At 39.2% G+C, this 72,089-nt stretch overlaps 1 protein-coding gene across 3 annotated transcripts; it reads right to left on the bottom strand.

The window, feature by feature from the left end:
- Window positions 1-33,254: 33,254 nt before the first annotated feature.
- Window positions 33,255-40,626, bottom strand: LOC145091796 (putative polyamine transporter At1g31830). Of its 3 annotated transcripts, XM_079029597.1 has the most exons (3): window positions 35,271-35,420; window positions 34,962-35,001; window positions 33,255-34,860 (listed from the first exon to the last, which is right to left on the bottom strand). In XM_079029597.1, exons 1-3 carry the CDS (start codon window positions 35,294-35,296, stop codon window positions 33,394-33,396), a joined length of 1,533 nt encoding a protein of 510 aa, XP_078885723.1. In that variant the 5' UTR covers window positions 35,297-35,420; the 3' UTR covers window positions 33,255-33,393. The 3 variants fall into 3 exon arrangements, with proteins under 3 accessions (XP_078885723.1, XP_078885722.1, XP_078885724.1); XM_079029596.1 differs by lacking the exons at window positions 34,962-35,001; window positions 35,271-35,420 and adding an exon at window positions 40,095-40,626; XM_079029598.1 differs by lacking the exon at window positions 34,962-35,001 and having other exon boundaries at window positions 35,271-35,425.
- Between the last annotated feature and the right edge of the window lie 31,463 nt (window positions 40,627-72,089).

The raw sequence follows: 72,089 nt of genomic DNA, 5'->3' as shown, positions 1-72,089 counted from the left end.
AATAATCTAGATAAACTAAATGTGTGAGATAATACGCGGCTTCAAATCTTCAATAATCGTTGAAATGTATCAGAAATCGTCTTTAGAAGGGTATTCTGCCATCTGGAATCGTCTAACCCCAGAATATGATAATGAGGGTCGTATTTATATGCGAGACGGAAACTTCCGAATAAAGAAACAGAAAAATGCGATCGCAGGTTGGTTATATATGATCGCATATTTTCCAATCTTTTTTTCCGGATTTGCCCCTAAATGATACAGAATGTTATTTTCGATGTTTTCGGGACTTCATACCATTTATGTGATCACATGTATGCTTTATGCGATCGTAGGTTTTGGGTTTTTCTTCAGATGACTGATTTTAACCCTGGGAAACTTCGTGACAAAAATGTGATCGCAGAAAAAACATGCGATCACTTATGCGATCGCACTTTTGGCTTATGTAATCGCATTTTTGGCCTTTTTCACAAACAAGAAAGTCATTCTTAATTTTTTCTAGTTTTCATAAAATTTTAAATCTCATCAATCGGAGTTATAGTTAATGAGATATGGTCAAAATACAAATAGGGGTTCAAAGCTGCCAGCAACGTCCTTAAGCTTAAGATTGTAGCAATCTATCTTCATATGATCAATTCGATCAAATGTTTCTTGACCAAAATATATTCCAAGAATTCCTCAACATCCTCCTTCAGTTCTAACCCCATTTAGACTCCAAATATGCATCCGGCTGCTCCCAAAGTACTGCTTCACTCGAACTATCCGAAATTGACACAAAATGCTAGCAGTATGGGAATTTTGATAAAAGACATGAGTTAAACATTATTTAAACAAATGACATGCAAATATATTGTAACACTCTGTTCCAAATTGAATCCTAGTCTGAGGTTGTGACTCGAAGGTCGGTCATTATAAAGATTACGACTTTTGGGAAGGTTCCCACTTGGGTGCGGGTGATTTATTAGAAGTGATCCAGGTGTTCGGTTTCTTGTTTTGGAGCCTAGGGGTATTTCGGTAAAGTGGCAGTTCGGGCTTTTGTGGAAAATGGATTTTTTTTCGGAAGGTATTAAGAAAGGTTTTAGTTGTTAGAAGTGTAGGGCTTCTCGTCACCTTTCCGTGGATATAAGGATCGCCGGAATCAGGCTTATAACGAAGAAGTTATGGCCTTCAGAAGTTTCGTGGTTTTTAGGCTTAGCCGAGTACACGGGACGTACTAGTGAAGAAGGTAGTACGGTGGGCGTACCTTGAAGTACGTTGGGCGTACTGACTAGGATGGTCGTGAATGTTCCTCGGAGTACGTTGGGCGTACCATATGTATGTTGGGCGTACTCCAATCATATCAGAACCCTATTTTAGGGTCTTGGACCCTATTTAAGCTCCTTATCTCATAACCTAACCCTAATATCTTCAGCCTCCACCCATCTAAACCCTAGAAATCGTCATACATCATCCATGGTGGCATTTTGTAACGCCCGTAGATCCGGGCTAGTCAATTTAGAGATAAGAGGGGTCGAAAATGAATTTTCGACAAAAGATTATTTAGAATAAATAATCTTAACCAAGTTGTAGAGTATGTCTCAAGGGTTCCATACATATAAAGAGCGCCGAAATCCGAGTTATAACAAAGAAATTATGACTCGTCGAAGTTTCGCGACGGAACCGACACGACACCATGAAGACGTAAATAGTGAATTTATGATAGAGCGACTTTTAGCCTTAGTAATCTAAATGAAAGTCGTACTGACTAGGATGGTCGTGAATGTTCCTCGGAGTACGTTGGGCGTACCATATGTATGTTGGGCGTACTCCAATCATATCAGAACCCTATTTTAGGGTCTTGGACCCTATTTAAGCTCCTTATCTCATAACCTAACCCTAATATCTTCAGCCTCCACCCATCTAAACCCTAGAAATCGTCATACATCATCCATGGTGGCATTTTGTAACGCCCGTAGATCCGGGCTAGTCAATTTAGAGATAAGAGGGGTCGAAAATGAATTTTCGACAAAAGATTATTTAGAATAAATAATCTTAACCAAGTTGTAGAGTATGTCTCAAGGGTTCCATACATATAAAGAGCGCCGAAATCCGAGTTATAACAAAGAAATTATGACTCGTCGAAGTTTCGCGACGGAACCGAAACGACACCATGAAGACGTAAATAGTGAATTTATGATAGAGCGACTTTTAGCCTTAGTAATCTAAATGAAAGTCGTAGAATATGTTAACCTGAGAGCGTCCATAAAAAGAACACCCAAATCTGACTTCGTATGAGGAAGTTATGATTTTTCGAAGTTTCGACTTAGCGGTGTATAGCCCGAAGTTCGAGTATTAGATCGAGCGGTTTTTAGCCGACACAACCTAAACGAGAATCGAAGATCTCGTTATTAGTAGCGTAACGATAAAAAGACAGACGAAAATGGACATCGGATGAAGAAGTTATGAGATTTTAACGGACCAATCCTGTCCCGGCCTGTTAAAAATATAACTTTAAAAATAAAATCAAAATTAGCCGACGGAGTCTAAACGAAAGTTGTAGAGTACGTCTCCACCTACACGTGGATATAAAGAACGTCAAAAACAGAGTTTGTATGAACGGGTTACAAATTATAATAGCATATTTACGTATTAAAATAAAATATAAATCATATATACGTACACACACACACACACATATATATATATATGTATATATATGTATATATATATATATATATATATATATATATATATATATACATATGTATATATCATTAGAAAGGTATCGACGATGTGGTCATTATAAGACTAATGTCGAGTTCTTTCGACATTAGTTTAGTACAAATATCATTAAATCCATTTAAAATAATATTATAGAGGGGTGTTTAGTTGTTTATATAACTAAAAGGTCATTAATAAATTATGGAGGGTAGTTTTTGAAAATTCAATTAGTATAAATAAGAGCCTTGGACTCTCATATTTCTTGCACCATTCTCTTGATTCAAGAGTCTTTCTCTTCTTATCCCCCGAGCATTTCGGTCCCTCGTGATTCGACTTCTCTTTCTGTAGTTCTGCACGAATCTTTCTTAGAAAGATTCAGCAACGAAGTTCTGCCCCTGCAGAGCCTGACTCCTAGCTAAAATCCTCTTGTAAGTAAGTTATGTTTACCCTATTTTAATATAGCTTATATTTAAAATTAATATTGTTATTATAAACTTATAATAAATATTTGAACTATTATTATGACTTATATAAGTGTCATTATAATATCTTTTTTAACTACTCACGGTACGGAGAATCTGGTTTAAAGGGTCGCATAGGGTTGTTGGATTTCAGAAGTGTTATACGCCAAAAAGATCCTGCCCTCCGGTGTTTTATGTCTGTCCCTGTCCGTACATAGTGGTTGGAAAATATTTTTTAAATGCTTATATAATAATAATAATAATAATAATAATAATAATAATAATAATAATAATAATAATAATAATAATAATAAGATTAATAATTAGTCACGGTAAATATTAGACTAAAATCTAGTGGTAATAATACTAGGTTTCGTCGAAGGAAATTATTTTAAAGTAAACGAAGCGTTGTCCGAGTACCGAGTCACCACCTTTTCAGGTGAGTGCATAGTTACTTTCATCTTACACATAGATATGAAGTATTTTATATAAATTACGTGCTATGTGTGCATATTATCTGAATACTTGTTGTCTTTGCTGGATGAACGATTTTATACATGTTTTAAATGATTTAAAATGTATATGTATTTTATATCTACGATAATGTTGGGGTAAAACATGGGTAGATGTCATAGATGGAATATGAGTTGGATGATGAGTTGAGAGGTGTTATAGACCACGAGGTGAGGGTGAGAGGTGGACGATGTGAGAAGCCTTTTCCCAAACGATGGCCCCGTCATTCAGCAGAGTATGGATGACAACCACGGACTATTCTAGACAGTCCAGTGGAACACTAGCAGGCTCACAACCTGTAGGTGTTGTGAACGATGTGTTCACCCGGTGTACTCTAAACCTTGGCGACCATGCAGACTTGGTGCCTAAACCTTGGCGATCATGCAGACTTGATGCCTAAACCCTGGAAACTATGTAGACTTAGTGCCCGTTGTGTAAACCTTGGCGATTGTAACGACCCGAATTTCACGTCCAAAAATTTCGTTATAACAGATTACATAAAAAGCATCGATAGTTAAAACATTGTTTGATTAAACCATTTCACATCGAATAGCAAATTGAAAATCAAACAACCAAAATGTCGGAGTGCCACTCCCAGAATAAGCTAATAACTGCGGAAACAAGAGTGTGTGTGTGTGTGACATGCTGCTACCGTGCCAGCTCCTTCCCCTTGGCTAGAGAGGTACCTGAAACAACAACTGAAAAACGTAAGCACAAAGCTTAGTGAGTTCCCCCACCGTACCACATACCACAATAACCACATAACACACATATATTGTCAGGCATATCCGGGTGCTGGCCTCCCCTTCGGTCCTCTCGACCGGATATCTTGCGGACTATCTCCCCTACCACTACTAACACATAGAATCATATCGTATTAGCACATAAACATAGCATAGGTAGTAACCCCTAGATGAATATCACAGAGACAAACATCTACATACAACTCCTACTGGTGGGCCGACATAGTGGTCGTAGACCCACCGCTACTGGAAGGCAACTCACCTCAAAAAGGCTACTGGTCTGTGTGGGAATTGACTGACTACTGCTGCTGCTGCTGCTGCTCCGGACGTTACCTGGCTATAATTCCCACAAAACGATCAGTCAAACACCGCTAGATGTTCTTGGGGTAAAATGACCCTTTTTACCCCTTACCAACTCAAGTCCAGGTCAAAGTCAACTTCCAGTTGACTGGACTCGCCGAGTCCGCGAGCAACTCGCCGAGTCCATCCCTCACTGATCCGGTCCCACTCACCAGGTCCCTCTCCCCACTCACTGAGTCACCCTTGACTCGCTACCCGGGACTATGGGGCCGACTCGAGTCCCACTCACCAGGTCCCTCTCCCCACTCACTGAGTCACCCTTGACTCGCTACCCGAGACTATGGGGCCAACTCGCCGAGTTCCTCGAGTAACTCGCCGAGTTCCTCGAGCAGATCCCCTGCTCGCTTTCAATCCACACCAGAACACCCCATACAAGGGTTTGGGGTTTCGGGACTACGTTACACAGTTAATTCCGCGCACAGGTATGAAGGGTTGAGCCTTCGATGCTTAAACCCCTTGTGATCTGTGGATGTTCATATGACTCGCCGAGTTTGAGGAACTACTCGGCGAGCTCCAGGCAATCTTCATAGGACTCGCCCAGTTGTTCTTCAAACTCGCCGAGTCGACGACCATCTTCATAGAACTCGCCGAGTTCCACTTTGGGACTCGCCGAGTCCTTCGACCCATTCCCTGAGTAGGCCAGATCTGGGACATGCAACACTTCAAAACCACGGATCCAAGGTCCTAGGGCTCATTTTACCACGTAAAGTTGCAAACTTTACGTGCATGCATGGCCCTATGAGCTCAAACATGCAATTCCAAGCTCTTTAAGAGGTCCTATACTCAATGGGGACCTCAAACACCTCAACCACAGAGACTTTATGCTACTAGGATGACCAAAAGGTCCAAATCCGAAGTCCTTGCAGAACATAACCATAGACACATAGAGATTTAGGTTCTTAGGGCTTAAAACCTCTTTTTAGGCACAAAAAGGGGACTCAATGAACTAAAGATCAAGGTAGGAACTTTTCTACCTGAATAGAAGCCCTTCACAGAGTAGATTCCGGATCTTCTTCCCTTCTTGCACTCTTCAACCTTCTCCTTCTTCTCCCAAGCTCCAAAACACCTTCAAAATGCTAAAAATCACCCACAAGGACACAAAAGGGGCTAAGGTTTCGTTCTACAGATCTCTGGGAGTGATAGGGGAAATGGAGGTTGGGTTAGATCGTTTAAATAGGGTGCAAACACCCTAGTTAGGGTTTAAGTCCAGACAGGGTCTACTCGCCAAGTCCCTCGGACCTACTCGCCAAGTAGACCGAGTAGATCCCGCGTCTAGTCCCGCTTCTACTCGGCGAGTTAGTCCTTCAAATCATCGAGTCCAAGGTTAATTATGCAATATAAGGAGATTTAATAACCAAGAATACATACCAGGAACCAGGTGCTACAACGATCATGCAGACTTGACGCCTAACCCCTGGCGACTATGCAGACTTAGTGCCTGTTGTGTAAACCGTGGCAACGATGGACTTCGTGCTGATTCCTTAGGATGATCCTTAGGAATGAATGAACGAGGAATATCTGATTCTTAGAGTAGATCCTTAAGACTAAAGAAGATAATGGGGATGGGTAATTGAGTTGATTGTTTGATTTTTTAAACATAATAATTATATTATTGTGGGTTGAAAACCCTATGTACTCACCAGGTTTCCCAACCTGACCCACTCAGTTTATTTATATCACAGGTGTCGATATGAAGTGACATTACACTGAGAGATTAAGGAGATATAGAACACTAGTGAAAATGAATGTAAGTTCTGTTTATGCTTATGTTTCTGTATTGATGATGACATCCCAAATGTTTTAAAATGAATAAAATACGTTTCTTTGGAAATGCTTTGATAACGTACTTATCGTGTTTTTCTGGGAATAAATTCCGCAACATTTTTATTAAAAAGGTACTCTGATTTTTATAAAGCATAAACAAAATCGGTCTTTTCTGGCCGAGAAAATGGGGATGTCACACATTTTGAGCTTATGGAGTCCATTTTTGGGGTGTTTGATCCATTTTCAAGAAGATGGAGTTTGATGCAAAGATGGGGATCAAGGAAGACCTTATGGATCTGGATTTTAGGACTCATTCTCAACTCGATGAAGGTATAAAGCTTTGAACTAGATCATTCATCTCTTATATCTACCATTTTTGGGTTTTGGTTCCTTTTTGGTCCCAAGGATGAAGCTTTATGGTTCAAATTCGATTCTTATACTTGGGGTTGCAACCCTTGATGCTATTTGAGTCCCTAAGACAGAAAGTTGTCATCTTGAAGGTCTTAATGGGTTCATGCATGAGTTAGGGTCACTTTTATGGAAGTAGAATGCCATTTTTGGAGTTTGGGTTTGTTTGGGGCATGCAAAGTCACCAAGTCAGTGACTTTATGGGTTTAGACGTTAAGTATAGCACATATCTGTGATTTGGACTGGTGGGACCAAGTATTAAGCACTTTATGGATTTTGGGCATGAGTTGTTTGTACGCTGGGCGTACTATGTAGTATGTTGCGCGTATGGTCCATTTTCCTAGTACGCTAAGCATATAGAAATGGTACGTTGGGCGTACGCTCTCAGAAGGACTTGGTCCTTAGAGGACTTTAGACCTTTGGGCCCTAATGATTTTGGGCCTAGATTTTCAGTTTGTTGGGTCTGAATGTATCTTGAGCAATATTGTAATAGTTGGGTCTATTGGTCCTTATTGCCCAATATAGAAATGGATTTCACATTTGTGGGCCTCAGTTTGGGCCAATTCTTGGATTATATTGTTGTGAGCCTTTGTGGGCCAATTGGGGACAAGATTATTGACTAAGGAGAATATTGAGCTTTAGTATAAGGTCCATTAGAAAGGTTCGGGCCTAATTTGGAAAATTGGGCCATTGATGGTTTTATGGACATTATAATGTTGGGCTTTTGTTTTGGGTTTGGGCCTTAGTTTTGGATCATACTAGGCCAGGGGTAAGTGGTCATTTTACCCCATGCATGGATTAAGGATTATGGTATGGGACCTAATTCTTAATTGGGTATATTGATTGGTAGTGACAGCTCGGGAAGCTGGTGGGTTAGCAACTAAGGAATTCATGCGAGAAGCTTCTGCAGTGCGAGGTGAGTCTTCTCACCATACCAATGGGCCTAAGGGACCAAGGCCGGCCCATTTATCTAGTTATGATGATTTTTTCGAATGTGCTATTGATACATTATGTATTTATGTGAAGACCATGTGGGGGTTCCCATGGCAAATAGTTATATTTGTAGTATGCTAGTTGATTGTGTGGTATTTGGTATGCTAGTTGTCTTTGTGATACTTACATGGAAGACCCCGGGGGGTTCCTGAGGCAGTTAGACATAACAATGTGGGGGTTCCCATGGCTTTCCAGGCTAAGACCATGAGGGGGTTCCCATGGTAGTGGGCTAAGACCACGTAGGGGTTCCAGTGGCACTCGGTGTAAGACCTTGGAGGGTTTCCAGGGCAGCCTTATATGTTTGTATGTTTAGCCTATATGTTTGTATGTATAGTTTGCATTATGTCTTGTTTGGTGGGAGGGCCATGTGGGGGTTCCCATGGCAGATAAGACCACGTGGGGGTTCCCGTGGCACTAGGTGTAAGACCCTAGAGGGTTTTCATGGCTTCCTTATATGATTATATGCAGGGTTTATGTGGTAGATATAGCTTTTATAGCTAATATGATATGTGTTCTGTGGATTGTGTGTGGGGTATGCTCTGGGGGACTCACTAAGCTTTGTGCTTACAGTTTTCAGTTTTGGTTTCAGGTATCATCGATTTGGAAAAGAAGAGCTCAGATTGATCGCAGTGCACACACCTATGATTTCCGCAATGAATGATTTTGGGATGAACTCTGATAAATGTTTTACCTTACGATGATTTGAAATGTTTGAAATAAATGGTATAAATGTTTTAGGTATATTAAAAATGAAATTTTTATCCTTGATTTTTGGGTCGTTACATGTACAAAATATGATGCTAAATTATAATAAGAAGTACTCTAAAAGATGCATAAAATTGCATCTAACAAATCTCCCCAAGCTTAAACCTTACTTGCTCTTAAGTTATAAAAAGATAAAACATTATAAACAAATGGATTAGATTTAGAATAAAATAAAAGTAACTAAAAACATAAACTAAAATACTTCATTCTTTTTTTCTCACATGATTAGATTTCACAACGAGAAAGCTCTAATGAAATCACTACCTAGACAATAGTTTCAATACTTTTATTTTCACGATTCAAAATTCATATTTAGTAAATCAAACCAAGCTTGAGCAAATAATTTTTACACCAAATTAAATTTGTGAAAAAAGTGTATTTTAAAAAATAATTTCATGAAAATTTGTTTATAAAAACTTAGCTCGACCAACCCCTCCTTTTTCCGAACTCATCCAGTAAACGCGGTAAGCTCCATTATGGACAAACTATCCAAGTTTACCCTTATGATTCCACTATCGAGAGATCTATCTCATTATACCACACATCTTCTTTTTCTTGATCAACTCTTCAGATTTAACTAGCATGGTTCTTGATTTCGAATTGAACATGACTTAGAATTGACTTTGAATTGCAAATTTCTTCAAGTTTCTTGATATACCATTTCTAACATATATATATTGACTGGACGCGGATTTTACTTTGAGGCCTACCATATCTTGAATACTTCAAAAATGATAATAAATTGTGGGTATAACAAGAGTTCCCTCCTAACCTCAAAAGGCGCAAAAACTATAGGGTTATGTACTTCAAGGAAAGAAAAGGGTTATCTAATCTAGGTTCTTTTTAAGGCATTTAAGGAAATTATTTTCAAAACACTGCTTGTTTTTCCATCCCACGCTTCCATTATAAAAATTATCCGACTCATATATGTTCATGTTGAAAACATTTAAAGCACTTGAAAATATAATTTTTAAAATTGATTATAATGAGACTGTTATTTTCGGTAACTATCAGACTTCATCTTAACAGAGGTATCAAATGTAAAAGATATCATCATCTCATGTAAAATTTAAATTTTTTTGATTTTTTTTAATTTTAAATGCAGAAAATAAAAAGCTAAAATAACCAGAAATAAAATCTTTTTGGATTTTCGAATTTTTCTATATGCAAATGCAAATAAAATGCAAAAGAAAATTAAAACTTTAAAATTTTAAAAAATTGAAAAATTAAAATTAAAAAAAATACAAATTTATACACTAACCCCCTCCCCAAGGTTAAAATGATGCATTGTGCTCAATGCTCAGAAAAGAATGAACAGCTCAATAAAACATAAAAAAAGCAAAAAAGGTGCAGCTATGAATGAATGTACCAGATAAGTGTGCAGAAATCTGATTTTGACGATAAATGTTAACAAAAAAATATGAATTACAGCAACTCTATCGATCATCTGATTTCCCCAAGCTAGGACTGCGACCATCTTTTTATTGAAAGCATAAAAAAAAACTAAAACTATTCCTCGGGTTTCCTCCTAGAAAGCCGCTTATTTTTAAAGTCGTTGGCTCGACTTTGCCCAACTAGATTTGCTAACTGGTGTGTTTTGACTTCTTTGAAGCTCAACGCTCTTCCTCGTCACTCCAAATTCCTTTAAATATGGCAAGATGGGTGGATCTGGAACTTGTTCTGCAAATGGAAAGACTCCAAATTTTCTTCAGATAAGTTTTTCAAAATTTTAAACTTCTTTCTCTTTTTGATCTCTTTTGTTTTTCCATAATTCTTCTCCTTCTTCTTTTTAGATTTTTATTTTTAGAAACTTTCTCAACATATATCATCACTTTTTCTTGAATCCTTTTTCCATAAATCTTTTTTTTTCTTCCTCTCCAAGCTTATCTCTGATCAGCTCCATCTCAGCCCTTTCAGATAACTTCTTTTCAGTAGTTAATTTTTATTCTTCCCAAAGATTTCCCTTTTTAGCTCTTTTGATGTATCTGATAAACTCCTATCTATAGATATTCCTTGCACAGAGATATTAGAAAACTCACAACAACCCTCAGATATAGACTGATGGTACCCAGATAATTAATAGAAATATTATCAAAAGGAAAATTATCATCATTAATTTTAAAATTAACCACTTCCTCATCAAACTCCATTGAAATCATGCCATTAAAAACATCTATTTTTGCTTTTTGCAGTTTTCATAAATGGTCTTCCCAAAATGATAGATTTTGTATCTGAAGTGTCCAAATTTCCCATGTCCATAATATAAAAATCAGCGGGAAAGATCAGATTATCCAATTGGACAATAACATCCTCCAATACACCTTTTGGGTGTACTATCGAGTGGTCAGCCAGTTGGATAGTTGTCCCGATCTTTTGTAAAGTTCCTATTTTTAGTTTTCCAAAAACAGAATAGGGAAGGACATTGACTAAAGCTCCTAAGTCAAGCATATCATTTGAAAAAGTAAAATTCCCTAATTTACAAGGAACTAAGAAGATCTCTGGATCCTTGCACTTTGGAGGTAAACCCTTTTGCAACTCCTTAAGTTCCCATGCTGGCGACTAGAAACTTTAATCTTTACTCTGGCTAAAGAATCCTCATAGAACCATTGAACTCTAATCAAACACGACCCATGCGAAAAATACATTTCACTTGGAACATCCAATGGTCAAACAACTCATGCGACTACACCCGTATCCTTCTGCTACTACTCCTCTCCTAGCGATGGTAGTGTTAGAACCAAGAAGTTCCCCCCTTAAACCTCCGTCGTTGATACCGGAACAGATGATAAAATCACTATATCCCATCAATACAAGTGGATCAGCTTGATGAACCTGACCACAAACCTTCCATATGACACCTCGACCGATTTCTACTATGAACCGAGAGAATACTGAGCATCCCGAACCAGCAAAAGGAAAACAACCTTTCAATAACTACTTAGTAATTCACGATATGCAATTAGCATATGATATTTCTTGAAAATAAAAACCAAACATAAGCATGGAGCTGACCCCATAAATACACTTGATCAAATCCGATGTAAGAAAAGAATCACAAAATATGGATATAACTGAAAAAAAGCAAAAGATGTATACCCGCAACTTCTCCTGCCGAAATCCTGATCTCTCCTGCATGTAACGTCCGACTCCTCTCTGTTGGAGCTCCGACTCCACTCTCTCGTCCATCGGTGATCTTCAAAGTATCTGGGGCAAGCGCGCTCACTGATCCTCCCCTCTTTGGACAATTAACCTTGTGGCCCACCTGATCGCAGAGAAAACTCAACGGAATTTCCCCCTGAGGACAGTCCCTGCTGACGGGATCCACCATGCCACACTTGTAGCAGCCTAAACCCTTGGAGCGACAAACTCCCTTGTGTACTCTCTCGGACATGCTGCACTGACTCCAACCTTACTGACCTTTCACCTGATGAACAGAGGTCTTGGGTCTCTTCCCGGGACACTCTACTATACACACCTGGCACGACCCTCTCTTCCCAATGTGCTCCAAATCGGCCTCGCATCCTTGGGCTCTAGTAGTCATATCCTCTAGGGTCTGGCACCATGTCATGCTCACTAGCTCACTTACCAACGGTTGAGCTACAACAACTGAAACATCCTCTGCCCCAAACCGGGTCACAAATACCTCCCAAGGCATAGTCTCTAAATCATAAAGCGTCATAGTTCATGCAAACAATTCCTAGAAACTCCTTGCTGCCCGATATAGGAGATCCAAGGCGAACCGAACCTTGGCTCCTATAGGGTAGGGGCTAGTGTGGAAAACACCTACCATCTCCTCAATCCAACGTGAACTCAAAATCTTTGCAGTCCTTCCCTCGACTGGCTCATCACCTGAGCCGAGACCTAATCCTGAGCCAGAACCGCCTCCCTGAGCGCTCATATCAAAACTAAACAATCACAAAACTGTTGGGTTTTAAGCATTCTAACACTCCTAAGTGTAAATGCAACCCTAAATACCTTGGATTTATGTTTTCTCTATTATACATGCAAATATGATTATTCCAAGGTATTACCCTAAGTAGCATACAATCTCTTAGATACTTGGGTAATAAAATGGATAAAATACACACCTTGTTGATGTAGCTTGACTCCATGATGCTCGAGATCCTAGTACCCCAACCGTGACACCTCAAATGGTTCACACAACACCAAATGCACATGGAATGACTTGAGAGAAATGGAACACTTCATAAAATCGGCTAGCCCTTTCTATCACACATAGTGGCTCATTTTTCCCAATATGATCTTTATATAGTGTCACAATTAGGGTAAACCCTAATTGTCATGGCTTTCCATTTCCTTGGATCCATGGGTTCAAATGCACCATGGAGCATCCATGGAGCATCCTATGGGTTTTAGCCCAACTTGATAATCCATGGGTCTTAGCCCACTATAAAAGTATGGATGATTTACACAATCAACCCATATATTTAATTAGTCTTCTTTTGATCAATTAATTAATTCTAGATTAATTTTTTATCAATACTAATTAAATAATCTTATTAATATATTAGAACTTATAATATATTACCAAACTTTAAGTGTTATTTCTCTCATTTTAGTGAATCCAAATGCATGATGCCATGCAACCCAAATGGACCATGCTGAGACGGGTCAAGTACATACCAAATATAGTTATAGACTTAGACACTAATCCAACAGTCTCCCACTTGGATAAGTCTAAAACTATTATTGCATATGATTTCAAGAACTAGTTGGCAATCGTAGCTCTCAAAAGCCGTTGTCGAACTCTAACCTTGCTGATGAACTCAGACCTTTGTCAATGACTTTTCCATTAGATAAGGGATCATATATTCCTCCATTCTAGATATCATATGGACTGAGACATGAATTATAAATCATTCTCTCTGTCCATATGTTGTTTCCCGATTTTCGATTCATGATGACTGACTGATTGAACAAATCAAATCAGTCCTGGCTTGGCCAAGCACTCACATGTATCATCATTAAATCATCGAGGCGCCCACAGATATCGCTTTTATCCCGAAGGTAAAAGTAATGGATAAACTTTGACTCATATGGCTTGTTCTACTACTTGTTGAATCATACACAAATGCACGTTTTATAACATCGAGTTACCAATGCGTTTTCGTGCAATCAATGTACAACCAACTCATAGTAACAACTCATATCTCTTGGTTTGAAGAATATAAGATATTATCGTCTCATGATCACTCGTGATAAAATCCATGAAGTGATTCCAATGAGCGCGGGTTGAATCCAATACTCAGAACTTATGAGCACTCATGAGTGTTGTAGCACCACCTTGTCCAACATCTTAGACCTCTACAAGGCCAACTCATGATAGTCTTGATTCATATCTACTTCCAACATATGACCAACTGTGGATGGTTTGAATAACTTAGTCATTCAGGTAAAACGACCTAGTTATTCTGGAAGTCAAAACATGCAAAATAAAACACAAGAATAATTGAATCCAATATGGTCTCAGAACTTATGAATATAAATAAAACACCTTTTATTTGTCACCATATGATTACACATTATTCATTGCATATTGTTTCAACTATCAACTTAATTCTTGAATTAAAACAATAGTTGTCTCATGCTCCAAGCATGTACACTATGTTTTTTAAACACTAGTCATGCCATACATCAAGTATGCATACTAAGTTTTTCTATGATCTTTACTTTGTGAAATAGATCGATTGCACATAACTCCAATGATTCTCATTTCATAGTCCTGAATCCTTACCGTAAATGCAGGAGTTCCAAATTCATGCCATTTACCAAAATCTGTTAGATTCTAAACTTATATGCATCTTGTAATGATTATGCACAAAGTCACAAAGACTTAACAACAAACATTATAGAGTATTCCAAAGGAGATCAACTCCTTGGAAATGTAGCACCCGGTTCCTGGTACGTAAATCTTAATTGAGTATTTCCCTTCTTTTAGCCCTGGACTCGGCGAGTCATAGGTCCGACTCGCCGAGTGGATGCGGGACCCGAGACAAGTTTAAGTTGGTGACTCGGCGAGTCCATATCCTGGACTCGGCGAGTCCATATCCTGGACTCGGCGAGTCACAGCTGTTGGATGAAACCCTAAGTTTCAGGGGTTTGCACCCTATTTAAACGACTTAACTGCCCCAAGCCAGCCCCCATTCACCCTCAGAGCCTTGTATCTCTCTCTTGTCTTGCTTTCTTGTGAGTTTGAAGTGTTTTGTGGTGTATTGAAGTTTCTTTGAAGGAAAAGAAGAGGGAATCAAGAAGAGGAGAAGGAGGCCAAGCATCTCTATGTCATTCCAAAGTTTCCCCTAAGATATGGCTCGTTTCCCCTCTGTTTTTAAGCTTATAGCTCCATAAAAGTCCTTTTTGAGCCATTTCCAAGATTGTGTATTCTTGAGGGTTGGTAATAAGTCGATTGGCCTCTAGATCTAGGCAAGATTGAGCTCCAGGAGCTCAGATCTGTTAGCTTTATGGCCCCATGTTGCTTGTTCACCCTAGATCTACCCTTTTGAGGCATTTTGAGCCCTAAAATCCATATTGGTGAATATCCACACGTAAAGTTGGAAACTTTACGTGTGATTCGTGTCCTAGAAGTCCAGATCTGTGAATGACATGGACTGGAGTCGAGGAAATCTGTGTATTTAGTGGGTGCATGGCAACGACTCGGCGAGTCGTTCATGTGACTCGACGAGTCTGTTCGCGAGTCTCCGAGTTTGTCCCCTTTTCGTAGTGTCGAGTGAGCAGTGAGTCACGGGTGTGACTCAGTGAGTCGGAAGCTGAACTCATATATGGAGGTACTCGGCGAGTCAATGCCCTGACTCGGCGAGTTCAAGGCAATCTCCTTAGATCAAGAACAGACTCGGCGAGTTGTTCATACAACTCGGCGAGTCGCAGCATAAGTGTTCTTCGGATGAAGATGAACTCGACGAGTTGTTCATACAACTCGGCGAGTAGGATGAAGGACTTGAATATCAGTTTAGAAGGAGAACTCGTCGAGTCGTCGCCTAGCTCGACGAGTAGGAACGGGATCCAGGACAATCATTCGGGTGGTGACTTGGCGAGTTGGAAAGCCAACTCGGCGAGTCGGGTCAACTGAAAGTTGACTCTGACTTTGACTTAGGGCATGGTCAGGGGTAAAATGGTCATTTTACCCAAAGGTCAGTGAGCAGTGTTTGATTGAGTATGTTGTGGGAATTGCAGCCGGAGGATTTCCGGAGCAGCAGCAACAGCAGTAGGCAGTCAGTTCCCGATCAGATCAGCAGCTACTTCGAGGTGAGTTACCTTCCAGTAGCGGTGGGTCTACGGCCACAATGCCGGCCCACCAGTAGGAGTTGTATGTTAGATGATTGTCTTTGTGATATCATCTAGGTTTGCTACTACCTGATATGTTGTATGCTGGCATGATATGTATATGTGATAGTTGTAGAGTTCGGTTGTTAGGACCGAAGGGTAGGTCGGACACCCCAGATATGTCTGACAGTACGTGATGATATGATTGCATGTTGGCTTGTTATGTTATATGAGGTAAAGGTAGTAAGAGGGGACTAGTCCCCGTGGATCGGTTGTTAGGACCGATGGGTAGTCAGCACCCCAGAATGGCTTGACACGGGTAGTCAGCACCCCAGAATGGCTTGACTCGGGTAGTCAGCACCCCAGAATGGCTTGACATGGGTAGTCAGCACCCCAAAATGGCTTGACACGGGTAGGACGGCACCCCAGAACAGCCGTACCGGGTAGTCAGGCACCCCAGAATAGCCTGGCAGTATGTATGTTACGTGTTTGTATGGTATGTCGTACGATGGGGGAACTCACTAAGCTTTGTGCTTACGGTTTTTAGTTTTGGTTTCAGGTACCTTCTCAGCTAGGGGAAAGGAGTCGGCACGGTAGCAGCATGTCACACACACACTCTCCGGTTTCCGCATTTACGAGCTTCACTGGGATTTGTACTCTGATATTTTGATTGGGTGTATGAATTGGCTTTTAGACATGGTTCACTTTGTGTTATGGTTTGATCAAACAATGTTTTTAGTTATTAATATTTTCTAAAATAATGATTTAAAACAAAATTTTTGGTCGTGAAAATTGGGTCGTTACAAGTGGTATCAGAGCCCTGGTTTGAGGGATTCGGACACACCCTCGGGAGTGTCTGAACTCAAATCGAGGGATTAAAAGATTTTCTAAAAGAAAATGTTTTCTAAAATTGAGAAAAGAGTTTTGAGAAAGAACGAAGTGTGTGATGTGCGCGACCGGCCGAGCTCAAGTAAGTATTCCCCAAAGTACCCATACAAGTTTATGTTATGTTTATCAACTTTTGTAGAACAGCATGCTAGAATAGGACTAAGGATCTAGGAGTGATGCCTTATGTGCCTGCTTTATGTGTTTCAGTTGTGTGAGAATTGCATGCTAGATATTGAGTAGACAGTAAGTAGGATAGCCTGATTAGGTTATGTCTGGTAGTATGAGCTTAGCACTAAATGCTAGCTTAGTTCCTGAAAGTAGATAGAGTTAATTAAGATTGTTACCCTTATCTGAATGCTGCTTGCTTCATGCTACGTGGGACTCTGAATAATGGGTGTTAGCCATTAGGTGAATGCGTCACGTCACATGTGATCAGGGTTGAATAATCTTAGAGTGCCGAATTTGATCCTACTGCGCAGCTCTTGTTTGAGTCCAACCGTTGTAGGGACGAGTCGGGTACTCGAAGGATTATCTGAGCCTCGTCACATGTGATGGTATTCGGGTAATGGCTAATTGGCATTACAAGGAGGCCTGCAGCAGCTGAGGACTGGTTAGAGGGGGATTATAGATTTCCCTAGGGCAAGCCTAAGATGAGTATAGCAGTGATCAGCAGTAGTGAAAGGGATCTGGTGGAGTCGAGGCATTCCTTGAAGAAGGTACGGATAGATGTGGAAGGTAGTATGGGCCCGTACGACTGAAAGCAGAGGATCCGTACCCGAACCAAGGAAGGCCAAGATAAGACCAGGGAACTTGTAAGTAGTTGTGATCCCTCAGGAAGTATTAGTATCACTAATGATTGTTGTGATGTATTGCAGAATGGTGGTAATTCGATCGAGGCCGGTAGATGGCGGTTCAGGAGAGGGGTCAGGTTCGGGATCAGGTTCCGAGCCGGTTGATGAGGGACTACGCGAGTTCATCGCGTCAGAGATCACCAGAGGCATCCTTGAGTCGACCCCCATTCTCTTCGGGTCGATCAAGGAAGGGATCATGGAGTTGATGGAGGATCGCCTTCGGGCATTCAGGAGTGATATGGCATCTAGCCAGTCAGGATCTCGCACACTGTTCTTCAAGGACTTCAGGGGCAGTGGTGCGCCGGATTTCCATGGGGTGAAAGACCCCATTGTTGCCAGGGGATGGATTGCAGACATCGAGTCTGCCCAGTTGACTAGCTTCTGCCCCGAGGGGTGGAAGGTGAGGTATGCAGCAGGGTGTTTACGGGACCGAGCCCGGGATTGGTGGGAGTCAGTGGGTGACTCGTTGGGAGCCTCAGCTATCGAGGCGATGACCTGGTCGGACTTTGTGACCAAGTTCAGGGCAGAGTTTGCGCCGACTGTCGAGCTTCAACAGTTGGCCAGGGAGTTTCTAGACATGAGACAGACGACGGAGACTGTGGCGGAGATCACCGCCAAGTTCCGGGAGAGGGCTTTATTGCCCTACCTTGGATTCTATGATTGCCAGGGCAAGGGAGAGGGAGATAGATTTGGAGCACATCCGGAAACGGAAATTAGAGGAGGGTCAGGCAGGAGGGGCTTCGGGGAAGAAGCCCAAGGGATCAGATGGTAGGCCGAAAGGCCAGTCAGGACCGAGCCACTGCAGGAAATGCGGCAGGCCGCACGAGGGGGCGTGCAGGATGGGATCATCAGGCTGCTACAAGTGCGGCAAGACTGGGCACATCAGCAGGGATTGCACTGCTCCGGAAGCAGTCATTCAGACATCAAAGTTTCTGTGTTTCCACTGCAACCAGAGGGGCCACAAGAAGGCCCATTGCCCCCAGTTGACAGTCTCAACGCTAGTGAAGGCGCCAGCTCCAACGACCCTGCGGATCACGGATGGCCGACAGGGCAAGGCAGAGGCTCCAGTGGTGAGGAGCCGAGCATTTCAGCTGACTACCGAGGAGGCACACGCCGCACCCGATGTGGTGACGGGTATGATTCTTTCCCTCTATCTTATTTTTATGATGTTATATTATTGATATGTGCTCCGTATGTATATGTACGCGTTAGGATCGTTCCATGTGAACGGACTTCCAGTTCAGGTGTTGTTCGACACGGGTGCGTCCCGATCATTTGTTTCCCTTGCGATTAGCAAGAAGTTTCATGAGTCATCGGGCGAGTTAGATTGCCCTTTGGAGGTGGAGATTGTTGATGATCGATCGGTGCGAGCATCGATGGTATTTCGAGGTTGCGTGCTGCGTTTGTTTGAGGAGCGCTACTTGGTAGATTTGGTTCCCATTCCGCTGCATGGGAACAAGGTGATTATAGGCATGGATTGGCTGAGCCCTAATGGGGCAGTGATAGATTGCGCACAGCAACTGGTGCGAGTCGGGACCCCAGGTGGGGGAGAGTTAGTGATTCATGGCGAGAGGCCACCTTGCGGACCCACTATATGTTCAGCAGCGAGGGCTAGGCGCTACCTTCAACAGTGATGCGCAGGATATGTCGCGTATGTGATGGATAACCAGGAGGCGGGTAAGGCGACAGTGAGCGAGGTTCCGGTGGTCCGAGACTTTGCAGATGTTTTCCCAGAGGAGCTTCCTGGGATACCTCCGGAGCGACAGGTGGAGTTCAGGATTGACCTTGTTCCTGGTGCGGCTCCGATAGCCAAGGCGCCGTATCGGTTGGCTCCTCCCGAGATGCAGGAGTTGTCTACGCAGCTGCAGGAGCTGCTAGACAAGGGATTTATTCGTCCGAGCAGTTCACCCTGGGGAGCCCCGATTCTGTTTGTGAAGAAGAAGGACGGGTCGCATCGGATGTGTATAGATTATCGGGAGCTTAACAAGGTAACGGTGAAGAACCGTTATCCGCTTCCGAGGATTGATGACCTCTTTGACCAGCTTCAGGGAGCATCTTGGTTCTCCAAGATTGATTTGCGTTCAGGTTATCATCAGATGAGGGTCAGGGAGGAGGATATGCAGAAGGCCACGTTTCGGACGCGCTATGGCCATTATGAGTTCATGGTGATGCCGTTTGGGCTCATAAATGCTCTTGTCGCGTTCATGGACCTCATGAACCGCATGTGCAGACCGATGCTGGATCGGTCTGTGATAGTCTTTATCGATGACATCTTGGTTTATTCCAAGACTCGGGAGGAACATGAGGAGCATCTGAGGGAGGTGTTGGAGACCCTGAGGAGGGAGAGCTTGTATGCCAAGTTCTCCAAGTGTGAGTTTTGGTTGCGCGAGGTGCAATTTCTTGTACATCTCGTCAACCAGAACGGGATTCTGGTCGATCCGGCCAAGGTCGAGGCCGTGATGAGATGGGAGGTTCTGAAGTCTCCATCTGAGATTCGGAGTTTCCTGGGATTGGCAGGCTACTATCGGAGATTTATCCAGGATTTCTCCAAGATAGTCGTGCCCCTGATGTGGCTGATGAAGAAAGCCATGGTCTTTCGGTGGGGACCCGAGCAGCAGGCTGCATTTGAGACGCTGAGACAGAAATTGTGCGAGGCGCCGATCTTAGCCCTGCCAGAGGGCGTAGAGGATTTTGTGGTTTATTGTGATGCGTCCATTTCTGGGTTGGGTGCGGTACTGATGCAGAGGGGGCATGTGATTGCCTACGCTCCGAGGCAGCTCAAGCCTCACGAGGCGAACTACCCGACGCACGATTTGGAGTTGGGGGCGGTGGTTTTTGCCCTCAAGATTTGGCGGCATTACCTCTACGGGGTTCGATGTACCATCTACACGGACCACAAGAGTTTGAGGTACCTCATGGATCAGCCGAATCTGAACATGAGGCAGCGTCGATGGTTGGACGTGGTGAAGGATTATGATTGTGAGATCCTTTACCACCCGGGGAAGGCCAATGTGGTGGCTGATGCGCTTAGCCGCAAGGCAGCGCCGATCAGGGACGTTTGCATGAGGATGACCGTGGTGACTCCCCTGTTGGAGCAGATTAGGGAGGCTCAAAAGGAGGCTATCAAGGAGGAGCATCGGAAGAGCGAGCGCGTGGTGGGTCAGGTTTCCTCCTTTGATTATGATAGCCGAGGACTATTGACACTACACCGTAGGGTGTGGGTGCCGTATCACGGAGGCGTGCGCCAGATTTTGATGGATGAGGCGCACAAGTCCCGATTCTCTATTCATCCCGGGGCGACGAATATGTATAGGGATCTTCATCTAGACTTTTGGTGGCCCTGCATGAAGCGAGATGTGGCATGGTACGTCGAGCGATGTTTGACCTGCAGGAAGGTCAAGGCCGAACATCAGAGACCGCATGGCAAGATGCAGCCGTTGGATATTCCACTGTGGAAATGGGAAGATATCATGATGGATTTTATCACAAAGCTCCCCAGGACCGCACGTGGAGTGGATTCGATTTGGGTCATCGTGGATAGATTGACCAAGAGTGCTCACTTTATTCCGATTCAGGAGAGCATATCGGCCGAGAAATTGGCCGACATCTATATCAGGGAGATTGTGGCACGACATGGGGTGCCAGTATCGGTGATCTCGGACAGGGATGTGCGTTTTACTTCCAGATTTTGGAAGAGATTCCATGACGAGTTGGCCACTCGTCTGCATTTTAGCACTGCCTTTCACCTGCAGACGGATGGTCAGAGCGAGTGGACCATCCAGACTCTGGAGGATATGCTGCAAGCGTGCGTGCTAGACTTCGGTGGTAGCTGGGATACCTATCTTCCCCTGGCCGAGTTCTCCTACAACAACAGCTATCACGCGAGTATCGACCGCCCTCCCTTCGAGATGTTGTACGGACGGAGGTGTAGGACCCCGATATGCTGGGGTGAAGTTGGCCAGAGGGTCATGGGGAGCACCGAAGTGGTGCTCAAGACGACCGAGAGGATCCAGGAGGTCCGGAGCAGGCTTCAGACTGCTTAGAGTCGGCAGAAAAGTTATGCCGACAAGCGTCGATCCGACTTGGAGTTCCAAGTCGGGGATATGGTTCTCCTGAAGGTGTCGCCTTGGAAATGCGTCATTCGATTCAAGAAGCGGGGCAAGTTGGGCCCGCGATTCATCGGACCGTTCAGGGTCGTAGCCCGGATGGGCCAGGTAGCGTATAGGTTGGATCTGCCAGCCGAGCTCAGCTAGATCCACAGCACTTTCCATGTTTCTCAGTTGCGGAAGTGCTTAGTGGACGATTCAGCAGTAGTGCCTTTGGAGGATATTCAGGTTGATGACAGCCTGAATTACATTGAGCGCCCAGTCGCAATCCTCGACAGGAAGTCGAAGGATTTGAGGAACAAGAGGGTGGAATTAGTGAAGGTGCAATGGCAGCACCGCAAGGGTTCGGAATGGACTTGGGAGCCGGTGGACGAGATGATGGAGCATTATCCCGAGCTGTTTCGGGATCGAGCAGCAGACTTCGAGGACGAAGTCTAAAATAAGTGGGGGAGATTTGTAGCACCCGGTTCCTGGTACGTAAATCTTAATTGAGTATTTCCCTTCTTTTAGCCTTGGACTCGGCGAGTCATAGGTCCGACTCGCCGAGTGGACGCGGGACCCGGGACAAGTTTAAGTTGGCGACTCGGCGAGTCCATATCCTGTACACGGCGAGTCACAGCTGTTGGATGAAACCCTAAGTTTCAGGGGTTTGCACCCTATTTAAACGACTTAACTGTCCCAAGCCAGCCCCCATTCACCCTCAGAGCCCTGTATCTCTCTCTTGTCTTGCTTTCTTGTGAGTTTGAAGTTTTTTGTGGTGTATTGAAGTTTCTTTGAAGGAAAAGAAGAGGGAATCAAGAAGAGGAGAAGGAGGCCAAGCATCTCTATGTCATTCCAACGTTTCCCCTAAGGTATAGCTCGTTTCCCCTCTGTTTTTAAGCTTATAGCTCCATAAAAGTCCTTTTTGAGCCATTTCCAAGATTGTGTATGCTTGAGGGTTGGTAATAAGTCGATTGGCCTCTAGATCTAGGCAAGATTGAGCTCCAGGAGCTCAGATCTGTTAGCTTTATAGCCCCATGTTGCTTGCTCACCCTAGATCTACCCTTTTGATGCATTTTGAGCCATAAGATCCATATTGGTGAATATCCACACGTAAAGTTGGAAACTTTACGTGTGATTCGTGTCCTAGAAGTCCAGATCTGTGAATGGCATGGACTGGAGTCGAGCAAATCTATGTATTTAGTGGGTGCATGGCAACGACTCGGCGAGTCGTTCATGTGACTCGGTGAGTCTGTTCGCGAGTCTCCGAGTTTGTCCCCTTTTCGTAGTGTCGAGTGAGCAGTGAGTCACGGGTGTGACTCAGTGAGTCGGAAGCTGAACTCATCTATGGAGGTACTCGGCGAGTCAATGCCCTGACTCGGCGAGTTCAAGGCAATCTCCTTAGATCAAGAACAGACTCGGCGAGTTGTTCATACAACTCGGCGAGTCGCAGCATAAGTGTTCTTCGGATGAAGATGAACTCGACGAGTTGTTCATACAACTCGGCGAGTAGGATGAAGGACTTGAATATCAGTTTAGAAGGAGAACTCATCGAGTCGTCGCCTAGCTCGACGAGTAGGAACGGGATCCAGGACAATCATTCGGGTGGTGACTCGGCGAGTTGGAAAGCTAACTCGGCGAGTCGGGTCAACTGAAAGTTGACTCTGACTTTGACTTAGGGCATGGTCAGGGGTAAAATGGTCAGTTTACCCAAAGGTCAGTGAGCAGTGTTTGATTGAGTATGTTGTGGGAATTGCAGCCGGAGGATTTCCGGAGCAGCAGCAGCAGCAGTAGGCAGTCAGTTCCCGATCAGATCAGCAGCTACTTCGAGGTGAGTTACCTTCCAGTAGCGGTGGGTCTACGGCCACAATGCCGGCCCACCAGTAGGAGTTGTATGTTAGATGATTGTCTTTGTGATATCATCTAGGTTTGTTACTACCTGATATGTTATATGCTGGCATGATATGTATATGTGATAGGTGTAGAGTTCGGTTGTTAGGACCGAAGGGTAGGTCGGACACCCCAGATATGTCTGACAGTACGTGATGATATGATTGCATGTTGGCTTGTTATGTTATATGAGGTAAAGGTAGTAAGAGGGGACTAGTCCCCGTGGATCGGTTGTTAGGACCGATGGGTAGTCAGCACCCCAGAATGGCTTGACACGGGTAGTCAGCACCCCAGAATGGCTTGACTCGGGTAGTCAGCACCCCAGAATGGCTTGACATGGGTAGTCAGCACCCCAGAATGGCTTGACACAGGTAGGACGACACCCCAGAACGGCCGTACCGGGTAGTCAGGCACCCCAGAATAGCCTGGCAGTATGTATGTTACGTGTTTGTATGGTATGTGGTACGATGGGGGAACTCACTAAGCTTTGTGCTTACGGTTTTTAGTTTTGGTTTCAGGTACCTCCTCAGCTAGGGGAAAGGAGTCGGCGCGGTAGCAGCATGTCACACACACACTCTCCGGTTTCCGCATTTACGAGCTTCACTGGGATTTGTACTCTGATATTTTGATTGGGTGTATGAATTGGCTTTTAGACATGGTTCACTTTGTGTTATGGTTTGATCAAACAATGTTTTTTAGTTATTAATATTTTCTAAAGTAATGATGTAAAACAAAATTTTTGGTCGTGAAAATTGGGTCGTTACAGGAAACATCCTTCTTGCATTAAGTTTCCTAATCTTACACTGATTTATTGAACAACTTCCACCTATGAGATCATTTCCATATTCCCCTTTTGATTATCACTTTTGAACAAGAGTTGCCTCTTTTCAGAATATGTCAATATGGTCCTTCCAACAATTAGCACTATACTTCCAACTGTCCCTGAGCAACCAATCTTTGGTAAACCTTAGATTGTCCTCGACAATTGCTTAATCGTTTTAGTCATATCCAGTTCTAGACCTTTTCCCTTCTTAATGCCCCAGGTATTTGGAAATTTTTAGAAAGGATGAATATAGCACATGTAATCGATCCTATATCTGAAGCATATGGGACACGATTCATGATGTCACACATAAAGACATGATACTAGACCAGTCCTTTGCTATAACATTTCCATTTCAATTTACTAAGTTCTCATAATTCAGATTATGAAAAGCGATGTCGTAATCATAATCGAATTTTAGAACGCAAATAATGGACCCATATATATAGAATTTTCTTATGTTGAGTCATTCCAACATAACATTCATATATATACTTGACTAAATTTGATTAAAATCTCACGATCTAAGCTTATAGATTTGAGATGAAGTATAATTTCCTCTCCCTTAATTATAGCAAAACAACTTTTTCAACCCCTGCAGCCTCACGAATTGAAACTTTCGTTTTCTATAATTAACATTGCTAACTTGCAATAATTATCATAATTATCATGCTCCCACAAACATGATGATTATTAGCATAACACTTATGCTCCCACTAGCTTTGACATGTACTCAGAAATTAGCTGGACTTCTAGAAAAACAATACTTTATTGACTTTCTTACCAAAGTTCAGATCTCTGATACTAGATTGCTTTGATAAAACTTTATCAATATCATACACCTTATCTTAGATAGCTCATAGGTGTGTCTAAACAATTTTAAGAACTATGAAAAGGGATGCCGTAATCATAGTCTCGATTGTTTAGACCTTTGCCACTTCTCACAAGTCCATGCTAGTGTGCCGGTTAACCACACACGCTCCACTAACGACTTTGAGAATGCAAATATCACAATTGCTATCTAGCTAAAATCTACTTAGTGAAAGTGTTTCCTCACCATCATTTTCATGAATCGGAGAGAAACCTTATGACACTTAGATTTAATGGTGTATGTGTTCTTATCCATGTGAATTGTCAAAACCATAGTCACAAGACAAGGATAATGACAAATCCAAACTCATATGGACTAAACTCAATCTTAATTTCTTGCCACCTGGCAGCTCAAGGGCCTGCCATTGCTTCCAAGTTGTTATGCAACCAATTGAGAACTCTAAGAACTCATATGCAAAGCCAACTTTAACTAGAATGTGCACATAAATAGAAATATGTCAACACGATAGGTTATAAACCTCATGTTGTGTGCTAGCGATAAACTTACAGGTTTTTATTCTTGATTATCCTTTCAGGATCTTTAAGACTCCCACTATCCTCTTGACACATAAGACTCACTTGCCAAATATTCAAGAGATAGTTTGGATTCTTTATCAAGACAAACACTTTACACAATTGGCCTTAGTTGGTCTTTGTTTTACAATTTACCAATTTCAAATGTACAAGAGTAGAGAACCTTTTACTCTTACATTTGACTAGTGTTAATAAACCTTCTTTAAGATGTGTCACTCAAATTACAATCTTGGAGTATGACTCTAAGAATTGTTTTTGGAACGAAGCATGACTCATCTTCTTGATTTAATAATTTCAACAATTCAAGATCTGTCTTCTTAGTCATAAGAATGCCCTAAGCTTTCCTTAGAGGACTAATTGTTATATGATTTCTAAATCATTAAGATGATCACAAAACTGATACTAAAGTACTCTCCCATCTTTTTAGATTTGAGAAACTTTTATCCTTCTGCCTAATTTGATTCTTCTCATTCGTTCTGCCATACTTCGAAACTTTTCCAATGCTTCAAAATTATACTTAAACTTGTAAGTATAACCATATTTACTAAACTTTAGTAAATCATGACGAATAGTCTTATCAATCTTTTGTGGTGGAATTGATTAGTGCACAAGAATGTGTACTCAATCACTTAGTCCTTCACTTGACTCACATACACATGTGAATAAGGAATTAGTCTTAATTTTCCAAAGATGAAATACTATACAACTTGCATGTTTTCCAAGTTTCTATCCAACTGAAACCTTGGGTGATGAGAATCTTCCCTTATTTGGTAAATTTAGACACTACCACAAATGATAGGAACAAATCCATTTTCCAATACAGCTATCAATGGAATCATATAAGCAACAATTTTCCACAAATGCCATTGTAAGGATACTTAGAATAAATGAAATAAAAAAAATCCTTTTATTTTAAAAACTTTGCGGAAAAACTTATCCTTACAGTGAAAAAGTATATGGAAAACTTTGTTGTTATCTATTCCTAAGCAATATATCATAACTCCTAAGAAGTATCTCAAGAATCTGATCTTCAAACTATGCGATAGAAATCCATCTACGTGATCAGATTCAGCATATTCTTTCTTTAAGTTTCTTCAGTTTTCTTTGATTCTTGAAACATCAACATGTGACCCAGTCAAAACATGTCATAACAAAATCATATCAGAGTATAAATCCAATAGATCTCTGGTGCGGAAAATGTGGTGTGATGCGCTGCAATCATGTCGGCTTCTTTCCCTTCGAAAAGGAAGTACCTGAAACCAAAATTGAAAACTGTAAGCACAAAGCTTAGTGAGTTCCCCCAACATACCACATACTATACAACAAACACACCGCCAGGAAAATCTGGGTGCCTGACCTACCATACTGAGCATATCTGGGTGCTCAACTTACCCTTGTCAGGCATATCGGGGTGCCCGACCTACCCCTGTCAAGCATATCTGGGTGCTTAACCTACCCTGCCAGGCATATCTGGGTGCCCGACCTATCCTCCAGTTTATTTCAACCGGTTACGGGAACTATTTCACCCCTACGACTACCACATAACAACATAGCATAACATACTGTCAGGCATATCTGGGTGCCCGACCTTCCCTGTCGGTCCTTACAACCGATATTGGGGTCTATCCTACCCCTCCTACCACTATAACATAATAACATAGCATACTAGCACATGACTCATAACAAATAATGGCATACCAGACAATTATCACACAGAAAATTATCACAACTACAATCAACTACTAGCGGGCCTGCATTGGTGCATTCGACCGAATTCTACTGGAAGGCAACTCACCTTATACTGCTAAAGTCCACTGCAAGAGTTCCTTAGTTGCTGCCTTGGCAACTCCTCGAGCTATCATTACCCAAAACATCACCCAATTAGCAATTGGGTCTCAAATCATGATCCAAAACCCTTACTTGGGGTGAAATGACTGTTTCACCCCGACCTATCAAGGTCCATACTATATAATCCATGAAAGCACAATTTTCCAAATTGGGCCCAAACCGTTACATAGGACTACCCACTAGAATCCATTTCGTACTTCATAACCCTCTAAGGGTCAACCTTGGTCAAAGTCCACGTCAAAGTCCACATTATGGTCAAAGTCAACATCATGGTTGACTCAACTCGCTAAGTTAGTCCATCAAATCGTCGAGTTCCATGGACCAGGAACCCTGAATCGCGATCCAACTCGTCGAGTCACCCCCTGACTCGCCGAGTTCCCTGGCTACTCATGGTAACGATAAAGCGAGTCAACTCATCGAGTCCCTTCACAGACTCGTCGAGTTCTACCTTAAACTGAATTGGGATATAACGACTTAACTCGTCGAGTTCCTCTGTCTGTTTGGGCCATCTTAACGGATTAAGCCTCTACCCTTCAGATCTAAGCTCGTTGCTTCTTATATACATTAAGAACGTCTTTTTAAGGGTAAAGTTTCCTGCTTTACCCATTAACCCTCCTTTAACGGGTTTAACTCAAACCCTTATCCTTTAGGACTTAGATCTTGGTCCCAACACCAACTATACTCTAAACCAAGGCATATACACTGAGATATAGACCTTAAACGTCACTAGATCACGTAAAGTTTCTTCCTTTTCCTCCATACATGGCCTTTTGGGATTAAAAGGCCAAAATAACATCTTAGAGCTTGCATGAGGGTTCCAATGGCATAAAGTTTGCACCTTTATGCCATAACAACCCTTCAAGGTCCTATATTTTGGATAATACCCACTTAGGTTGTCCGTTTCCCAAAATCTAACAATCTTGGACCAACCCCCCCATAAAAGTGAGATGAAGAGATCTAAGGAATCATTGAGCAAGTTTGAGACTTGCTTACCTGAAAATGTTGCAAATAAAGTGTAGTTTATGGATCTACTCTCTTCCTCTTGAGCCCTCTAGCTTCCTCTTCTTCCCTAATCTTGAAAAACACAAGTTTTCTCTCAAAAAGGTCTCTCAAGGTCACACAAAGCTCTAGGGTTTCATGGCTAGGGTTTTGGGACTTGGAGGCTACAAATGAGGTTGGGGTAAAAGTATTAAGGTGCTTAAATAGGATGATAAACCTTGAAATTAGGGTTTCACTCGGCAGCCCTACTCGTCGAGTTGGGGGCTCTCAACTCGTCGAGTAGGTTACTAAAACCCCCCGTGTCTCTTCTGATCTCTACTCGACAAGTTTGGGGTTCCCAACTCGTCGAGTTGCCCTTCAAAAATGAATGAACTGCCTTAAAATACATTCCAGGAACTGGGCGTTACAGTGGTAGTATGGGGAACTCAATAAGCTTCGTGCTTACAGTTTTCAGTTTTGGTTTCAGGTACTTCTAGTAGAAAAGAGAAGAACTCGGGATGACCGCATTGCACACACCATGATGTTTAGCATGGGATGTTTACTCTGATGTTTTGATTTGGAAACTCTGATAATGATGTTTTGAAATACGTTGACTCATGTTTTGATGGAATGGTTTGATAACTATGGTTTTATTTAATGGTTTAAAACGAAATTTTTGGTCATGAATTTTTGGGATGTTACAGGCTCAAATTGTATTTTTCATTCTATTTCTCACACTCAAAAGGTTTGTAATTTTTATTTATCAAATTGTTGATTTTTTGGTTTAAAATTTGATTCTTGATTTGATTTATGCTAAAAACAGATGAGTATGAAATAAGATGATGATGCATCCACTACAAAGACACAAATTCTATCCCTTGAATTTCTACATGTTATCTAGAGTTGCTAATAACTTGTCTTTCTGGATAAAGTTTAATCCAATAAATAGAAAAGTATTTCCATTAATTTCTTCCTTATAGCATCCTACTTCCACTAATCTACCCATTACAGCAACACCATTGAAATACAAAACAATTTTCACTATTATAACTAGGTAAAATTATCAAAGTGTAATGTCCTAATAAGAAAGACATAAAAGTAGGATGCTATAAGACACAAATAAATGAAAGTACACTTCTCTTTCTTGCATTATCCTTTCTTGATAAAATTCATTGGTCCTATTTATTGTCATATTGTAAATTATGAAATTTTCAAGGGTTGTTAGAGGGTATTAGTTACTCATTTACTAAGAGCTTCACTTTCATTGACTCGATCAAAGCTTACTTATCATACACATTATTAAGGGCATTAGTTTCACAATCTTCAACGCTCTTTCAAGCAAGTTTTTTAATTTCCATTTTTTTTCATTTATAAATCTAGTATGGATTTTGGAAATGATGTGTATCTTTTTTCTTACAGTATGCAGCTGGGATCTTTTTAGTGCTTTTGTTGAAATTTAGGGAAGGCCTTAAGGCAAGTTATAAATATGTTGTATTCATTTCTTTGTGCTTCAAAGTTCAATCAACTATTTTTTTTCAGACTGAAATTGGCATCTTCTTTGCTCTTACTGTTTTGCGAGCTTTGGGAAGCTTAGAATGTGCTTTGAATATCAAATTAATGGTGATTTGGTAAATTTATGCTTATTATATTCAGATTCACAAAATTTTAACAAACCAAAATTTGAAATATGAGATTCTAAATAGAGATGATCAATCCCCATTTGTTTGCTAAATGAACTTATAGTCAATTACAAAAAATAGTCCTTGTAAACTTTCTGATTTTTATCGTGTTTAGTCCAGAATTGAGCTCTTTTTCAGTTTTGGTCATTATTCAAGGTTTCATGTCGGTTTTGGTCCCCGAGACTTTCTGATTTAGTCTTTATTTCAAGGTTTCTTATCGATTTTGATCCTTTTTCAAGATTCCAGGACCAAATCGATAGGAAACCTTAAAAATAACTAAAAAACTTTCAATTTTGGTCCTTATTTCAAAATTTCAGAGCCCAAAATCGATATGAAACAGTGAAATAAGGACCAAAACTGAAAAAAGTTCCAATTTGGTCCTTTTTTCCAATGGTTCATAATGGTTTTGGTCCCCACAACTTTCTGATTTTGGTCCTTATTTCAATATCCCAGGGACCAAAATTGAAAAAGGCTTAAGTTTTGGATCAAACAATGTAAAAATCAGAAAGCACAGGAACCATGTTTGTACTCCACCATAAGAGTATCATCCTAAATTTGATGTGATTTTTGTTGATTTGGATCCAAGTGATGCTAAAAATGGGTTTAGTACTCAACCACCAGAATTTGTTAAGAAACATGTTTTCTGAAAGTTTGAGATCACCTCTTGATGATCATGATGTTCTTATTTTCCATGTTGGTCCTTTAAATCAAGTGATTTATACAACATTGGTGGAAGAACTTAAGGATGTTTTTCACAAGGTTTATGTAATTGATGTTGAGAATCAAGATAATTTTGTTGTTATGGCTAATATATCTCTAACTTGCTCCAATGATAATGATAATGCTTTCTTGAAGAAGCTGAAATTTGTGACTCCAGGGACTAAGGGACTAATATGGATTCCATAGTGGAATTGTGAAGCATTTTGTATGAAAAGTTTATAATAACAACACTGGAATGAGAATTGCATCAATTTTGGAAATGTAAATATTTGTTTTGTTTCCATTAGAATAGCAAAATAGATTGAGGTATAGTTCTTGCAGACTTGATGGGAACCATTTAAGTCATTAAATGTTAGATACATTGTAATCAAGAACAAGATTTCAATAAAAATTGTCCCACTTTTGTCTATTGTGTTTAATATATTTGTGTTTAATTGTCCAAAAAATACTACATGTTTAGAATGCATTCAAGAATCTTGGTAATTTTCATTTTCTTATTGCAATCTCTTCTAATGTAGATTTTGTGCTAAATTTGACACAATTTTTAACCTATTATAGCAATGTTTTTTGGAATTCGACAGTCATGTGCAAAAGAAAAGAACTTATCGTCTATTACTCTTATTAAGTCGGTTAATTTTCTTTGGAGATGGAAGGTTATTTAACTTTCAAATGTGTATCCATTACACCATGTGACCCGTTGTAAGAGGTTTTGCATATTACATTAAATTTTATTAGAGAACCACTATTCTTTTGTGAATTTAGTACCAACTTTTTTAAAATAAGTTTTTTATATTTATTTATATTGTTTTTTACAGAATTGTCTTAATATATATACAAAAAATATATATTTATTTACAAAATTGTCTTAATTTCCCTATTAATTTTTCTTACAACTCCGTTTCTACATGACTTTCTACAACTTTATTTTTACATATTTTACATGTTTTTAAATTACATTGTTTTACCAATTTTACATGTTTTTATATTGTTTTTTATGAAGTAGAAAGAGATTGTAAAAGCCTAAGTGTGTAAAAATGAAGTTGTAAACAAAGTCTAACAACGAAGTTGTAAAAAAAAAAGTAGAAAGAACATTTTTATGAAGTTTGGAATTTTGTTAGAAAATGTTGGGTCTAAATTTGCAAAAAAAAAAAAAAAGAGTTTTTTCTCGAGTCAAACAAACTTTTATGTAAAAGGCAGAAATATGGTTTTTATATATCTTTTAGAAAAATTTACTTCTGTCAAATTTTAAAAACTTAAGACTAATAAAACATTATAATAATAATAATAATAATAATAATAATAATAATAATAATAATAATAATAAAAGCTTTATATATGGTATTTATACGATGAGAAACACATTTCTTTTCGATTGTAAGAACTTGATATGGATAATTGATAATAAACTATATATTATAAGTCAAAAGAAAACTTTGTGCTTTAAAATTAATAAATTTAATTTGAACTTTGTGTTTTAAATATAATAAATTTAATTTGACACCTACGTATGTTTGCGTCTTTATTGATTATAATAGCATCAAGCCTCTCTTGTGATATAATAAGACTCTAGTTTTTTGTTGATACTTTACCAAAACCGAACATAAAAGAAAAGAAATTAAAGTATGATGTTACCGGTTGCTATTTTTTCTATTATTTATAGATAAACTATTGTATGAATAAATTACGTCTAAAGTGTAGGCAATAATCTGATTAGTCTACTTGATCCTTGGTTGCAGGCAAAACCTAGAATTGATTTGAATTTCGGCAGAGTAGTTGATTATTTTCAAAGAATGGAAAATTTTTATATATTACTAATATGAGAACAAATGAAGGAAAGTTTTTATATATTACTAATATGAGAACAAATGAAAGAAAGATGCTACAGATGAAAGTAATTAAAATCAATCTGTTGTTTTAACATTTGTCGATCTGTGTCCACCGGACGAGTATATCACTTTACTACTTGTATACGGTTTGTGGAAAAATCATCTAACATCATTTAATGCCAAGTTAAAAGAAAATGCTTGAAGCATGACCAAAAATCAAACTAGTAACCAATTCCTGTAAAGACAGTTTCCAAACATGTTGAAAACAATGATACTATATATTAAAATAAAAAAGCATTTCCAATAACAAAAAGTAACCGGAAACCGCCAACGACAACCTACTATCACACACATTACACACAACCCACACCCAAATCAACCAACCGATGGCAGTCGACCTAATAAACCAAAGATTCACTATTCTCATGAGCATTATACAGCTCCGGTAAATCAGCACTTGTCGAAAACTTCACCCATCTTTTCCTTTCAACATACTTCAAAAACGGCTGCAACCCAAGCCCAATAACAATAGCAATCATACTAACAACCAAAACCTTAATCGAAGAAAGCGCCAACACAACACAAATCAATATCGTCGGTGGAACACACAAAAGCACCGACCCAATTGTCCCCACCGGAATCTTATACGGCCTAGACGCCGCCGGATACTTCATCCTCAACCTCACAAAAGCAATGAACTCCAGAATCATCCCAAAACAGTATAAAAAGTTTTCAGCCGCCACAATTTCTTGAAAGCTCAGCCATGAAAGTAAGATCACACCGGAAGCCGAGAACAAGATCCCGATCGATGGTGTCCCATATCGGGATCTTTTCGCGAAAAATTCCGGAAGCATCCCGCGTTCCGCCATACCAAGAAGTTGGAAGGAATCGGAGCTCATTTCTGTGACAAACATTCCCATGTTTGACATGGCGGCACCCGCCTGAATCCACCATCTCAGCCATACGCCGCCAACCATCATGGCCACATCGGAGAAGTATCCGTCGGTCCATTGGTCGCGGTGGAGGGGGACAGCTCCGGTGCTTGTTAAGAGAGGGAGGAAGTAGCCGGAGACAACTAGGATTAAGGCGTAGAACAAGGCTTTTGGGAGGGTTTTCTTTGGGTTGTGTACCTCTCCGGCGAGGGTGCTTATGGAGTCCCAATAATTAAGGTTCCAGAAGAGGGTGTTTAAGTAGAGATTCCAATCGACTACGTGTAAGTCAACAACTAGCCATCTTTCTGGTTCTATTTTGGGAATTGAAATGAAACCCATAATTACGAAAGGAACTAAGGAGAATATACCTAAAAGAACAGCGACCCACCCTACAATTGTTAGACCTCTGAAGTTCATGTATGTAAGAGCGATTGTTAAAGCTAAAACGGCTAAAATTCGAGGGTAACCATCGGCTAAAGCTGGGATGCCGGATTTTAAATAATCAAGAAACAGAACTGGGTACAGGGCGTTGTCTATAACGCCGCTAAGCCATTTCATCCAGCCTTGTTGAAACCCCCAATACGGTCCTAACGCCGATGACACCCAAACGACGTAGCCACCGTCTTCCGGGAACATTGTACCCATTTCAGCGGTTATTAAAGCTTCTGGGACACTCCATATGAATGGGAACACCAAGAACCCTATCAGGGCTAGAAGTGGTCCGGCAGCCCGGACGCTGTCCTCAACGCCAAAAGGTCCGCCGGAAACCTCGTAGAATATGAGGAAAATTAGGGGCAAAATTGAGATTCTTTTGCTGTTGTTGTTGGTAGGAAGACTTGTAGGAGATGGGGATTCGGTAATCCCGATGTATTCTACATCGCTATTATGCCCCATTGCGACAGATGGGTGTCTATTATCCTCGTTCTTCAATTTCTGCATTTAAGTAATCAAAATCAAGACAGTCAGTTGAGTGGAATAACACCAGCTTGGTGATTGTATAAGCAAAAGTACAGAAAATTAAGAAAGTCATTAACCGTGTTCATTCCTATTCCTAACCCCCTTTTCATGCGAAACCTAGAAATTTTACAAAGCGAAATCGTTATAATTTCTTGAATTCACGTTAAATTGAATTTGAAACTAGATCAAGCAATCGATTAATAACTAATAAACATTAGTCTGTTTCCGCAGCAATCATGATTAAGAATTTAGGGTGAAGTAGAGTTACTACTTGAATCAAACATTTGATTCAAAAGGGCTCAACACTATCAACACTTGCAGTTATTGAATCAAAAGTTGCAGAAACGAATCGGAAGAAGGAGTGTGGTAAAGAGTTAAATACGAACCGCGAGATTGAGCGGAATCTGTTCATGATATTGGTGGGGGTCGTGTCGTGGTAGATCGATCTATCTGATGAGAGTTGATTTGCGTGTGGAAGGGGTGAAGGGGTTTGAAAGAGGGATACAGAGGGGGGTGGGCGTGGCTAATGGAAAGAGCACGTGGTGATGAATTAAGGTTAAAGTGGCCACGTTAATCAGTCCAAACTCCACTAGTTCTAGATTTACAGGTAAATTCTAAAAGTTTACTATATTGGTTTATGATCTGTCGTTATCTATACCTTTTCGTTTTTTACGAAATTAGTTATTAATTTTGCAATCTGTTGTAACATCCATTTTAATTTTGGATGATCCAATAAAAAAATATTAAAAACTGAAAAAGCTCATTATATTTCAAAATTTATTATTTGGTGTCAAATTTGTTTATAGTGTCTCACATCAAAATATATCACAAAAAATTTCTTCTTATATTACGAAAAATTGCTCTTTATCTTTTTAAACATTGTGGAATTGCTATACATATATACCACAAAATTCTCTATATTATTGCGAAATTCATTATGAACGTCTTTCCCTTTTTGTGGTATCTTTAAAATTACATAGCAAAAACGGGCTTCTATTACATGAAAATGTGTTAGTGAGAGAGATTTCCAAAAAAATGGGAAAATAATCTAAATATTGAGAGATTTCCAAAATTAAGATGTATTACTGCGAGATTTCAAAAAAAAAAATAAAAAATAAAAATAAAAATAAAAAAAAATCTGAAATTGAAAGTCAATAAGATAGGTTAATTTCAAAATAAATATTAGCCTTTGCAAAATAATGGTTATTTTATATAAGTGAAAATAAGGCTATTTTACCGTAAATCGTAAACCAAATTGACAAGAACTATTTTTTTTTTAATTTTAATTTGCTGTCTTGTAAGATCGAGTATTATGAAACTTAATGGTGTATTTGGCAAAATTAGATAATAGTCGGAAATTTTAAGCCAATAATTAATAGCTAGAAATCAGAAGCTATAACTTTTATTTGTTTATAACTATTTGTCAAAAGTAATAATAAACTTTCGACAAGATTAAAATAACATTAGATATGAAATTTAAAAGCTAAAACCTCTAAAAAAAACTAGCTAAAAAGTTCTTAGATTTAAATTTTTTGTTTAAACTATTTTTTTTTCTTTAATTCAAGTTTTTCTTAAAAAAAATAAGAAAATAAAATAAACTTCTAAAAACTCATTCTCGAACCAACCTAAGTTGTTGAGTTATAAGTTAAAGAGTTGTATAAGATATGCAAGTCAAATACTAAATTTTAACCAATAAACTTATAAACTTCAAATATGTTTCTTTTTCACGTGAAACATTGAAAATAACAAAGAGGTTTCTGTTGTGCACAAATGAAATCTATCAAGATACTAATGTAGGAATATTCATTAGTTGAGTCTCCTTTTATATAATTATTTTTCTTAACAATATACTTTTACATATAATGGGACAATATAATATGAAGCTGTCATAAGTCATTGTTGAGTTGACTAATATATTATGAAAGCAATTTATGGTGATACATCCATGTTTGATTATAATAGGTTGAATTTAGATCGTGGATCAAAAATAGTCAAATAATTTAGTAACATAAATACTAATATAATCAAACAAGAAACACATTGATATGTTTAGTCCATACTAAAACATTCTTCCTCGTTAGCATGAAAATTAGGAAGTATTATTCGTTCATCCACAGATCAGTATATTCGTATTAAATCTTAAACATACGTTTTTATTTACTATAAATTAATACTAACTTTTCTCCTCCAATAGCTTTGTTTTGCAAATAATGTTATATTTTATAGAGAAATTAAATTACTTCCTACCTTTTATGCCTACAATTATTCCTACCTACTAAAATTATGACAAATCATCATTCAATTTAATTCTAATTGATATATTCCTAATATAGTCTTAATGAGTTAGTTAAAAAAAATATGGAATGATAACACTTGTCATAATTTTATTGGGTAGGAACATTTGTAGGCATAAAAAATAGAAAGCAATTTAATTTCTCTATTTTATATTATATGCAACAACATGTATATTTCAGCTAGTTGCCGATCAATATTAACGGTTACATAATTTTTGAAGGTAAAAAACTAAAATCTGCTATATATTCTATTTGCTTGACATTTATGTTAATTGTTTGATTTATTCAAATCAACTTAAAGGTTGTAAATCCAAATCATAGATTTATATATTGTCAAGTGAATTGAAGATTACACAATAGATATTTTTTCCATTAAGGTAAAGAAGACAAGAAGATTTCTGAAATCAATTAGTAGCATTGCTTGAACGACCAGTTGATCACTTTTTGAACATGTATTTCAATTTTATGTCTAGATTACACGAAATACAGATTATACAGATTATAAGGATAATTATTTAGAGAATAGTCTTGTTTCAAGACATTGATACGAGACCACTAACTTGGGCTTTAAAGCCTTTTGAATTCTTAAGATTACCAAAGATGAGATCATTCAACATTAAATATTGATTTTATTAAAGGATGTTGATTTTAAGATAATTATCAGATAATATTATCGGAAAATAATACTTTCCATAAAATTTTCCTTATGAAAATTAATTTTCAGGTTGGGGCGCTACCTCACAAGCAAAACATAACACTAAAATAATTAACATTTTCTATTTTCAAAACAAACAATCCGAATAAATTAATGAAAAAAAAAAGGTAGTTTCATTTAAGATTTGTATAAAGGGAATGTCTCAAAAAAAAAAGCCCCTATTATGTTAAATCGACTTTGTTTCCATTTCTTAAAATAGGGAAAAGAACAAATTAATAGGCACGCATTATAAAACAAACACACTTTAACATATGTCACGATTATGTTTTTCTTTTCATTACCAACCACATAACAAAGATATATGGTATATTTAAGATAATAAGATAATGAAAAAACAACATGACTTGTAAACCATATCAATTGTTATTTAATAAGTCCATTAAAATTTAATAAAAAGTATATGAATAAGAAGAAAATGTAAGGAAATACCTAAATAAAAAATTATTAACTACATATGTTGAAAAAATAAATAAATATAAACACTAATAATCACGGGTACTTTAATCAAATAAAGTCATCATAGATTTTCAAAAAAGGATTTTGCTTTGGGAAGTATGAATGTCCTCACTTTTTGATTTCTTAAAAGTTAATGTCGAATTAGTCCATAAAAAAATACGAAGGAAATAGAAAGAAGAAGGGCAACAAGGGGACCAAATGAGTGGTTTTCACTTTACAACTCAAAAACGGTGAGCTATGTGCATTCAAAGAGATTTATCTATTTCAAATTTAAAATAAATCATGTTACTCCTATACAAATTCAATATGTATTTTATAATTATAAATAATGTATGGTTTTAGAAACATTATCCGAGAAGAAGAAAACAAATATGAAACAAGAAAAATACTGAATTTCAAGAAAGGAAAAAAAAACACCAAATGTTAAGTGGAAAACCACTTTAAAATATCATCATACCAAATAAGCATACGAAAAAAGGTTATATCATTCAAAAGTTAATGAACAATATTGTATTCTTTTTGTATTCTTTTGCGATGAATTAATCAACTTAGATTCATGTTTATGTTGATAATGAGCATGAATCTGAGCTCATCATCAATCGAATCTGCACATATTCTGGAACCCGATACTACACTAGGGTCAAACTTGTATTCAAATGTTCCTTAACTACTTTCTCATATCATACCTTAATATGATATTAAGATTTTTAGTCATACGCTTCATACATACTGTTTCTTACATGAATTGGGTAAAACATATTTTAACAAAAAAGAAAAATGTCAACAATCAACGCACGGAGAATAACTCCTTAAAATAATAACAATAATAATAATAAAAATAACCATGTTGATAAAGTGTTTTACCTTTTAATAATATTCTAACAACAACCCACCGATAAAAATTAAAAAAAAGTAAAGTTTATGCAGTTGCACGCTTAAGCAACAATTTGACCTTATCACCATATAATATCATATCATGACTCTCAAGTAGCCCCCCACAAGTCCATTTTGGTCGGGCCTATTACATTCTTCATGTAAAATAATATTTATATATTCACTAACCACATTTAAATTACCATTTTTATCATCCAATAAAATTTTAGTATCCGAAATACAAAATTTTTAAGTTATCATATCAAATACTCAATTTCTTGATAATTATATTGGATTTATAATAGTTCCACATCCCATGTATCAATAATTAATGGTTAATAACTTGACGCATTAGTAATTAAGGGTTAATAACTAATATCTTGTTTGTGTAAAAAAATTTCACGTTTTTACGAAAATATGAAACACATTTAAAGATTATTATGTAATTTAATTAATAAAAAAAAAGTCTACTTCACTGTAAATTAATGAAACATAATAATTTTATGATACAAATAAGTCATTAATCTTACAATTAAATGCTTAATGCATTTGCTTGCGAAGCAGATTTGTTTGAACAGTATGAACAATAAAGTTGTGAAAATCGTTTTTTAATTGATTGCAATCATAAAAAGCCCACATACGAGCATGCTTATTTCACTTTAAGGTTCCAAAAATCTAATCATTCCATGTCCCATTAATTCTATAGCACAAGTTCACGTTTAATGATAAATAAAAAAAGAAATTCACCCAAATCTAAATGCATTTAATGTTTAATAAATATTTGACCCCTAACTTCCAAACAATCAAAATCAAGCCACGCATATCAAGAAACAAATAAAATAATAATTAATAAGCAAAAATAAATGAATTACCTCATCACCGTCGACATTGACCTTGTTGGTGCCTTCAACGGAGCTTTTGGCAGATAATTCAGGCGTCGAAGCTTTAAGCGTCCCTCCATCGGCAACTGTAACTTTGTTGGTGAAATCGACGGAAGTTTTTGCCGGGAAAATCGACGGAGGTGTAGGATCGGCTGGGGAAAGAGTCGGAGGTGCTTCTGTGCTCCGTTTTGATGGTGTTGTTAATATAGCGGTTGTTGGCGCCATATCAGAGCATTAAACAAAGGACACAAAAAGTTTCGATTCGGTTTCGTTAGTGGAAATCTGATGCAGTGAGAGAGAGGATTTGATTTGGTAGTACAGCAGTGTCGTGTAGTGATGCACTGAGAACGATGGCAATTGGCAAGGTAAGCATTAAGAAATGGGAAGAAGGGATTTGGTTGATGATGGTCCACACTCCACACTATGGTATTAGGAGAGGGTTGGGGGAATCGGCATATGTGATTGGGATTTTGCGAAGGGTTTTCAGGTTTTTTTATAGGAATTTTCTATTATGAATTTATGATGTTATCTTTGGGTCAAAGACGTCAATTGAAGTTGAGCATAGGTGGCACAAAAGATATCAGCTTTTAAGATGACCATTGTTTATCCCTCACCGATAAAACAAAAGCATTTATAATACATTGAATTTGATAAGGCTTCATTAGTATATATAGCTTTTTTCTTATAACGTATTAAATTTTATAAACTTTCATTAAATATTTTAAAAGTTAATGTTCATCAATTAATTTTTTTCTAGTTGAAAAGTTCGGTTGGCATTATCTGGGTGTGGGGGGCTTCTTTCCCTTTCAACTATTTAGGGGTACCAGTGTTGTTCTTCCTCTTTGAAGTTGAGGGTTCCTGTCGTGGACATATGTGAATTTAAGTTGTAGTTTAGCAGTAGATTAAATTTGCCGTTTAAAAAAACGGTGGAGCAAATATGAATCTAAAGAAAAATTGGAAACTTATTATCGAGAGAGTCCAAGCCAAGCTTTCCAATTGGAAGGCAAAAACGTTCTCTTTTGGCGGCCGTCTAACTTTAGTAACATCTGTTATTGGAAGTCTTCCTTTATACTTTTTGTCGTTGTTTAAAGCTCCTATTTGCGTTATTGAGTTCCTTGAAAATATTAGAAGGAGATTTTTATGGAGGTAGCAATGAAAAGAAAAAAAAAATCAGTTGGGTTGAATGGCCAACTATACTCGCATCAAAGGAAGATGGGGGTTTAGGTATCGAGTCGCTTAGAGGACTTAATTTGGCTCTTTTAGCCAAGTGGATTTGGAGATTAAAGACGAAAAAAGATAAACTTTGGTGCAGAATTATCAGGGGGATTCACAATTTGGACCTTAAACCTATGTCGAAGTTGGAAAAAAAATCTCTTCCCAATCCTTGGGGGAGTATTGTGAAGATAAAAGATGACATTGGCAATATAGGTTTGGATTTTGAATCGCTTTTCTACTCTGAAATCGATACATGTTCTGATACTCTCTTTTGGCATCGCCATTAGGTTGGCTCTGATGCACTCTCGAATATGTTCCCTTTCTTGTCCAATCTCGAAAAGCATAAGTCTGCCTTCGTCTTTGAACGTTTCAGTTCAACTGGTTTTATCGGGACCTGGAAAAAACTACCAAATTGCTCTCTTGAACTTTCAGAATTATCTCGGCTACATACGTTGATGGATTTAATTCGAAATTCTTCTACAAATCCTGATAAGTTAAAATTAACCACTTTTTTCATGGTGTGTTTTATGTCGATTGTTTAAGGAGATTATTTGCAGTGTCGGCCCAAGCCCAGGGCGAGCTGGGCCACGACCCGGGGCAACAATTTCTAGTGGGGCATCAGTTTTTCAAAGCCTCTTATAGTTAGTATTGTATATTTGGGTCATATTAAGAAAGCTAGTAGTCCAGTAAAGATGCATTACCTTCTAAACGTCAAGGGAAGCCGATTCTTGCTTCTTGGAGACATAATTAGCGGCAACTACAATCAATTTCGTATGGTGAATGGTGACTCTTCGACCGCCTAATAATTGAAGATGAAGAACACGAGGCGTCCCTTCTAGAGAATGGAGATGGACGATTATAATTTAAAATTAAGATTTATCCTCCATAGTTGCATCGATCGATTACTGTCTCATCCGCTTCACTGCTTCCGCGCTTCTCTTGCCCTCTCTCTCGATCACTTCTCCTATATTCTTCTTTATTTCTAAATCCTATATTCTACTTCTTTCTTTCTATTGCTCTTAATCTGTTATTTTATTGTGTTAAAGACTTAAAGTGAAGATTCAAAGGTACGATACCGACAAGCCGTGATTGAATTAATTCGTCCTCCTAAGGTCCTAAATCCTAATCCAGTAAGTTTTTCTAGTATTTCAAATTTATTTATGTGCTGCGTTTTGAACTTCATAATCCTATATTCCCCTAATTCTTATTAGATGTGTTTTTATTGAATGCTTTTTGAGTGATTTATGTCCTTTTGGAGTTCAAGCAGCCAACAACTAAGTGATTTATTCCCTTTCTCGACTTCCAACAGCCAAGTAGTAAGTTTTTCGATTCCTAACTCTAGTATTCTATTAGATGCCTTTTAAATGAATGCTTATTGTTAGTTTTCATCCACAGATTGTTTTCTATGACTTGAAATAGTATGGTCTGAACTTTTGTGAAACCTTTCCAAAATTATGCAATCTTTTTTTAATTTACATCATTAGATATTAATGTTTCTAACGAAGCAATGTAAGTAAACACGCTTCCTATAAATTTATAAGTTTATTGTAGTGTGAAGAAATGGTTGAAGTAAACAAGGCAAGACTATTGGATCATGAATCTCTTTTGAAGAAACAAAAGAGAATAAAGAATATTCTTTAGCAAAGAAGCACGAGAATGAACTCTCAAGTAAGGAAAATGTTGCTAACAGGAAACATGAAGTTGATAACCAAAGAAGTCAAATAGTACACCAAAGAATATGAGGACCAAATGTAGTTAATGAGTCATATTTACTACCTCTTTATATAATGTTCATATTTAATAAGCTATGTATACATGGATTTGATTTTAAATTCGGTAACTAAGCTAATTCAGTTAAAACGTGAAGCAAGAATGGATGGAAAATTCAATTTAAACCTATAACTAATGATGTTGTTCATCCTTCCTATTCGTGGGTCGGTGCTTATATTACCAATAAATTAGCAATCTTGAGTATTGTATTTTGTTTTTTATTATTAACAATGATATAGTAATTAATGTAATTGCTTCAACAAATATACAATTGCTAAGTTGATTTTTGCTAACTTTTTACATGTATTGATCTGAGTTTTAGTTAATTGATGAAATTTAAAGCACGTTTGTTTTATAAAATTTTGTAATATGTGTTGTGTGTTGGGTGACACGAACAAATGGGCATTATTATTAGACTCGCCCAGGGCAACATGGACCAATGGACCGACCCTGATTATTTGATTCAAAATTTACTAGATCCTCGGACAATCCACTCATATGGATTACAATGGTTCTGATAAAAGTGATTACCTTCATATGGAGGGCTTGCATAGACCGTATACCCACTGCCTTAGCCCTTAGTTCCAAAGGTGTACACATCGCTTCCCCTTCCTGCTGTAACATCTCGGGTTTTCAGGTATTTTCAAATCCTTCCTTTGGCAATCAAATATGTCATTTTGGTCCTTGAAATTGGTTGGAATTGGCCCTAAGAAGCCCTAATGACAAATTGGTAGATTCTTGGAGCTTGAGTTGTATGTTGGGCGTACATGTGGGTACGCGAAGCGTACTATGGCGCACCCTAGTACGCTGGGCGTACGTGTGTCCAGGTGAAAACCCTAACTTTTAGGGTTTGTGGAGTATTTAAGCATCATTTTGGACCCTTTACACCTCATCTTTTCATCTTCCAAATTTTGGAATCATTTTTGGTAAACCCTAACTTCTCTAGTGTGTGTGTGTGTGAAGTAAGAGTGTGTTTCTTGTGTGGTTGAAGAAGAAGAAGTTGCATCAAGGTAATTGGAGAGTGAAACAAGTTAGTAGATCTTGGATCATCACTTCATAAAGAAGCTCCAGAAGGTAAAAAGCTTCTACCTTTATGCTTGGATTGTTTAGATCTTGTTTTGGTAGCTTTTTGGTGTTCTTCTTGTCCAAAAAGTCCCAATATTGTGCATGCTTTGTTTTAGACGTGTTGGGTTGTCCTTTCGGACCCTAGGATGGGTCCTAAGGCATAAAAATGAGGTCCCTTTAACTAGTTTGGTTCCTTGTTCTTTGTAGGAGCTCTTAATGGATTAAGACCATGTAATAAGGCCTTTTTGGACAACCAAATTCTTAAAGTTTGACACTTTATGGTTCTAGAGTACTTTTGAGTCATGGATCTGAAGTTTAAGCTTAGGTGCTTAATCCATTAAGCACTTATAAGGATTTTAAGACCTGAGAGGTTACGCCCCGTGTAAGGTGATGTACGCCCTGCATAGTGAGTCAACCACCCCGATGGTGGTCAATGCGAGGCGGAGTACACCCAACGTACCGAAGGGTTACACCCCGCATACACCTCCTGTTTAGACTTCGGACTTTGGGCTTCGGGTTTTGGGCCACCTTTTTTGGCTTAAATGTTTAGGCCCTCTTTAGACTTCTAGGTATGAGTGTTTTGGGCTGATTTGAGAGTTGGACCTTTGTAACACCCCGACTCCCAGAAACTTGAAGATTACCTTGATCATTTTCTTGTTAGATCTCTTCATTCAAGAGTTTAGGGTCATTTCTAGCTTGTTATTGAGGCATTTCTGGTATTGAGCACATTTTGAAGTGAGGAGTTCAGATCTGGACACCTTTAGGCCCTCGTGGACCTAAAGACTCAAGCTTTATGAAGCTTTGGCCCTTCTCCATGCCCTAAACCTCTTCCTAAGATTAGTTTTGAGTGTTTTAGCTTCTCGAAGCCTTGCATGCATGTAAAGTTAGCAACTTTACTTGGTAACTACACCCTAGGAGGCTCGATCTACAGTTTGGAGCCTTTGTTTCGCTTAAAAGCGTCTGAATGATAAAAGGACTGAAGAAATCGACGAGTTGCAAAGTTAACTCGACGAGTCGGATGAGGGTTTCCCGTTTTCTGGATTATGCATGAACTCGGTGAGTTAGTTAGATAACTCGACGAGTTGGTTAGGGGGTTTTCCCAATATTTTGGATGTTGCATGGACTCGGCGAGTTGACTCGGGTTTTTGCGATTTTCTGAGTTATGAAGGAACTCGACGAGTATGTAAGCTGCACTTGACAAGTTGGGTCAACATGGACTGTTGACCTTGACCGTTGACTTTGACTTTGACCAAGGGTTGACCTGTTTGACTTGTGGGGGTATTTTGGTAATTTGGAGTGTATGGGACTTGATCAATGGTGGTTGTAGGTGTTTGAGTTTGAGAGGCGTGTGTCGGGAGTTTGATCTTCTCAGTTCAGTTCGACATTGAGAGCCAAGTTCTTCTCACTATATCAACAAGGTCGAAGGCACCAATGCCAGCCCTTCTTTTGGATTGTTATCTTGGTTATCGTATGATGATATGCTTATTGACCTGTTAGGTCGGTATCCTGGTATATATGATGATGCTATGTTTAGTGACATGTTAGGTCGCTCTCATGATATATAGGATGATGCTATGATTAGTGATTTGTTAGATCGATTGACTGTTTATACATGCTAGCATTGTTATCTATGTGATGATTGTATGCTTGGGGGTGGGTTGAGGTGGACCTACTTTGTGTTGTAGGCCAACATTCCCAGGGCGGCCCGGATAAACTGCAGGCCCAATGGGGCATACCAATCAAGCTGAAGGCCCGGAGAACGGTTCAGACAGGCTGAAGGCCCGGTAGGGCAGACCAGACATGCCGAAGGTTCTAAGAGTGGACTAGACAGACTGAAGGCCCGGTGAGGGTAGTCCAGTCATACTGTAGACTCTATATGCATGTTGTTTGTTATGATATGGTTATGGTTTGTATGTCATTGTTATTTTAGGGGAACTCACTAAGCTTCAGGCTTACAGTTTTGGATTTTATTCCAGGTACTTCGGATGATCACGAGAAGGCGAAGGCTTGATCGTGCATCTCCTCGCATTCTATGATTTTGATTTTTAAGATACTCTGATATGAAACTATTTTGACAACATTTTGTAATAAATAATGGTTTTTGGATGTTTGAAAAAGTTTTAAATTTTCAAGAATTTTATGGATGTTACAAGTTGGTATCAAAGCCTTAGTTTGAGTGAATTGGAGGAACACTCGTGTGAATCCAGTCTCAAACTAAGGAAAAGGTTTTCAAAATGATTTTCAAATGCTTTTCAAAATACTAAAGGAGGATGTAGAGTGTACGATCAGCCGGAGCCAGTAAGTAGACCCCAAAATACCATACGTATATTTGATATTGTGATATTTTAGAACAACATGCTAGTGATAGGCTAAGGATCTTCAAGAATTGCATGATAGAATTGTCTGATTATATGATGCCTGATAGCCTAGGGTTTTCTTTATATGAAATTGACATCATTATTGTAGTTGCTTAGTGTATGCATCATAGTTGTACATAATTAGGATCTTATAGCCTGAGAATGTTTGGTTTGACCTTATTTCTTATTCTTGTTTGATGATGAGCTTAGGGTAGGATCAGATATTCGAATGTATATAGGGTCCAGCGTTATGTATGGCTAGCATACACGAGTGTTGCGAGGTTGGTGGAAGTTTCATAGGTGAGTTGTGCGGGGTCAGTCGGCCAGTTATGAGATATTTAGCCTTCCTCTAGGAGTGAGGATTGAGAGCTCGCCATACATATGTATATTTCTAGGGCGTTGTGATGATACTTGAGAAAAATATGGGTAAGTGTGGAAGGTAGTATGGGCCCGTACTGCTGCAAGCACGTGACCTATACGCGTAGCAAGGAAGTCACAACCCCTAGGGCTTTGTTGGGAGTTGGTTCCCCGATTATTATATGGAATTTATGATATTTTCCTAGTATATTTTCAGCATGGTGGTTATGAGGCGTTTTGTGACCGGTTCCAAATCGGGATCAGGAGATGGCGGTCAGGATGGACCAGCAGTGTCCGAGGCCAGTAGTCAGATGAGGTAGGATGAGTTGGACGCCAGGATTCGAGAGATCATGCATGATGAGGTTGCTACACTATTTCGTGCACAGTTGTCAGAGATGTTTGGGTTTATAAAGACTGCTATGGTGGAGTATTTTGATGAGCGCTATGCATCCCTTGCTAAGATGGTTGTCGTCGCAGCCGCTGGTAGTGGGACTAGTCGGGCTTTTCAGTACCAGGACTTCGATAACACAAAGCCCCCGAATTTTTATGGGATTCAGTACCCGATCATATCCATGAGTTGGTTGTCTGAGGTAGAGGGATGTTTCTTCACATGCTCATGTCCTGCTGACCAGAAGGTCAAGTGTACTCTGAACCTGCTGAGGTCCGGAGCAAAGGACTGGTGGAAGTTGATGACAGGGTCGTATACTAATGATCAGAGAGTTGCGATTACATGGATCAGTTCAGGGAGATGTTTCGTGCTCACTACATTCCATGGGTTGAGCGTGAGCGGCTGACACATGAGTTTTTGGATTTGAGACAGGGTGTGGAGTCGGTGCGGAGATCACCCGTAGTTTTACCGAGAGGGCGATGTTTTGCCCGAAGTTTGCTTCTGAGCAGGTTCAGATGACACGTTATCTGAGCATGCTCAAGATCGACATCCGACAGTTTGTTGCCACCCAGCGTTGTGATATATTGTTGGAGTTATAGGAGGCCGCTAGTCGTCGTGAGCTTGAGATTGAGTTACAATTGTGTGAGAAGAAGCAGGCCCCGACGCAGTTACAGCCTGCACCGAAGCGGCCCAAGACCGTTGATTCTAGGTCTGGGGGTCAGCGCGGCCGCACTTGTGGGAAGTGCGGGAAGGGCCATTCAGGAGTTTGTATATCTGGTAGTGCGTGCTGCAAATGCAGCAAGGAGGGCACTTTGTGAGGGATTGCCGCCAGCCAGCCCCGGTTCAGGATATTAGGATCTGCTATCACTGCGATCAGGTTGGTCACGTGAAGACCAACTGTCTATTGCTCGCTGCCAGGTTGGCGCATGCTCCAGCGCCGGCTACACTAAGGATTAAAGACAGGAGTCAGGGTAGAGCAGAGCCTCCGAAGGCTCGGGGACGTGCCTTTCAACTTACAGTCGAGGAGGCTAGGACAGTGCCCGATGTGGTTGTTGGTATGTTTCTATCCCTTATCTTGATGATTATATTTGTTTTATACTTATATGTTTGTACCTATGATTAGGTATATTTTTAGTGAACTTCTTGCCTGCTTTTGTATTATTTGACTCGGGGGCCAAATGGTCGTTTATCTCTCGATCGTTCAGTAGGGAGTTCGGTTTGCCTGTAGGAGAGCTAGAGTGTCCGTTGAGAGTCTCTGTCGCCAACGAACACGGGATTTATGCTTATTCAGTCTATCTAGGTTGCATTTTGGAGATCTTCGGGGTATCCTTTCCGATAGAGTTGATTCCGATTCCCATGGGGGATGTATGTGTGATTATGGGTATGAACTGGTTAAGTCACTTTGATGCCATGATCGACTGCGAGGGTCAGCGGGTGGTAGTTCGAACCCCAAGTAGGGGAGAACTACAGCGAGGGCACCAGATTGGGTTCAGGGTTTTGCTCAGTTGCCAGGGCTCGACAGTATATTCAACATAGGTGTACGAGTTACTTGGTATATGTGTTGGATACGCGGGTCAAGGATCAGGTTTCAATTTTGGATGTTTCGGTTGTCAGAGAGTTCGTTGATGTGTTTCTGGAGGAGTTTCCCGGAGTGCCTCCGAAGAGGCAAGTTGAGTTCAAGATCGACCTAGTGTCAGGTGTGGCCCTTATCGCCAAGGCGTCATACTGATTGACACCACCCGAGATGTATGAGCTATTATCTCAGCTATAGGAGATGCTAGGCAAGCAGTTTATCCGTGTGAGCAGTTCTCCGTGGGGAGCGTCGATTCTCTTCGTCGGGAAGAAGGATGGTTCACACCGGACGTGCATTGATTACCGGGAGTTAAACAAGTTAACGGTGAAGACCGTTATCCACTCCCGATGATAGATGATCTTTTCAATCAGCTGGAGGGAGCATCTTGGTTCTCCAAGATAGACCTGAGGTTTGGATACCATCAGTTCAAGGTTAGGGAGGAGGACATGGAGAAGACCGCGTTCCGGACTCGTTATGGACATTACAAGTTCATGGTGATGTCATTTGGGCTCACCAACACGTCATCGATATTTATGGACTTGATGAATCGGGTATGTAGACCGATGCTGGATCACTTGGTCATCGTGTTTATAGATGACATCTTGGTGTACTCCAAGACCAAAGAGCAGCATAAGGAGCATCTTCGTGAGCTATTGGGAGTTTTGAGGCGAGAACGATTGTATGCAAAGTTCTCGAAGCGCGAGTTTTGGTTATGAGAGGTCCAGTTCCTTGGAATCCTCATTAACCAGAAGGGGATTTTGGTCGACCCAGCCAAGATCGAGGCGGTTATGCAGTGAGAGGTTCCAAAATCTCCCTCGGATATCAAGAGCTTTTTGGGATTTGCAGAGTACTACCGGAGATTCATACAAGATTTCTCCAAGATTGTGGTACCCCTCACTCGTCTGATGAGGAAGGGGGTGGATTTCCGGTGGGGCCCTGAGCAGTAGACTACATTTGAGACTCTGAGGCAACGACTCTACAAGGCGCCACTGTTGACACTCCCGGAGGGAGTTAAGTATTTTTTTGGTTTTTATGATGCATCAATCATCGGATTGGGAGCAGTCCTTATGCAATGAGGATGAGTGATAGTTTATGCTTCACGGCAGCTGAAGTCGCACGAGATGAGATACACCACTCACGATCTGGAGTTGGGAGCGGTGGTATTCGCCCTCAAGATCTGGATACATTACCTCTATAGGGTCCGTTGTACCATATACACAGACCACAAGAGTCTGAGGTATATTACGGATCAACCGAACCTGAAGATGAGGCTGCGCAGGTGGCTGGACGTAGTCAAGGATTATGACTGTGAGATCCTTTACTTTCTAGGTAAAGCAAATGTGGTGGCAGATTCCCTGAGCTGCAAGTCGGTTGGATCTTCTGTTGAGGTGTCATGTATGAGGATATAGGTGTCATGTATGAGTATATATGTGGATTCTCCACTAGTGGGGTTGATTACGGAGGCTCATGTCTAGGGGGTGCAGGAAGAAATTGGAAGATTGAGAGGATCAGAGGCGAGATCACCTAGTTTTTTCTGGACAGTCGTGGTTTGTTGAATCATTAAGGTCGGGTATGGGTTCCTATGTCTGGTTTTTTCTGGACAGCTGTGGTTTTTTCTGGGGGCCACCAATATTTATCGGGATCTACGGTTGAGCTATTGGTGGCCCTGCGTGAAGAGAGAGAGAGAGAGAGAGAGAGAGAGAGAGAGAGAGAGATCACGTGGTATGTTAAGAGGTGCTTGACCTGCAAGATGGTCAAGGCAGAGCATCAGAGGCCGCATGGCAAGCTGCAACCTCTGGAGGTTCCCATGTGGAAATGGGAGCATATATCGATGGATTTCATCACCAAGTTGTTGAAGATGTCAAAGGGTTTTAATTTTATTTAGGTCATCATGGATCGATTAACCAAGAGTGCTCATTTCTTGGCGATTCGGGAGAGCTCGTCGGCCGATAAGTTGATCGATGTGTATATTCGCGAGATTGTTGCTCGCCATGGGGTCCCGGTCTCCATTGTTTCAGACTGTGATGTTCGGTCCACCTCCCGTTTTTTGGCAGAAAGTTCCATGTGGAACTGTGCACGAGGCTGCATTTCAGCACAACTTATCATCCGTAGACCGACGACTAGAGTGAGCGGACCATTCAGATTCTCGAGGATATGTTGCAAGCATGTGTTATTGATTTTGGTGGGAGATGGGACTCCTACCTACCTCTTGTAGAGTTCTCCTACAACAACATTTTCCACTCCAGCATTGGTGCTCTGCCTTTTCAGCTTTTGTATGGGCAGAGATGTCGCACCCCAGTCTGTTGGGGCGAGATTGGTCATAGGGTCATGGGTCAGACCGAAGTGATCTGCAAACTACATAGATGACTCGGCAGATTAGGCAGAGATTGCAGACTACTCAGAGTCGGCAGAAAAAACTATGCTGACCGGCACCGATCTAAGTTAGAGTTTCAGGTCGGTGACATGGTGTTGCTGGATGTCTCTCCTTGGAAAGGTGTGATTCGCTTCATGAGGAGGGGGAAGTTAGGCCCCCGATATATTAGACCATTTCAGATTATAGCAAAGATTGGCAAGGTTGCCCATAGATTAGACCTTCCCGAGGAGCTCAGTCAGATCCATAACACTTTCCATATTTTGCAGTTGCGGAAGTGCGTATTGGATGAGGTTGCGGTTGTGTCACTAGATGACATTCAGGTTGATGAGTGCCTGAACTATGTTAAAAGGCCCGTAACTATTTTGGAGAGAAAGGTGAAGGTTTTGAGGAGCAAGTAATTACCTCTGGTATAGGTGATGCCAGCATTAGAGGGGCTCCGAGTGGACCTGGAGCCATAGGCTGAGATGCGGGAGCATTACCTGGATCAGTTTGTTGCAACAAACTTTGAGGACGAAGTCTAGATCAAGTGGGGGAGAGTTGTAACATCTCGAGTTTTCAATTGTTTTCAAATCATTCCTTTGGTAATTATACATGTTATTTTGGTCCTTGAAATTGGTTTGAATTAGCCCTAAGAAGCCCTAATGGAAAATTGGTAAATTCTTGGGAGCTTGAGTTGTACGCTGGGCGTACATGTGGGTATGCTAAGCGCGCCAGGGCGTACCCTAATATGTTGGGCATACACATATGTACGTTGGGTGTACGTGTGTCCGGATGAAAACCCTAACTTTTAGGATTTATGGAGTATTTAAACATCATTTTGGACCCTTTACCCCCCATCTATTCAGCCTCCAAGTTCTGGAATCGTTTTTGGCAAACTCTAACTTCTCTAGTGTATGTGTGTGTGAGCTAAGAGTGTGTTTCTTGTGTGGTTGAAGACGAAGAAGTTGCATCAAGGTGATTGGAGAGTGAAGCAAACTAGTAGATCTTGGATCATCACTTCATAAAGAAGCTTAAGAAGGTAAAAAGCTTCTACCTTTATGTTTGGATTGTTTAGATCTTATTTTGGTAGCTTTTTGGTGTTCTTCTTGTCCCAAAAGTCCCAATACTGTGCATGCTTTGTTTCAGATGTGTTGGGTTGTCCTTTCAGACCCCAGGATGGGTCCTAAGGCAAAAAAATGAGGTCCCTTTAGCTAGTTTGTTTCCTTGTTCTTTGTAGGAGGTCTTAATGGATTAAGACCATGTATTAAGGCCTTTTTGGACGACCAAAGTGTAACGCTCGTAGATCCGGGTTAGACAATTTAGAGGCAATAAGTGTCAAAAATGACTTTTCGACAAAATATTATTTAGAATAAATAATATTAACCAAGTTGTAGAATATGTCTCAAGGGTTCCGTACATATAAAGAACGCCGAAATATGAGTTACAACGAAGAAGTTATGGCCCGTCGAAGTTTCGCGACGGAACCGGCACGACACCAGGAAACGTAAATAGTGAATTTACAATAAAGCGAGTTTTAGCCTTAGCGATCTAAATGAAATTCGTAGAAAACGTTAAACCGAGAGCGTCCATAAAAAGAATGCCCAAATCTGACTTCGTATGAAGAAGTTATGATTTTTCAAGTTTCGGCTTAGCAGTGTACAGCCCGAAATTCAAATTAGATCGAGCGGTTTTTAGCCGACACAATCTAAATGAGAATCAAAGATCTCATAGCATAACGATAAAAGACAGACGAAAACGAACGTCGGATGAAGAAGTTATGGATTTTTAACGAACCAATCCTGTCCCGGCCTGTTAAAAATATAAAATTTAAAATAAAGTCAAAATTAGTCGACGGAGTCTAAACAAAAGTTGTAGAGTACGTTCCCGCCTTCACGTGGATATAAATAACGTCAAAAACGGAGCTCGTATGAGGAAGATACGAATTTTTAAAGTTTGGAATCGAAATCACGAAGTCTGATGCGAGATGGATGACGTGGCCTCATCGCAACCGTCCATCGCTGATCGCAGAGCACCCTTTGGATCATGCCACGTCGCCTCGCTTCGCCCTACGCCCCGCGTCCGAGGTTGGTACGCCCAGCGTACCTTCGGTCATTATCCTATTTCGGAGTGCGAGACAGCTGGATTCGAGTTGGGCCTTATCCGAAGACTACGCCCCGCATAGCCAAGGACTACTTCCAGCGTACGTCCGAGGCTCGCGACTATAAATACCTGCGAGGGTTGCCGAGCAAATCACACCAATTCTCATTCTATCTCTAGTTTCTTTCTCTCTCTAGCTCTCCTAAACCCTCCTTAACCCTAGATAAAACCCCTAGCACCCAAAGGAAGCCCCTAGGCTCCCATAGTCCCGAGAAAAAGGGTCTTTCGGTTTCGGAAACGCTCCCGGTTTTCTTTAAAATCTGTTGTAAGTGAGCTACGCCTATGCAATTTTTAATATAGCTTTCAAATAATTATAGTAATGTTATTAGGTACTTAAAATAATTATTTGGGCTATTATTATGAGTTATATAAGTATCGTTTAACGCTTATATAATGATAATAATGGTCAGACTATTAATTAGTCGCGGTTATCGTTAGACTAAACCCTGGTGGTATTGATACTAGGTTTTATCGAAGGAAAATTGTTTTGAGAGTATCGAAGCACTGTCCGAGTGCTGAGTCACCACCGTATCAAGTTAGTGCATGGTCTCTTTCATTTTACACATAGATATGAAGTATTTTAATATAAATTACGTGCTATGTGTGCATATTGTCTGAACACTTGCTGTCTATGCTGGTGAAAGATTTTTATACCTGTTTTAAATGATGTAAATTGTATAAAGTATTCTATATCTACAAAATATGTTGGGTAAAACATGGGTAGTTGAATGATGAGGGATAAAAGCTGAAATAAAGGAACATTAGTAGTATGGACCTAGTGCCCTATAGGTAAACATTGGCCGCAATGGACCTAGATGAGCACTAGCAGCTGGGCCATAACCCTTAGATGTTTTAGATCTACGGTAAACGTCCCAGCAGCTGCACTCTAAGGACAATATAGACAGTTGCGCCTAATAGGGAGCCTTATGACCATGACAGTAGCGTTTAAAGGTCAATACCGGCAGAAGCGCCTCATAGAAAATGTCCCAATTCTGGCAGCTGCACCTAAGTGATAATATTAGCAGCTGCGTTGTAACGTCCCAAAAATACGAGCCAAAAATTTCATTTTTAAAACATATACTTAGTAAAGCATTTAGAAATAAAAGCGTCACCGATCATAACATTTCATAAAAGATATCACATGTCTGGAAAACATTTTCATAAACATAATAATGTCAGACTACAAATCCCCAGGAAGATCTCATAGTGCGGAATACGAGGCATATGTGTGATGGGCCGCTACCGCGCCAGCTCCTTCCCCTTCAAAGAAGAGGTATCTGAAATCAAAACTGAAAACTGTAAGCACGAAGCTTACTGAGTTCCCCCACAATACCTCATACCATACAAACATACAATGAACAACTAGGAGATACGGGCCTCGCCCACACTCCGCTAGCTGGGAGATACGGGCCTCGCCCACACTCCGCTATCAGAGAGATACGGGCCTCGCCCACACTCAGCTGCTAATCCATAACATACAAGTATCACACAGACAACGAGTATAAACAAATCTATCATACTGGGATATATCATAATCAAACTCGACCATGAGATACAGGCTCTACCCACACTCCGACGCTAGCATATCGTCTAATCGGTCCGGCCATGGTGCCTTAGACCCATTACTACTTGAAGGAAACTCACCTTGAAGAGTAGCTACCGAAAGTCCAACTACTAGACGTCTGGCTGCTGCACCGGTAATCCTCCAGCTACAAACCCATAAACATAGATTAGCCACTCATAAATATCCTTAGGTCAATTGACTGGCCCATCCCTGGTCCAAGGTCAACTCCTTGGTCAAGGTCAACACCCAATTGATTGGACACACCGAGTCGTGGCACATACTCACCGAGTCCTTCTCCTACTAACCCGGTCCTACTCGCCAAGTCTCTCTTTCCACTCACTAAGTCACCCTTGACTCACTACTCGGGACTATGGAACCGACTTGTGATCCGACTCGCCGAGTCCGAGAGCAACTTGTCGAGTTCCACGAGCAGATCTCCTACTCACTTCCAATCCTCACCAGAACATCCCGTAAGAGGATTTGGGGTTTTGGGACTACGTTACACTGCTAATTCCGCGTGCAGATACAAAGGGTTGGACCTTCAACACTTAAACCCCTCTTACTCAGTGAAAGTTCATATGACTCGCCGAGTTTGAAGAACAACTCGGCGAGTTCCAGGAAATCTTCATAGGACTCGCCGAGTTGTTCATCCAACTCGCCGAGTCTAAGACCATCTTCATAGAACTCGCCGAGTTCCACTTTGGGACTCACCGAGTCCCTTCGACCCACTTCCCATACAGACCAAAACTGAGACATACAACGCTTCTAACCCATAGATCTATGCTCCTAGGGCATGCTTATCACGTAAAGTTGCAAACTTTACGTGCATGCATGACCCTATGAGCTCAAGAAGGCAAATCCACGCTCTTTAAAGGGTCATACACTCAATAGGGACCTCAATAACCCCAACCACAGAGACTTTATACTTCTAGGATGTGCATAAGATCCCAATCTGAAGTCCTTTCAGAACTTAAAGCATAAATACATGGAATTTGAGGTTTTAGGGATTGAAACCACTAATTTGGGACAAAAAGGGGATCTAATGAACTAATGATCAAGGTAAGAACTTTTCTACCTGAATGGAAGCTTCTCACAGTGTAGATTCCGGATCTACCTCCCCTCCTTGCACACTTCAACCTCCTCTTCCTTCCTTTAAGCTCCAAACCTTCTCCACAAAGCCAAAATCACTCTCAAGAACAATATGGGGGCTAGGGTTTCTTTCTACATCTCTCTGGAAGTGTTAGGGACTAAGGAGGCCAAGTTAGAGCATTTAAATAGGGTGCAGGACACCCGGATTAGGGTTTTTGTCCAAATAGGGTCTACTCGCCGAGTCCGGGGACCGACTCGCCGAGAACAAAGTTCAAACCCCGCGCCTTATCCCGCTCCTACTCGGCGAGTTGGTCCTTCAACTCGCCGAGTCCAAGGTAAAAATGCATAAAATTAAAATATTAAACACAAGGAGTACGTACCAGGAACCAGGTGCTACAAATCTCCCCCACTTATCTCTTCCACCGGCTCCCAAGTCCACTCCGATTCCTTTCGGTGCTGCCATTGCACCTTCACGAGTTCCACCCTCTTGTTCCTTAGATCCTTCGACTTCCTGTCGAGGATTGCCACAGGCCGCTCGATGTAATTCAGGCTGTCAACGGCCTGAATACCCTCCAAAGGCACCACTGTCGAGTCGTCTACCAAACACTTCCGCAATTGAGAGACGTGGAAAGTGCTATGGATCTGGCTGAGTTCGGCTGGCAGATCCAACCTATACGCTACCTTGCCCACCTGGGCTTCAATCCTGAATGGCCCGATGAACCTTGGGCCCAACTTGCCTCGCTTCCTGAATCGGATGACGCCTTTCCACGACGACACCTTCAGGAGAACCATATCCCCGACTCGGAATTTCAAGTCTGAACGACGCTTGTCGGCATAACTTTTCTGCTGACTCTGGGCAGTCTGGAGCCTACTCCGGACTTGCTGGATCTTCTCTGTCGTCTGGAGCACCACTTCGGTGCTTCCCATGACCCTCTGGCCAACCTCTCCCCAACATATCGGGGTCCTGCACCTCCTTCCATACAACATCTCGAAGGGAGGGCGGTCGATGCTTGCATGATAGCTATAATTATATGAGAACTCCGCCAACGGGATGTAGGTATCCTAACTACCTCCGAAATCCATAACACATGCCCGCAGCATATCCTCTAACGTTTGGATGGTCCGCTCGCTCTGACCATCCGTCTGCGGGTGAAAAGCGGTGCTGAAATGCAGACGAGTAAGCAACTCGTCATGGAACTTCTTCCAAAATCTGGAAGTAAATCGCACATCTCTGTCTGAAATCACTGATACGGGCACCCCGTGCCGCGCCACTACCTCCCTGATATAGATGTCGGCCAAATTCTCGGCTGAGATGCTCTCCCGAATTGGGATAAAATGGGCGCTCTTGGTCAACCGGTCCACGATGACCCATATAGAAGCCACTCCCCGCGCGGTCCTGGGTAGCTTCGTGACAAAGTCCATCGTAATATCTTCCCATTTCCACAACGGGATATCCAACGGCTGCATCTTTTCGTGCGGTCTCTAATGCTCGGCCTTGACCTTCCTGCAGGTCAAGCACCGCTCGACGTACCAAGCCACATCCTGCTTCATGCAGGGCCACCAATAGTCCATATGAAGATCCCTATACATCTTCGTCGCCCCATGATGAATGGAGAATCGAGATTTGTGCGCCTCCTCCATCAAGACCTGGCGCACAACTCCGAGGTACGGCACCCACACCCTGCGGTGTAATGACAATAATCCCATGCTATCTAGTCGAAGGAGGAAACCTGACCCACTATGCGCTCACTCTTCCGATGTTCCTCTTTCGTGGCCTCCTGCTGGGCCTTCCGAATCCTCTCCAAAAGCGGGGTCACCACTGTCATCCGCATGCAAATATCCTTGATCAGTGCCACCTTGCGGCTAAGCGCATCGGCCACCACATTGGCCTTCCCCGGGTGGTAAAGGATCTCACAGTCATAATCCTTCACCACATCGAGCCACCGACGCTGCCTCATGTTTAGGTTCAGCTGATCCATGAGGCACCTCAAACTCTTGTGGTCCGTGTAAATGGTACACCGAACCCCATAGAGGTAATGTCGCCACATCTTGAGGGCGAAGACCACCGCCCCCAACTCTAAATCGTGCGCCAGGTAGTTCGCCTCGTGAGGCTTCAGCTGCCTCGAAGCGTAGGCAATGACATGACCTCTTTGCATCAGTTTCGCGCCCAACCCCGAAATGGACTCGTCACAATATACCACAAAATCCTCTACGCCCTCTGGCAGGGCTAAGATTGGCGCCTCACACAATCTCTGTCTCAGAACCTCGAATGTTGCCTGCTGTTCAGGCCCCCATCAGAAGACCACGACTTTCTTATTCAGCCGCGTCAGGGGTACGACTATCTTGGAGAAGTCCTGAATGAATCTCCAATAGTAGCCCGCTAATCCCAGGAAACTCCGAATCTCGGATGGAGACTTCGGAACCTCCCATCTCATCACGGCCTCCATCTTGGTCGGGTCTACTGAAATCCTGTCTGGATTGACGAGGTGCCCAAGAAACTGCACCTCGCGCAACCAAAACTCACATTTGGAGAACTTGGCATACAAGCTCTCCCTCCTCAAGTTCTCCAAAACCTCTCTCAGATGCTCCTCGTGCTCCTCCTGTGTCTTGGAATAAACCAAGATGTCATTAATAAAAACTATCACAGACCGATCCAACATCGGTCTACATACGCGGTTCATGAGGTCCATGAACGTGGCAGGAGCATTGGTGAGCCCAAACAGCATCACCACGAACTCATAATGGCCGTAACGCGTCCGAAACGCGGTCTTCTGTACATCCTCCTCTCGGACCCTCATCTGATGATACCCTGAACGCAAATCGATCTTGGAGAACCAATATGCTCCCTGCAACTGATCAAAGAGGTCATCAATCCTCGGGAGTGGGTAACGGTTCTTCACTGTTACCTTATTCAGCTCCCGATAATCAATACACATCCGATGCGACCCATCCTTCTTCTTCACAAACAGGATCGGGGCTGCCCAGGGTGAACTGCTCGGTCAAATAAATCCCTTGTCTAGCAACTCATGTAGCTGCGTAGACAACTCCTGCATCTCAGGAGGAGCCAACCGATAGGGTGCCTTGGCTATCGGAGCCGCACCAGGAACTAGGTCGATCCTGAACTCTACCTGACGCTCCGGAGGTATTCCAGGAAGCTCCTCCGGGAACACATCAGCGTAGTCTCGCACCACTAGAACCTCGCTCACCGTCGCCTTACCCGCCTCCCGGGTATCCATAATGTACGTGACATATCCCGCGCAACCCTATTGAAGGTAGCGTCTAGCCCTTGCTGCTGAACATACTGTGGGTCCATGCTGTGGCCTCTCGCCATGGATCACCAACTCTCCCCCACTCGGGGTCCTGATCCGCACTAGCTGCTGTGCGCAATTTATCACCGCCCCATTAGGGCTCAACCAATCCATGCCTATAATCACCTTGTTCCCACACAACGGAATGGGAACCAAATCCACCAAGTAGCGCTCCTCAAACAACCTTAGAACACAATCCCTGAACACTGCTGATGCTCACACTGATCGATCATCGGCAATCTCCACCTCTAAAGGGCAATCCAATGTGCCCGAAGACTCAGGAAACTTCTTGCTAAGCGTAAGAGAAACAAATGATCGGGTAGCCCCCGAATCAAACAACACCTGAACTGGAATACCGTTCACACGGAACGATCCTAAACAGAGCACGTATCAATATCATAACATCATAAAAATAAGATAGAGGGAAAGAATCATACCCGTCACCACATCGGGTGCAGCGCGTGCCTCTTCTGTCGTCAGCTGAAACGCCCGACTCCTCACCACTGGAGCCTCTGCGTTGCCCTGTCGGCCATCTGTGATCCTCAGAGTCCCAAAAATACGAGCCAAAAATTTCATTTTTAAAACATATACTTAGTAGAGCATTTAGAAATAAAAGCGTCACCGATCATAACATTTCATAAAAGATATCACATGTCTGGAAAACATTTTCATAAACATAATAATGTCAGGGTACAAATCCCCAGGAAGATCTCATAGTGCGGAATACGAGGCATGTGTGTGATGGGCCGCTACCGCGCCAGCTCCTTCCCCTTCGAAGAAGAGGTACCTGAAACCAAAACTGAAAACTGTAAGCACGAAGCTTAGTGAGTTCCCCCATAATACCTCATACGATACAAACATACAATGAACAGCTAGGAGATACGGGCCTCGCCTACACTCCGCTAGCTGGGAGATACGGGCCTCACCCACACTCCGCTATCTGGGAGATACGGGCCTCGCCCACACTCTGCTATCTGAGAGATACGGGCCTCACCCACACTCCACTATCAAAGAGATACGGGCCTCGCCCACACTCAACTGCTAATCCATAACATACAAGTATCACACAGATAACGAGTATAGACAAATCTATCATACTGGCATATATCATAATCAAACTCGACCATGAGATACGGGCTTTGCCCACACTCCGATGCTAGCATATCGTCTAATCGGGCCGGCCTTGGTGCCTTAGACCCGTTACTACTGGAAGGAAACTCACCTCAAAGAGTAGCTACCGAAAGTTCGACTACTAGACGTCTGGCTGTTGCACCGGTAATCCTCCGGCTACAAACCCATAAACATAGACTAGCCACTCATAAATATCCTTAGGTCAATTGACTGGCCCATCCCTGGTCCAAGGTCAACTCCTTGGTCAAGGTCAACTCCCAGTTGACTGGACTCGCCGAGTCGTGGCACAAACTCACCGAGTCCTTCTCCTACTAACCCGGTCCTACTCGCCAAGTCTCTCTTTCCACTCACTGAGTCACCCTTGACTCACTACTCGGGACTATGGAACCGAATCGTGATCCGACTCGCCGAGTCCGAGAGCAACTCGCCGAGTTCCACGAGCAGATCTCCTACTCGCTTCCAATCCTCACTAGAACATCCCGTAAGAGGATTTGGGGTTTTGGGACTACGTTACACTGCTAATTCCGCGTGCAGATACGAAGGGTTGGACCTTCAACACTTAAACCCCTCTTACTCAGTGAAAGTTCATATGACTCGCCGAGTTTGAAGAACAACTTGGCGAGCTCCAGGCAATCTTCATAGGACTCGTCATAGAACTCGCCAAGTGTGGGCCTTTACGTAATCTGGGCCTTTTGAATCAAGATTTAGACTTGGGCCTTGGCCTAATTAGGGAAAGGGTAAAATGGATATTTACCCTAAGTATGGGTCCTTAACTAATAATGGTATTCTAATTGTTAATTGGATGTTTGTCTTTTGTGATAGTTCAAGATTTTCCATAAGTTAGCAGTCGGAGTTTCAACATAGTCTGGCATTGTGATGTAAGTTTTCCTCACTATACTTTCGGGTTGAAGGCACCAAGGCCGACCCATTGGTTTGATAACCTAATATTGTTGATATGATGAGTATGGTATAGATAGGCATGCTTGTTTTGATATGCTAGTCTGGTAAATCTGTAGGACTACATGTGATATTGTCTGTTATATGTCGACATATTGTATGGGTTGGGTTAAGGTTGTGTTGCTCCATGTTGTAGCCAACAAACCCTGGAGAATGCCAGATATGAGCTGAGGGCCATGGAGGGCATTTCACACTCATACTGAGGACTCATGAGCATTTCAGATACGAGTTGAGGGTCGGGAAGGGCATGTCAGACTCCTACTGAGGGCTTAGCGGTATTCAGTCAATGACTGACCAGGCCGGTGAGCAAGCCAAACATAAGCTGTAGGCTGAGGGCAAGACAGACTTATGATGTGGGCTCAGGGGTAATCCAGATTGTTAACTTGTGGACCCATTATATGTTGTTATTATATTGGTGCTATTTGTTATGTATCGGTATTTTGGGGGAACTCACTAAGCTTTGGGCTTACAGTTTTGGATTATGTTTCAGGTACCTCAGGGAATCGCGACAAGGCGAAGGCGTGATCGTGCACCTCATCATGTTTTGTTTTATGATTTTGGGATTTATCTGATGTGAAACTTATTTTGAAAACAATTCGTAAACAATTATGGTTTTGGGTTGTTTAAAAAAAGTTTAAAATTTTCAAGAATTTTATAAATGTTACACCTGTCTTTTGTGTTTGCAAGCTGGCGAATCCAACGACCATCTCTTTGGTTCTTGTTCGTTCACTCAAGAAGTGATGTATTGGATTTTCAAATGGTGCTCCATTTCTCCTCTTAGCTTCTCTACAGTGGGGGATGCAATAAATTATGCAACTAGTTGGGAGAATTGTCCAAAGAAAAAGAAAGTGTTGTTAGCCATCATGTATGGTACTATGTGGTGTGTTTAGAAGGCACGAAATGACAAGGTGTTTAAAAAGATGAATACTACTCCTTCGAAGACGGTTGATAATGACATTTCTATGTTGTTTGGACGGGTCAAACATATGGTAAATTAGGAAAATGTAATTGGACTACTTGGAGCTGTAATCCCTTCTGGTGTTTGTAAGTTTCATGTACTAGGCAGTGGTAATAAAAAATTTGTTGGTAAAAAAAAGGACATCTTATAATGGTAGAATTTAATCCGTTGAAAAATTCAATAAACATTGAATCTTGGTATGACATCTAAGAGTTTAGTGGCGATTAAATGTCAATGTGACATTTTACAACAGTAAAATTTCATCCATTGATGAGTTCAGTGGTAAATGAATGTCAATATGATATTTTATAATGGTATGATTTCATTCGTTAAATGAAAACCAAAATTACTGTCACATTTAATTCTTTCACTGAACTCAACATTATATATGTTCTAATTGAATTTTTTTTCTTTACATACAATCATATTTATCATTTAGAAAACAATAAAAAAATTATATTACACATATGTAAACCTAGTTTAGATAGTAATAAAAAAAGTAATTTATTGGTTTTAGTATTTAATATAATCCAAACACAAATTAAACTTTATTTATTATAATAATTATTATACATTATCATTTTTTATAACATTTAATTTACTGGAAATATTTTTGAAGTTTTGTTTTTATCAAACAAATTGCAAAAACTGTCTTAGTGGTTTGCTGACTTTGTTTTTCCCGTCTAGTAAGTTTCAAAGTTGTTTTATTTTTTTGGCCTATTTTGATTTATGTATTTTAGCTTACAAAATTTTTATTTTTGTATTAATAGTGATTGTCATCATATAAAAAGAAATGAAAGCTTTAATATAAAAAAAAATGCAACCCAATCTTTTTCTTTTGCCTATAAATATACAATCACATCAATATCTACTTATTTCTCATATTATATAACAAATAATATTAAAACGGTATTTACAATTATTCTTTGGTATTTGAATTTTTTAACTAACATTTACAATTCATAAATAAGACCAACAACTTCTAATATATATATATATATATATATATATATATATATATATATATATATATATATATATATATATATATAATTTATGCAAACTCATAAAGAAATTATAGATCAGAATGGTTATAAATAAAAATACGGACTACAAAGTTTTTGGGCCAACATACATTACATTCATTGAATTTATAATTTCATAATAAAAGACCATATGAACAATAATAAAAAAATATCATTAATTATGTTAGCTTATACAAATTAATATATTTGAAAATCATGATTACCTTTTTCTTGTTCTATAAAAAACAAATATCCTAAAATGAAGGTTTGTATGTTCTTAATCATCTTTCTCTAACTATAACAATATGATCTACATATGTGAACTATATATAATAATTATAATTAATGAGAAAACTCTTGATTAGTTGAAAGTTGATATATAAGTTAAACTTTTAGTGGTAATAAGTAATTAGTTTTTTTTTAAAGTTGTTTGAGTTTCAAATCCATATGGCGTAAGAAAAATAGTTTTTTCTTAATAACATTGATTTGAAATGGCCTCTTTTATAAGAGATATAAAATATAAAATATAGATAGATAGATAGATTAATTCTATTGGTCATTTTCATTTTTCATTATGAATAATGGTTGAAAAGATGAGGGTAAATGACAAATGAGGGTCTAAAGAAACAAATAAAACCCAAATCATTCAAACTAATCCTAAAATACAACATATTATTTCTTGAAGGAACAAAGATAATAACTCTCAAACATGAATTTGATGTCACAAAACTTAAAAGAAGGTTGTAGTATCAACTTAAACATAAACATTATGTGTTTATGTAAGACCAACTCTTTTTTTTTCTTTACACTTTCCTTTTGCCTTACATAGGTATTAAGTTTATTAATTTATTCCTCTTTACTACTTATCAGTATTTTCGGCTCGCTCGATGCGAAGTTTGGACATACAAGAGCTTGTTGTTAACGAATTTTATTTTGGATTTTCGATAGTTGTGGTAAATTCAGTGGCGAGGCTATGTGTAAGGAAGGTGGGTCCTAGGACCCACCTAATTTTTTTAATTTATCTAAAATTTCTATAAAAAATTTTTAGTGACCTACCTTAAAAGATATTTAGGACCTACCTTACCAATAAAAATCTTTGAATTTACATAGAAAAATATATATGGAAAAATTAGTGAACCATGTGGTTGTCTATTCTAGACTCACCAACAGTGGTAATATATTAGAAGTATGTTATTTGGATGTTAAAAATACAACATTTACGTTTCATTTTTTGGACTTCCAAAATTTGATTTTTTTTATGTCAGGTATGTTTGAATGATGTCATGACTTGGCGTTAGTATATAAGTTATATTATATTGATTTAAATAATGATTACTCGTGTTGCATATTCATAACACCTTTAGCATGTTATATTTAGAACATGTATTGTAAATTTTATCATAACTTTGAGTTTTATTTCTTAAAATAAAAATTAAACATATTATTATAAGGTCATTAAATTTGCTTTTAGGCCAAATTATGCTTAAAATAAACGTGTTTTAAGTTGATTTCTATTTTTTGAATCTTACTTTAATGTTAAACTCTATCAAAATTCCTTTGCTGATTTATTTTTGAAATATATTCTCTACAAACTTAAAAATATTTCTTCTTGACTTAATGGATTAATATGTTAAGCGACAAAAACCATTTGTTGATAGGTCAGGAATTACAACTCTACACGTTACTTGAACTCTTTTTTGTCATTTTTAACTACATGTATGACCCTCATAGTGTAACGACCGTAAATTCGGGTCATGCGTTTAAGGTATAATAATAATAATAATAATAATAATTAGAAAGGTTACCCCAACTACACGGGGCCAGAAGCTTTCAATGTTGTTTCCGAATCGATAAATATGATAGTCATAGATGGTGTAGGGATGAAAAGCCCGGGCTTTGCCCTAGACCGTTTTTTCATGTTTTTATGAAAAAATGTAAAAGTTTTGACCGCAAGGACCAGAAGTGTCAAAATTGCTAAAAAATTAAAGGGGTAGGATTTAGCAACTTTTTATAAAAATGATCAAAGTTGTCAAACCGTTAAAGTTTTGTGGCCAAACTTTAAATATTAAAAAGTTCTTAAAAAATGTAAAAATATTGATTGTAAGGACCAAAAGTGTCAAAATGGCTAAAGAATGAAGAGTAAAGTTGCAAAAAAAAACATCCAAATGCACTATTCATAACTTTGAAGCCCAACAATAGTATAGGGACCAATTATACCAAAAAAATAGCAAGTATATATATATATATATATATATATATATATATATATATATATATAATACATTTTATCAAACAATTAAAATTCGTGAATAAAGTAATTGTTCTTCATACACGTTACGAGTGAATAAATATTTAATATATACACAATATGTAAACAAATATTAAGATTATATAATATTTGTAGAAAACCTTATAATAAAAATTATCGTTGAAGCGATAAAATAAAGTGTAACGATAAAAGATTATTTATGATAAAAAATTTTAACGAAAGTTGTAGTAGTCGTGATCACGAATATGTGGGCATAAAGAACACTTAAATCTGACTTCGAATAAAGAAGTTATTATTTTTTAAAGTTTTGGGTTCGACATGATACATTGTGTATGTCATAAAAACTAAAAAGTGAGATAAAGTTTGGTTGCTTGTTAGACAAAACATTCTAAATAAAAGTTTTAGTACTCTTCGCTATGAAATTAGATACATAAAGAAAGTCGAAAACGGATTTCATATGAAGAAGTTATGGATTTTGCACGTCTTTTGCAGTGTAATTTGTACATAATTATAAATTTAAAATAGAATGAGAATTAGCCGACTAGTCTAAATGAAAGTTGTAATCGTTGATGTGAATGTGGGGATATAAAGAACATAAAAAACGAAGCTTGTATACGAAATATATGAATGAAACTTGAGCCCTAAGTTGAAGACACGACACACCATTGTGTAGGCGCAACGCGTCCTCCTTCCACCCTCCTATAAATAGAACCCCAAGCCTCCATTGAAGACTCGAAGTTCTGCCCGCGACTTTCCGAGTTTTTCTCGAGAAACCTGTAAGGTAAGTTAAACTTACTATGCTTGTTAAGTGTAATTTATATTTATGTTTAGTGTCGTTATGAACCTATAAATAAGATTTATCAGTAATTCCAGTTATAATACATCAATTGATCTACTTACGAGAGTGATGTATAGACTAAATCTAGTGAAGTGTTTAAAGTGAATTTTCCAAACAGTATACTTTGTATATGAAATGGATCTTACCTCAAATATGATCTTACCTGGTCATTCCTTATCAGCTAGAGCTTGAAGTATTCATTGAGATTATTGAAGAATCCTGAAATGATTAATATAATATTATAAATATGAACAAATACTAAGACTTATTAATATTATTTAGGTCATTTTAAAAGGGGAAAACTAAAGTATTAGAAAATGAGCTAATGTAACATCCTAAAATTTAAGACCGGCTTCTTAAATTAATAAAGTAAATAAATGGAAAATGATTTATATAGTTAAATCATCAAGGGATAATAATATCATTAGTTGATATGAAGTTTAGAAAATTATAATTGAAAATAATAACATTTTTAAAAGTCAAAGGGTCAAAAGTGTCGAATTGGAAAAATAGAATGAGTTACCAAATGGTTAAGGACTGTAAAAGTTATAGGATGGATGGAGAAGGACTTATCATGCCAAAACTTAAGTTAAAATCACAAATATTAAGGCTTGGAGGGTTTTGGCCAAAATGCTCAAACTTAAGGGACTAAATATGTAAAATCAGGATTATAGGGTGCAACCCCTGCCCCACTTCAGTCATTTCACGATAGAGAGATCTTGAGACCAAGGAGATGGCGATTCTTGATTGGATTTCTTGCTAAAGTGACGATATATCAAGAGATTGAAGTTACAACGAAGGATTGAGACCATTTAAGGTAGAATCTCTTCTGTTCTAACTCTTAAATTCGAAATCATGACTTGGGGGAAACCTCAATGTCGATTTTAGCTTGTTATGATGGTTAGGGTTTGGTTTTCTAACCTTCATTGAGTTGTTTTGATGATCCCAATCTCAATCCAATCACCCCATTGATGGATTTGAGGATTTTGGTGAAAACCCTCATGAACCTTAAAAATCAAAATTGGGGATTTCTTGTTTATATGTTAATTGGAATAGATTCTATGACCTAGATGTTGTTTGATGACAATGAATCCAATTAGAATACTCAAACACATCAATGATGGTAGAATCATGTATAAGCTAGGATTGAAATGGATTTAGGGACAATATGATGAAACCAATGGAATTCTTTGTAGGTGAACAATTATTGAGCAAATGAAGTTCATAACCATGAATGGATGCTATTAGACTTATTTGGATGAAAAACACTAAGTGGTGATTAATTATTGGATGAATCCATGGAGTTTGTGGTCAAAAGGATATTTTGGTAAATATATAGATTACTACATAAAGATTGACATCTAAGAAGTGAATGACATTCATGAATATGAATTGACACTATAGAGATGATATTAGAACACAAACATGAATGGATGCTAGTAAGGTTCTAGCTTTAATGGTTGCTTTGACCCAAATGGTAATTTGGGAAACATGAAATGGAATTGAGGATTTCATGGTTAGTTTAAGTACTTGCAATGAGATTAATGGTGGTTTTATCTACTTGACAACACCCGATGATGTATTAAATGATTTGGGAATAAGTCATATTGGTTAAAGAGTGTTATTGATCAACTCGAGCTCTTAATTTTTTCATTTAAGTGATTGTAAGCATTAAGGTCTTGATGATTAAGTCATTATGTGGGTAAGGGTTAATTGAGTATTTAAATTTTATAACCTCTATTTAGTCCTTAATAAACATTTTGTAGCCATTGGAGGTATAGGGAACAAGTTACAAAGTTTTTAGCAAATTTCTGCACAAAATGGCGACTTGCAGTTTTGACACGGGGGCGTGTTAAAATGACACTAGGAGTGTCAAATAGTCTGTTAAATGTATTCTTATCATGGAAAAAATGACCTATGATTGCCCTCAAACTTTATAGATAAGATAATGTGAAGTAAATAAGCTTATAGGGGATATCTAAATGATAAAAATTCATGAGGGGTATTTTGTTTATTTTAATTACTTATGTTCATCAATGTAATATAGGAGGTGATGGAGAGTGTTGCTCTAAGAAAAATGAACTAGAAGAGGACTAGCAATCCTTCTTGTGATTGAGGTGGGTACGTGTTGGCTTTTTCCCACTTTGGGGTACATTGCAAAATGGTTTTTGATAATGAAACACTAATGTTTGATATATGAAATGTTTTGAAATGAAAATGTAAAATGTTTTCGGAAATGATATTTGGAAAGAATGCCTTGAAGGCAAGGATGTTTTTGAAAGAAAAGAAGTTTTTGGAAGATCGAATGTTTTGAAAATGTGTTTGAAATGTTTTGAAATATAGATACATTACTTTTGAAATGAGATTTTGATACTAATGTATGAAATGTGTAAAGTATTGAAAGTAATGTCAAGAAATTGAAAGTAATGAAAAGAAGTGGAATGTAATGAAAAGAAACGATAAGTAATGAAAAGAAATGGGAAGTAATGAAAAGACTTGGAAAGGAATGAAATGAATATTTTGCTCGTGCCATGATGTCCCCGTAATGGGATATAGAGTAATCTATCGGGGTGGTGCCTCCCCTTCGCGAGATAGATGTCCTAATGGAAATGATGCCCTGGTAGATTGATTTGTTCTTTCCACATTGGTATAGACTTGGGGATATTACTAGGCCCTAAGTATAAAAATGGCAGCGATTTCACACCGAAATTAGCCCTTAATGAAATACGGAGTGGAATGTGAAAAGAAATGTCTTGAATTACATTATGACTAATGAAAAGTTTGATATAGAATGGAATGAGGAAAGATATATTTTGAAATGAAATGATAATAGACGAAATGATATTTATGATACGTATGAAAAGAGTTTGATTGAAAATGCTCGAAAATATATGTTTTGTAAAAATGAAATGTTTTGATGAAAATGTGATAAAGTTTTGGGTCACAAACCCGCGTAGCTCACGAGACATTATTGTCTTACGTATATTTTTTAATGCCATGTATTCCAGGATTGTGCGTAAGGAGAGAGGATGGTAAATGAAAGTTAGAAGTCAAGAGATAAAGAATGGAGTGGAACTTGTCAAGTTCCTTGTTAATGTTATCGATTCGTATTTGCTTGTTATGGTTGTATGATGCTTAATGGTAACACCCAGGGTTTTAAGTTTAATTGTTTTTGTAGGACCAATTTTCGTTGAATGGGGGTTAATACCCAAAAGTTTTTATAACCATAGCATTTGAAAAAAAAATGGAAATTTTGGGGTGCTACAGCTAACTTTCTTGTGAGTTTTCCACCTCAATCAGGTGAATGCACAGTTACTTTCAAGAACATGATTCAATACGAATATTTATTAAAATTCTTAAATATTAGTTGAAAGTTTATATGTGAATTATATGTTATTTATCTAGAATATGTGTTAAATGTATATTTGGTAATACTTACACTATACGAACTAGATAAGATTATAATTATGTTAAAAGAAATACTTCCTCCGTCTCATAATTATTGTCCACTTTTGACTTTTGAAGTCTTTATTCGTCAACTTTGACCTTAAATAATTTTATTTGTGATATATATTACTTTATGAAACTTATAACAATGAAAATAAATTTAAAATACAATCCATTCATATATTTTGCATCAAATATTATGTATCAAAAACAAAAATATTTAAGGTCAAAGTTGAAGAATAATGACTTCAAAAGTCAAAAGTAGACAATAAATATGGGACGGAGGTAGTATTTGGTAATACTACGTGACTATCTTGAAATAAATATTATTACTTAAGAAGATTTAATGTATACCAAATACATACCATTTAAACTTTGTGCTAAATGTATACTTATAGTTTCATTTTATTTACTTGTTTTCCTAGTTTATTTTATCTTATTTCATCTCATTTTAGTTAGTCCTCATGCATATTTTTCTCTTTTTTGTTATTTTTCATCTTTATCAGGTACTTTATATTCTTTTGATCTTAATTGCAGGATTTATCGAAGACTATTCAACACGAAGGATGACAGGAATACAAGACCTTGATGTTAGAAACTTGCGATTTACTTGTGGGCCTGGAGTGATGCAATTGGGCTTATTGTCAACATGATGATGGAACAAATTGGACTTAATCTTGGTTGAAGAATGATGATGATGTTGGATTAGGTGTCTAAGTCATTAACTAAATTATTATAAACTTAAATTATTAGCAAAGTCCTTTTGGGTTGCCCTCAAACCTAATAAGAGACTGGAATGCTACTTGGAGAGAGAGAGAATGATTTATTAATTTATCATCTCCCTATTCTAATAAATGAATAAGTTTATTGTCCTATTGATAAGTGTCACAATATTAGAAATTGTGATTAATATTATATGTCATATATTATGCAATATGTCAACCTATTAATTCTCCATTTCAAATTTTAAATTTCCCATTCTAGTTATATTAAATTAATAATTGATTCTTCATTTCAAATTTCAAAATTTAAATTTCACACTTTAATTTAATTAAATGAATAACATTAGAATAAAAAATAAAATGCAATATATATATATATATATATATATATATATATATATATATATTATAAGGTGATATAATTTTATTTATTTATTTAAATCAACGATTATAATTTTATATAACTAAAAATATAACTCTCAATTAATAATTTATCTAAAAAAATTATTTGAAATAATTTGAAGTTCTTACTATGAAAGTTTAATTAATTTTATAACCGTGGTTTTCATGGGTTATAAATTAGTATGATTAATAAATTAATTACAAATGAAAATAAATAATATAGTAATATGTTTTGAGAAAAATATATTAATTCGAAATTATATTGTTTAATTATAAATTAATTAGAAATTAATTAGCATAATTAAAAGTAGAAGGACTAAAAATATAAATGTCCCAAAGTTGAACATTGACTGATTCTAGAATCTACCTAAGAGACAGGACAATGCTATAGGGGATTATGGAGTTTTTTTAGGGATTCTACGAAGCTTAGGGTTGCTTGGGGGGGGGGGGGGGGGTAATGAAAGGGTTAGAGTTATCCATAAGGAAACCTGCATTTTATGCACCTCCTTAAGCCCTATAAATACCCCATGCCTTATGATTTTCAGAATTCACTTATTCCAATAGATCCTAAGAATCGAAAATCATACCTCCTTCTCCTTTCTCTTTAATAGCCTCCATCTGCTAGGGTTTGGGTGTGAGCCGTCAGAGGCACAAGATTTCTGGTGTTAGCTTTCCGAAGTTTTACAAAGAAGGATTTCTAGTTTATTTATAATAATAAACTAAAGGGTATGTTTTCCAATATCCTTTCTCCTAACTCGAAAATAGCAATTTACTGTAGGATTCTTGAATTCAAATTGTTGTTTGCATATTATAGTGAGAACATAGATCCTATAGGGTGTAAGCAAATTTAAGGTTTTATGTTTTCCGCCAAAAATATGATTTTTGTTATCTATAAAACCCATCAAATGATGTGAAGAGAATTTGAGTTATAGAAGATCAAAGAGAAATGGGCTAACTTGAAGATGATTAGAAGGAAAATAAATTGGGTTAACTATAGTCTTTCATATAGGTTGAACCAAGGAATGGAGGAGTGAATTAGAA

This window comes from Lactuca serriola, chromosome 3 (assembly GCF_051521515.1).
Source record: "Lactuca serriola cultivar US96UC23 chromosome 3, Lser_US96UC23_V15, whole genome shotgun sequence".
Classification (NCBI taxonomy): domain Eukaryota; kingdom Viridiplantae; phylum Streptophyta; class Magnoliopsida; order Asterales; family Asteraceae; genus Lactuca; species Lactuca serriola.
The sequence above is the reverse complement of the archived record's forward strand: the minus strand, read 5'-3'. Positions and strand labels throughout refer to the sequence as shown.

What these genes read in the sequence shown, in the direction of transcription:
- LOC145091796 (XM_079029596.1), bottom strand. Translation starts at nt 40,328, where the DNA reads ATGGCGCCAACAACCGCTATATTAACAACACCATCAAAACGGAGCACA. An exon ending in TCAATGTCGACGGTGATGAG is followed by an intron (nt 34,861 to 40,094) that starts GTAATTCATTTA and finishes ACTTAAATGCAG; the next exon opens with AAATTGAAGAACGAGGATAA.